This window comes from Dermacentor silvarum, chromosome 4 (assembly GCF_013339745.2).
Source record: "Dermacentor silvarum isolate Dsil-2018 chromosome 4, BIME_Dsil_1.4, whole genome shotgun sequence".
Classification (NCBI taxonomy): Eukaryota; Metazoa; Arthropoda; class Arachnida; order Ixodida; family Ixodidae; genus Dermacentor; species Dermacentor silvarum.
The window spans coordinates 145283919-145355819 of NC_051157.2; the positions used below are offsets into that span (position 1 = coordinate 145283919).

A 71901-nucleotide genomic window follows, 5' to 3' on the forward strand; every position below is an offset into this window, starting at 1 on the left:
AGATCGGAGTTATGAATTTAACACATCAAAATATAATATTACACGCTTACACCTGCAGACCCCCTTTCACGAATGATTGGAGGCTGCAAGTTAGCAAGAACACAACATACATGAAGCACGTCCCTCATTGCCGAGATCAGCTCTGTGGGCACTCTAGTATTAAGGATATTGTAACACTTAATTATCTCGATCACTCAACACGAATACGAACCTGTGCAATATTTTACGTCTCTGTTACCTCCCTCTCACTGACCTGGTCACTGTTTTGTAGAAAGGGAGGCATCACCAACATAGCTTGTACTTGTTTGAACCCAGACTTTATCCCCGGAAATCCTTTGTCGGCCATGACCACATCCCCTGGCTGCACTAAGTCTAAAAATCCAGAATCTACAGTGATGTATACATCAGAACATCTTCCACCGTAGGCCTTTGAGCAGAAGCAAACTGCACCACACGGGGTAATGCCCACAAGAAACTTTAGGGTATATCCTCCTTTGTAGTAGGAGTAGAGAACTCGTTGCTGCTGCACAGTGCTAGGCTGTTCTGTGCGCACCTCGGTACAGTCTATGATCATTGAACAGCCTGGGTAGTTTGCTTTGAAGCACTCGGGCATTGTTTTCATTAATACATGAGCTGGGGGACGAAAAATCCACTTCTGAGTGGCAGTTCTCAAAGTTCTCAAGACACTATTAAAGTGGCGCGACACTGTAATTCAACTCACTGAAAAGAGTACTGCGAGAGATGAATAGCTGATGCCCAGCTTAAGCTTCATCAGAAACATCAAAACCCTGTCTGCTACTGGAATGTCACAGCTACGCTCTGCACAGGCTGGCATTATGCTCATTAGTAGAGCAAACACATCTAGTGTCACTCCACACAGGTCCCTGACAGCAGGCGCGCACAGTTTGACACTTTGATAGCCAGTGAAGCAGCTAGTTCTGTGGTCAAATCCACTATCGCGTGAAGTCATGGGCTGTTTGCACTGAACCGCTGCGCTACAAACACTTTTGTGCTCAACCTGGGTGCATGATTCGTTACCCTGCAAAGAACACAACAAAACACTAAAACTGCTCGAGGCCGCAAAATCAGCGTCACTTTGGCATGCCTGAAAGAAAAAGAAAAAAAGACATGCACTCAATGGAAAATCAGGTAAGAAACTACACACGGGTACAACTTTAGGAGAATATGCATACGTTGGGAGTTTTAGAACAAGGATTACATGTCTTCAAGAAAAGCAATATGATAGTTAAATCTTAGCTTAGAAAACGATGCACACATTAAAGGTAATGCAGTCATATAAATGATATTCTCACTGGGCCTGAAAGACAGATAAAATTCTTTCACAAACTTTTGCTCCACTGTGAGCCATACCCGCGCAGAAGTGCATTGAGGCAGCCCAAGCGAATAAAAGTGCCCTTGACAACTCTCACATAAGCTTAATACTTAAATTACAATGTATCAATTTTATGTCACTACTTATTGCTTCCTGTGAGACTTGCCTTATCTTCTTGTGCCACCTGTAGTGATGCAGCAGCAGTGCAGAGCAGCTCCAAGCCAGGCGGACGCAAAGAGTAATTGTGACCTGCAGTGTCTGCATCTGTATCTTGGCTGCCCCGTGTGGTATCCGTACTGGCAATGGTGCAACAACCTTCTCCGGTTGCCACTGATTTTACCTCGTCTCTTTTCTTCCACCCGAAAGTACACAGAAAAAAGAAGTGTCGAAACAGCTTTCACTTCTCGCACTATTCAGTGTCTTAAGCTGGGCTTCAACAGTTGAATTTGCAGGTTAACTGTAACAAGCAAATGAGCCACTATAATTGAAGTAAACAGTATTAACAGCATCTGCATTAAATATTGATACGCACTAGAAGGCACAGCAGGCAGATGACAAAATGATTGGCCACTTACCTTCCATACCTCGACAGCTGGTCGGTTGATTTTATAGGACGAACTTTGTAAACATCCGGGAAGATATTTGGGTGATAGCCAGGGTGTGTCGCTATCGTGCTTTTTGCGCCGTTCACGAAGTGTTTGGACCAGATCCTGCTCGTCTGCGTCGGCATCCACGGCGAGCCGTCGTTCTCACTGAAGAAAACAAGAGGAGTATGGTTGCGAATTCTACGCAGGTCATACTGACGACACAGTGCCCTATGCATGTGGCCGCAAGCAAGAGCGCACATGCAGTAACTGAATGACTTCTTGACGAGACGGTAAACGAGGCAAACACGCCACAAAGCGCTGACGAGAGCGAGCAGTTTCACGGCGGGCGCCACTTGGTGAAGGCATTTGAAGGTTAGATGTTACACGCGCCACCACTACCCCCAAAATCAACGCAAACCGAGTTAACTTACTTCGCTGAAAGTATCACAGAAAAACCCAATTTAACAACTAATTACCGGACTACACGCATGCAAGCAAATCAACAAATGTTCGCATGCAGCCTACAAGAGCATTTGAGGCACAAATTCGCGCGTAAAATCTCGCGCTACGCAAGCTTGCTGTGCAAAACGTGCTCCATACACTTCCAACCGTGGTAAGCACACAAATACAGTTGCAGAACATCAAGCAGCTAGACCTGGCTAGACCTTAAAGCATATAGTTACATTGACACTAGGAAAACGCTGTTTTAACAATTACTTACTTAACTCTTCGAACAGCAACAATCCATCTTTTCAGTCGTTCTTGCTCCCACGGACGGCCTGGAAATCGGTACAATTTCACGCCAGGCTGGCCTTCGTGGCTGTGGCAGATTTTTACGCAGCAGTACCGGCACTTGTTCCTTTTCCGTACGCTTTCAGTCGATGGATCAGAATTAGTCGAGCTGAAGGATGACATTGTCTCGACGCCAGAAAAGACCGAACAGCACCAGCGACGCCGCGCCTACGAATACCCCCGCGCGCTTTGGCCGTCTCATTATTGTTGGCGGCGCTGCGACAGATGGCGCGGCAATCGCAGCAAACGTCACCGATGAGCGGAGCCTTCGTAAAACGAGCAATCGCAGGGAATTGTGGGGCGCGCCGTCTGCTAGCAGCTTCCGGTTCGACGGACGACGCGGCGGCATCGGCGGCATGCCCGGCGCAGGTGTTTTAAATGCAGAGCATTTCTTTAAAGGCCAAGATATAGTCCGGCGTAACGCGCGCGCGCGGCCACGCGCGTCGCGGTTAAGCAACGCCGCTGAAAAGTGCACCATCTACAGTCTGGCGTCACGGCGTAGCCGGCGTGCCCAGCTGCGCCGGGCGCGCTCGGCGCCGCCAGCGCGGAGATAGAACATGTTTTATTTCACGCGGCTGCCGCTAGACCAGAATGCACTGCGCGCTGTAGGGGCAGTGGGCAGAAAGGCAAAATGGCGGCTTGTGGCGCTCGCAGTGAAAGTGCGGCTGTTGTTTTCACAACAACGTCCGTGGACGATGACAGCGCAAGTGAGGATGCACTTATTGAACGCCTGCTGGAAGGAATTCGCAGCCATCCATGTGTGTATGATGTGAAACGAATGGACTACCGCGACACTGAGCGGAAGAACAACGCATGGGAAGCTATACGAAAGCAGTGCGGTCTCGCCACAGGTAAGCTGCATTTCACATTCATATTTAGTTATAGCGGACAGTTGTCGCAGTGTAGCTTGTCCAATTCTTGTCGCCCTTTTTTCTGCGTTGGTTGACCAGTGCCTGAAAATATGGAAGAGGCTGCGAGACCGCTTCAACCGAGAAAGAAACTTAATCGAGCAGACGAAGAGGAGCGGGTCCGGGTATGTAGCCAAGCGCACGTGGGAGTTCCTCTCCGCAATGGAATTTTACAAGGACTGCGGGCGTATGAGACCGTGAGTACTTTAGTGAATACTTTGGGAGTACTTTTGCCACATTTCTCGGTCGCTGCGCGAATGTTACTTACGATCAAGAACCCATTGCCCTTTCGCAGCTTTTTAGCTAGAGGTCGAAGTTTTCGGTGCTTATTTCTGAGAAAATTACGCGGATTTTTTTTTTCACTTACAAAAATTTGCCGTTTACCGGCTGTTATTTTATCCCAATTACCCGATATTTGTAGTTTATTTTTCGTCTTGTGAATGATAGAGCATTTTAAAGCCACCCTCGATTTCGTCCTTCAATTTCTTTTTTTCTACCTTTTTTTTGGGGGGGGGGGCGCGTTGCTGTTTTTGCGATACGGAACACAGGGAACCCTATTTATATAACTTACATCTGCGAATTCTGGCCTACAGCTTTGAAGAAGGTGGCTGATTTTGTCGTCAACGACACTACTGAAACGCGACGGCTATCTCTACGTGTCTCGACACAATCAGTACACGGCTGAGGTAATGAGCAGTGACAGGATTTTTGTTTTATTGCTTGCGCTACAACACGTCATATTCTGACAACCGTTAAACAGTTGCATTGCTTCATCTAGAGGTCGTGTGTCGCGCAGTAAGCTTTAATTTTATTGTGTCAGAATAAAGCCTTTATAACAATGAAATTATCAAGTAAGAACTGTATTGATAGGTGACTTTTAGACATTCAGATGTTTTTATGCTGCTTACGTGGCGATAACATTGGAATTCGAGTTGTCTGCTTTTGTGAAAGCACACTCTTGGCAAGAGTGCTCGCAAATATTTCTAAAGCTTTCTGAATATTTTGAGCTGCTCTTATGACACGATAGTCTATTGACATGTCATTCATGGCAACCACCCATACCAGCACAAAGCATTTGTATGAGTCAAAAGACTATCATATTGCAGTCCCTTGAAGTGTCTGTGACGCGCCAGTTTTACCTGCCCTCAAATGAAGGGTGGGGGAGATATTAAACCTGCGCTGTGGCTCAGAGTAAATGGTTGAAATGCTGACCAGACCACGACATTCAACAATGTTTCTACCTTTCTGTCCCGAATTTTCCTTATTTAGAACCGTATCGAACGTGCGTGCTTCACAAGAAGGAGCGACCAGCCAGGACAGCACGGCGGAGGAGCTGCTGAATACCATGTGCGGCACCGCCAGTGTGTCTCCGTTGCCCTCTGAGGACAGCTTCGACCAGGAGCAAGCAGGCCAAGCGGACCAGTACAGCGTTGAACTGGTTTCTCTACAGGCTGATCGACGCACTTGTGTTGGGACAGTGCCTTCAAGTGTTCAGAAAAAGCGCAAAAAGAATGATGATTTTGACCAGCAGCTTCTGAGCCACCTAAAGGAAAAAATGACAGAAAATGAGGCATTTGGCCTTTCTATCGGTTTGACATTGGACAGGCTGGCCAAGCAAGTAGCAGCTAAGTGCAAAGCACGGTTAATGGAGGTAATTGCAGAGTTTGACATTTAATCTCTTTTAAAAATATGCAGCAGCTACCTTCATTGATCCTGTTAACTCATGTTAAAAGACGGGACAGCAGTACGTAGTTTTTTTTGTCTTATACAATGAGTCTGCAGAAGCACTGTACCATAATTTTTATCCCGTTGCATTTATCAAGAAGCGCGACAGTGCTGTTGTTTACCAAGAGCGTAGTTGCAGCTGTATTGACGTTTGCATTTCTACCCTAAATTAAGCAAGTGTTCATGTGCCTTCAGATTTCATTCAAACCAATTTTTTATAGTAGCATACTTGATTACTTTCCCATTTTTATGAAACGTAGCCATGCTGCTTTATCCCATCAATCTATATGTTGTTTTCTTTGATGGCAGCCTGAATGAGATTACTTTTTTTTTAAAGTTCACTTGTAGTATCTGTGCATGTACTGTGCAGCTTAAGCTAGAGGGTGAAAGTACCTTTGTATACTCACATGTGCTAGTAAAGCAAAGTGCAATCCATACTTTCCTTACACTTGGTTGCAACAGCGTGTTGCATTTCAAAGGAATATATTTGTTTGGCTCGGAAGTACCAGAGCCATTGTAGGCAGGTCTTTTGTACATTTCCTTTGTAAATTTGTGTTCTGAACTAGCGTGAGTGAGATCACACTACGTATTCGTGTGTGCAGACAGCTTGTGTTCTTACTATACGATAAGGCTGCATCATCATGTTGGATTTAAAAGTGTGTACTATGTGCCTTGAAGTGATATATCTGTGACAGCAATTTTTAAACATATTTTTACTCATGTGTACCTGCTAGGGTAATTCACAATACATTTTGACGCTCATATCTGCAGGTGTAGCTATTTTCCTTGCACTTGGCTGCAGCCGCATGCGGTATTTTAAATAGTACAATGCTCATTGTGTCTTGAAGTGACAAATATATTATAGTAACGTCTTTTTACACATGCTTTGTACGGAACTAACGCAATTCAGATCACTTTTATATATTCGCAAGCGTACTTTGCTTGCATTTTCATATGCAAGGCTGCATGTTGTAACGAGTGCAATACATATATGTGTCTGTGTTTTCAAGTGACAGAGCTATTCTAGTCAGGGTTCTAATACATTTCCTTTTTACATGTTTTGTACTGAACGAACACGATAAGATTATTTTTACATACTCTCGTGTGCAGTTTGCTCGTATTGTCCTGTATAAGGCTGCAGTGTCATGTTAGATCTAAAGGAGGGCAATATGTTTAGAATGACAAAAAGTATAGCTAGTCATCAGAGATTCATCGCAGCAAAAGATGAGGCGGGGCAGACACAGGCACAAGAGAAGAGAAAACGATTGAACGTCGTACATGTCTTTACACTGCGTTTGATCTGTCATTTTCTCTTGTGTCTGTGTCTGCACGCCCAACCTTTTTCTTCGATGAGGGCAGTATATTGCTCTTTTGGCCTTGGAATGAGGAGCCTATCCTAGTCAGGTTATTTTGTTGATTTGTTTTGAAAAGTGTGGTGCAGCATGAGCCCAATTTAGATTGTTTGCATTCGCAGTTTCTATTTTATCACCCATTGCTTTACGATTACCTACCTGTCTGAAAACTTGCTACGAGTATTTCGTTAATGCTATACATGGAAACTAAGCCTTGTCATGTGCTGTGCACACCACCAGTCATTCCACTGTTGTAATGCTTAAAAATCAATAAAGATGAAGCCTACAGTATTCGAAGTTTATTTATTTTAAAGATACTGTATATGTTTGAGCAAGTAAACCAAGCAGCTCGGGTTACTAGATACATATCTTTACACAGCAGCAATGTACACTAAAACATAAAAGAACACAAGATCGGCCAGAATATAAAAGTGATTTAGCAGCGCTAAAGCAATAAAAGTAAACATCACGAAAGCACACAATACAGATACAAATTAACGTTGTCACATACTATTATTGCAACTGTTGACAGCCTCGTGCAAGATTTATACCAAATGGAGGCAAAACAACAATAGCACAGGTGCAGAAAACATCCAGGAGTCACTCAGTTCCGCCTAATCACTTTAACCTGCCATGGCACAGAGCCTGCTGCAGACAAGAAGTAATTTGAAATGTCATCTCTGAGTGACATGGCTGTAGGAGAAGATCGATTACTGCTAGACACTGCAGTCGCTCCAACCGGTGTGATGGCATGCCTCCAATACCCATCCTGTATTTCCTCGCCACACACTGTGTCACCATAGCCTGCAGGACAGTACGCCGAATCTACCATCAAGAAGTTGTGCAAGCACACTGCTGCCTTCACCATGTCAGTGAGGAGTTCAGGCTGTCCCGTGACAGTGCCTAGAAAAGCCCTCCACCGCGACACAAGGATTCCAAATGCGTTCTCCACGCACCTTCTCGCCCTTGATAGACGATAATTAAAAATTATTTTCCTTTCGTCCAACTGCCTTCCTGGGTACGGACACATTAGATATGTGCGCAACGGAAATGCTGCGTCACCTACCATAAAAACTGGCCACCCATTGACTGCTGTAGGGAGCTCCAAACTTCCATGCTCAAAAACTTCTCTAATAGAGCTGTCATTAAAGAAAGCACCATCTGAAGTCCTTCCTTGGGCCCCGACTTCGACAAGAGTAAACCGGTAGTCTGCATCAGCCACGGCAAGCAGAACAATGGAGTAGAAGCCTTTATAGTTGAAATAATCTGACCCGCTGTTATCAGGGCACTGAATTGCAAAGTGCTTGCCATCTATGCTTCCGACTACATTTGGAAAATTCCACTTTGAGCTATATGCCCGGCGAATTTTGACCCAATCAGCAGCTGCTGGGGGCTTCAGGACGAGCGGCGATAGGCAGTCCCATATCGCCGCTAGCGTTTCTTTTAAAATTCCAGCAACCGTTGTAGCGTGCATACAGTAGCTCATTGCGATGTCTTGCATTGAGGCACCTGTTGCCAGAAACCTGGAAAATCACCAATAGCAAAATAAGTTCACAAAATATGTGATGAAAACTTTCTCGAATGTTTAGTTACAATAATCACTTCAACGCCTTATGCATTAAAATTTATAAAACTTCAATAAAAGGGAACAGTGCGCAATAAAAAAAGATTACAGATAGGAATTGCTATGCTGAGGTGGCGTCAGAACAATGAACTCACCTTAAAGTCACTGCCAGCCTTTCCGCAGGGCGTATCGGTCTCCTGTGGTTAGGCGCCTGCAGTATTCTCTCGTACACTAAGCTCAACAGGTGATCGAACTTCGCCTTGGTCATTCTGCGAAAGCAAGTGTTTTGTGTGAGTCACAATGTTTACATTTATCGCCCCCAATCTTCCACTGCGGGGTATAATGATAGCTGTAGTAGAGGGCTCCGCATTAATTTCGAGCATATGCATTACAACGCATGCATTAAAACGCAATCCACGTGGGCGTTTTTTTTATTTCGCCACCACCGAAATGCAGCCCCCACGACCGGGAGCAGAACGCATCGGAGCCATCTGCAAACCTGCCGACACGATTTTTTTTAGCGTTTCCCGCGTTATAACAATGACACTTTTCAACACACATGCAGGTCACAATGAAAGGCCCATCGCGGATAATGCAGAGACAGGTGTTAAACAAACAGTATTATCCCTTACCTGAAATACTTAAAGTGGTACTCAGGGTCCACTTGGCGGAGCTCCTGCACCAGCTGGTGGTAGTCGCCGAGTTGAGGGCGCTTGTCAAAAAGCTCTCGTATGTACATGGTCCGCTTCCGTTTTTTGCGTAGCCGACGCACTAGCAATATGAGTTCGATATTCTGGCTGTGAGGGCGAGTTAACGTCATGCCGTAAATGCAGTCAAACCAGGGCTAGGTCAGCTGGTATACCCCCCGGGTAAACGATGTTTGCGTCACTAGCGCCAATTTGTCCCCTGGTGTTTAGTAGGCCAAACTGTGAAACCAATAAACAATAAAAACATTGCTGATGCTGCTATGGCAACGCTTTTGTTGATGAGAGAGGAGGAAACGCCGAGCTGCTTGTCGTCTGCTATGCGCTCGACGAGCGCGCGACCGCTTTGTGAGACGCAAGCGGAAAAGAGCACCGCTTGCATCTTTTTTAGATTGTGTTGCTGCTGCATATACTGTTTTCTACAGCTTTCGGTCGCTAATTTTCTCGGACGTTGAGCACGTCCACGAAACATTTGTTAGGAAATATTTCTCAGTTAAAATGCACGCGAGCTAGCAAGCTCGAAGCGTGACAATTTTGTTTGAGCAAGAAAATTGAGTAGTCGGAAAATGTGGTGTATTCACTGATTTTATTAGCAACGTATTGCAAACGATACAACTCAATACATACCACAATAGCACAGAGCTGTGTAATTCGTACAGTAAATACAAATGTTGGCATCTGTATTGATTACACAAACATAAGAGAAGTCTTCACACACTTCATCGTATATAGATTATCGCTGCAGGGGTCACCACGTTCATTGGCTGTACACAGTACAATTCACCACAAACGAAGGTTCATAGTAACACGTTCGTGAATAATGAACTGATCATGCAGAGCAGGTGACGAGGACGTTGAGCCCAACATTGCCAGCTCCTTTTTCTTTTTCCATCTTCTGGAAATAAGGGGGAAATGAGCAGCATTTTAGGTCACATGTTTTAAACAAGTCTCAGCACTTTTTTCGCAAAATGGCGCTTCCAACTTATGCGGGTCAGCTTCGATTGTGTATCTTTGCATGACTTCAACTAAAAATATTCCTCTAAGAGACATTAAGCTTTGCTCAAAGTTTCATTGCTATTGTACAATTACGTAACATTTTTAGCATTGGTGTTGTCTCATTAGCTGGCTAGGAACATTGTAGTATTGCAGTTTCTTTTTTTTAATTTACTTTCGCTTTACCATTGCCTACACAGCCCACAAGAGGTAATTAAGTCAAAATAATTTAAAGCTGCTCTGCGCCGGCACGCGCACACCTGCTCCTGTAAAATTTCTACTATACAACGAAAATTATGGAGATCGTTGCAGCGTGTACCCAAGACTTAGCTTCGTCGTATTGAATTGTGCGATTTTACGTACCACGATGCGTGCGTGAGACACGCCGTAATAACCGACTGCGAAATATTTCGACCATCGGCGGCGTGCGTTAACTTCGGCCCTATCGAAACTCAATTTATTTCTGCGACCTCGTGTTTCAAAGTGTAACGCCATGTCCGATAAGCGACAACGGCGGGCGACAGATATGCCGCTTACAGCAAGGCCAAGTGGGCTGCGTCTTCTTACGAGCGTGAATTCTGTCGTTGTGAAAAGAAGATATTCGCATCTTTCGCTGCGTCAGGAAGCTGGAAAATATTCGCAGCGTTAGCTACACCAGCAGTTTGGAACACCCTTTACCACGCATGATCATCGAATATTAAGTAAAAACGAAAAGAACGCAATTCCCTGGAGCACGCGCAACAAATTTCGCGGCTTAACGTCACACGAAGCCGTAGCAGACGACATGAAAAAAGAAAGAAGCGCTCCGTGCTGTTCACTTTTGCGCCGTATCTTGCATACTAGTTCTACACAAAGCAAGAATGCACGCCGCCTGCCTTAATGCCCAAAATCAACAAGTCGGCCTTTGCATACCTACAACCTGGACGACGCTCTTTTGGCCGGCAGGGTGGTCTTGAGCCGAACCAGCCGTGGCTTCTGTGGCTTCTGCCCGGGAGGGTCCTGGAAGATAGGGTAGAAATCGGTCTCGGTTAAGGAGGTAGCGAAGGAAGGCAGTTGTACATTAAGCTGGTTGCATGAAATCCAATGTAAAGGACACACCTTGAATTCATGCTTAAATATGGAACGTGAATTATGTATCAAGCGATAAGGCGCGTGAAAACGAACTACAAATGCGCACACATTCGCAACCGCTAATAAATTGTTTTTCTTACCCTCGTCGATCGGGGACCCCACTTCCACTGCAGCAGTGGGAACAGCCGTCCACAGGAGTCGTGTTTTGGCAGGGTCGGCGTAGGCATTTTCAGCGAAGTGGTCCGAGCAGAGGCGGTAGCCGTTGTACATTTGCTCCCGTGCGAGTCCCTCAAGATCTGCTCTTTGGGCGTAATTCCGCCATACGTCACACCTAGGAAATGAAACAGGTACCACCATGAATATCAATAAACAACACATAAAAGCGACACTAATATATAGAGTGCTAAAAAGCGAGAAAATATGTCACGAGTTCAAAAGTGAAGCGAAGCTCGCCCTTAGCGCAGGTAACATGAACTTCTCGTGACACGGAATGTAAGCAGTCGCTCGTACGTAATTATTTTGGGGGCTTCTTTCTTAAACATTCAAATGTGGTAATGTCACCCCAAGGAACTGCTCGTCGGAATGCTCTGAAGCCGAGCCAGTTCGTCGAATAAGCGCGTTCGGCGAACATATATATACTTTGCAAGATTTCTTCGCGAAGAAAAAAAATGCAGGTCCACCGCTAAAAAAACCAATACCGAAGCGAAATTTCCGTTTGAGCGTCAGCTGGCATCAACCGGCTCACCAGAAACTGTCCACAAGTAGCTTTACATGCTTACAACGTTACTGAAAAATGCGCAGTGCCAGGAAAAAGAATGACTGTAAAGCAAGGGCAGAAATGTTTCGGTTCGCTCTGTGGCCGTTTTGATAAGCACAGCACATGATTCTTCGTACCGAAAAAATGTGTGCTTACCTTTCGTCCGCTGGGAAGCGGAAAAATTTGGCTGCGCTGTTCCTTCCCGAGTTGCGGCACCAAAGAGCAGTACAACACGCCTTGTGTCCTGTGCCTAGTTTCGCCGACATTTTCAGATGTTCGCACTCACAAACACCAAAATTGTCGCTTTCCTGCAATTCTAAAAAGTTTCACACGTGGACAGCGAAAAGGGCTGGAGCAGACGAACGGAATGGCAGCAGACGAGATAAGAGCGAGAGCGCCGCCCTTCGGCGCAACGAAGGCCGAGTCTGGATAAATATATAGGGTGTTAAAAAAACGAAAATGGCCAAGGACATATTTTTTTCAACACATAATTGCATAACTTAACTTTATTCATGCGTAGGTTGGAAAGGTAGGGCCACACATGCAAAAGTTGCTGAATTTTCGCTTCCTACCAAAACAATGGCGGACGCTTTATTTCAGATACCGAAACTAGTCGAAGTGTCCGGCCCCTGGTCAAACAGCGCACAGAGCGAGAAAAAGCGCGCGCAAACTCGGACGGCGCGGGCACATTCTGTCACAAAGCGAGAATGCGCATGCGCCATCGAAACAGCTGATCGCGCGGCCGTGATGTAGCGCTCCCAGACACAGAGATGGCGCTAGCAGCGCGCGTTGCGCGCGCTGAACTGTAGAGGAGGCAAATTTTGCACAGGCTGGCGTGGCTGGCGTAGCGTATCCGACTTCGCCTGCCGCGGCCTGGCGCGCCGAAAACGCCGGCTATATCTTGGCCTTTAGCACCGGAATAGATGCCCTCTCCCTTTGCGACTGCAGGTTCTATGTAAATCTGTACAAACTGTTCCAGATTCTAGTCACCCTTCCAGTGACCACTGCCAGCGCAGAGAGAATATTTTTAACAAGAGTTTAATAAAAGCCTACTTGCGCTCTACAATGTCTGTCGAACGCATGGTTAGACTGGTGCTTCTATACACCCACAGAGACGTCGGCATCAACGTGTCCGAAGTCATTGACCGCTTCGCTCAACTTCCCCGCCGAGAGAAGTTTGTCCTTTAGATAGCGAAGCAGCAAAAATCAATGCAAGTAAAGAGCTCTGTTCTTTCAGGTCCATAATCTCGTAATTATGAAAACGTATGAGTGTTCGTTAGCTTTTAAAACCGCAGACATTTTAGCCGTTTATTCTAGCAGTTAGCATCATGATCAAAATTATCATGCGAATACGATAATTACGAGGACATCAATAACCAATTTTGACCGACCTTGCTCATTGAAAGCCCGGCCCACGTGGCGTTTACCGAAAACACACTCGGATATTGGGTAGTATAACTTGCCGCATCATCTGTGGCTTTAGTTTGGCTTTTTCTTTCCTTTTTTAGCTACCTGCTTTTACTTCTTTTTTGAACCGAAGCAATACCCAGTTTAATTTTGGGTGCAGAATATTTGTTGCTGCTGTGCATTCAGTTAAATTACACATTTTCGTACTGATTTCTGCATTATTCCTCTATTATTCTACCCACATGGCGCTGTCGCGACCGCCGCATGGCCCGAATACATAACACGGTTTCTGCGATCATAGTTTTGTTCTAGCATAGATCATCTGTCTTTCTGTACGCAAAGTTTACTATCTCTGACTCCGCCACGTGTTTATTTGTCTTGTTTGACGCATAATATACAGTGACGTTTGCTTAAATACGTAGATTAATTGGAGACTTAGACGTATATTTAAATATCTCGTTGCGAGGTGTTGTGTATACATGCAAGCAGTGAACTTTGTTTCCAGCGACTCGTTTTTGCCCTTTAGCGAGTTGTATCTTCGCATTTGTATATTCCATTCTATCTTCGCATTTCTAATGTATATTTTGCAGAACTCCTACATTTATGTGACTTCCACAGATAGGAAGATGAGAGGATTGCCCTTCGGACGGCTTTGGGGCACTTAGACGACAGGCCTTTTCCGGAGGAAACGATTTTGGGCGCGTGGCCTCGTGCGTCTGCTGTGTGGAGGGCTACAAAGGCGCGGCTGTGTTTTTTGAAGTGCGCAAGCCTGTATGACCGCCTGTGACGAAACTCAGCGATGAACGCTTAACTTTAAATGTGCAACGTGTGAACTGTGAACTTCTCTCTTCCTTCTCTTTCAATCCCTTCTCCCCCTTCCCGCGTGCAGGGTACCCTACCGGGCTCAGCATAGTTAACCTCCCTGCCTTTCCCTTATGTCTTCTCTCTCTCTCTCTCTCTCCTACTTTTTATTTGTACTCACTGTTGCGAGTATAATCTCGGTGTAATTACAATACACGACCGGTAACACCTGCTCCTGCGCAATCTATTGTAACGACGGACAGCGTCATTGAGGTTTTTTTTTTCCTGGCTGTTGCATATGTTCAAAAATGTAAACAAGGTTCTTGAATGACGAAGATTCATCAAAATATTTGTCCTCAACTTATTCATTTCATGGCCTTTACGTTCTTCATATCAGCTGTATACACTGCTTTGCTGGTTTCGAACTGATATAGTTCTAATGTCTGTGTGATATTTTCTTTCCTTATTAAATAGACAAAAAAATAAACGCGGCCGCATTGATATCAGTTATTTCTGCCACAATTTTTAGGACATCCGAATATATTCTTTTATGAAAAAATACATATTTTACTTGACAGTGCGTAGCGTTCAATAATTCGTTTGCAGCATCTAATATACAATGGCATTAGCAATGCAGTTATTATTCATGTATTTGATCCCTCGACAACTTCTATAAGGAGGAGGCCGCGCTGCAACCTGAGCACCCCCCCCCCCCCCCCCGAACAAAATTTCTGGCTACGCCACTGCACAGGACGTATTGCTTCAGCTAAAATACCAGACCGTAGACGACACTTCAAGCTCCACCAAGGCAATTCTCGGCCTCGATATTAAAAAGGCCTTTGACAACATTAAACACGAAGCTATTTTAAAAGGAGTTGGAACATTAGGACTCGGTCAAAGTACCCACAATTACATTCGAGATTCTCTTACGGGCAGACGTGTTGTCGTCGGCTACGTGGATTCGCCGGAATTTGAGACGGGCCCGACGGGTACGCCTCAAGGCTCAGTCATATCACTATTACTCTTTAATTTATTTTTACTCGAGCTACCCGAGAAATTAACAGAAGTAGAAGGATTATATCACAGTCTCTACGCGGATGACATCACCCTCTGCGTTACCGGGGGAGGTTGTGACAGTCACGTCGAGTGAACGCTACAGGCGGGAGTCGATGCGGTGCAGGAGTACTTGCGAGGAACGGGACTCGAGTGCTCGGCGGCCAAGTCCAAACTGTTACTCTAGAAACCCACGAGCAGAGGTCGCGAAACCCTGCGTGAAGAGGAACCGTAATACTAAAAAACATGCGTTATCTCGGAAGACGGTACTCCCAAACCGCACGTAGACAAAATTAAAATCCTAGGGTTACACCTGCAGGTAAACGGATATAACGGAGAGACGGTGCGCAGACTCCGTCGTTCGGTAGACGACACGATTCGACTCTTGCATCGCATCACAAATAGACGCAACGGTATGCGCGAACACTGCGCGATCCGTCTCGTGCAGGCGTACGCGACAAGTCGCATATCGTACATCGCCCCCTTCCTCAAGTGGATAGAGTCGGAAAAAAAATCGAGTGCATGATACGAAAGGCTTTCAAGAGGGCGGGCAGCAATGAACGCGAGCACCGAGAAGTTTCTCTAGCTCGGAGTTCACAACTCACTCGACCAATTACGTCATGCGCCTACGTCAACGTCGTGCGCCTTAAGTCACTGGAGGCGTACGACGTTGCGCAATGCGAACGATTATCCAAGTCAACGACGGGTCGACGGATCGTCGAGTTACTCGGCATCACGTACCACACTCAGCATGGAGAAAAAAAACGGCGGTTCCGGCATCGGCCCGCGACCGTCTGATCGTCCCGCTGCTTCCCAAGAACATGCATCCGACGCATCACGTCGGGCGACGCAACAAACGCGCAACAAGAAGTTTGGTAAGAGTAACGAGGCGGTGTACGTAGACGCCGCGCGATATGGCGATGGAAGAAGCACACACGCGATCGCAGTGCCGCGGTGACCACGGGACACACAGAGGAGGTAGAAGAAGCCGCGATAGCCTTAGCACTCGACACGGTGCAGAACGCTACGATCGTGATCAGCGACTCACAGGCGGCAGTCCTAAGCTTCGCGCGCGGCCGCGTCTCGCGGGAAGCGGCCCGCATACTCCAAATCTGTGAGGACGGGGACTCGACGTCACCCTCGCAACCACAGAATTTTACGGTCTTCCTCCTCTGGACCCCGGCACACACCGACGTGCCGCTCGCGGGCAACGAGGAGGCGGCCCACGACGCGGCTCGAGGCCTCACTTGCCGAGCCGTGGCAGATTACATGGCCGCCGCCTCCGCCCCCGAGTGCGGGGCGTCGGATCTGCCGGATCGAGACACTACGACAGACACGTTGCAACAATCACAATGGCTGTGGGGCTATCGCCTGACCACGTTCAGAGACCTAACCCAACACTACAGACTCGAATAACGCAAATTCCCGCCATCGCACGTTAAATTAAACAGGAAAGAGGCATTAAACTTACGCTTACTGAAAACACACAGTTACCCTAGCCCGGCAGTCTTACGCCCTTGTTAGCCGAGCTTATACCCGACTGATGCGTGAAGAGCGTGCGGACAAAGAGCAACGCTGCGGCACATGCTCAGGGAATGTGCCGCCAACAACGGTACTGAAACCGCCTCCGTTCGCGACGCGCCCATAACGGCAGGGGTTACCAGATTAAAGGAAGCCTCGAGCTCGCTCATTCTCGCGGTTTCCCCGGCTGCTGGGGCCGCCGGGGACCTTCTCTGTCGGCGTCGCCGCCGCTGGGAGGCGGCCTTGAAAAGTTCGGAGCTGGAAGACCAGCTCTGGGCATTCCGGCAAGCCGAAGATGCCACCCCAGTGCAAGGACTTCGAGCCGACACCTGAGGCCACTAAAAACAAAGTGCCATTTCTTTCAATAAAGTTTATTTCTTTTTCAACGAGAAGCTCAACTTTACCAATGATCAGAAGTGTCTCAAAGTGAACACAGGAACGTCGTAACATATTTTGATACGTAATCTCTAATACTCTATAATCCTATATAGCTAGTCTGGAATAAAATACTTTAGAATTGCAAAACAGAAATGTAGGCAGAAAAGCGTACAAGGAAAGACAATTCCACCAGCAGGGCGCCGGCATCCCTGTAGAGATACGGCGTTTGTAACAATTAATGAAATCCTACAATCACCTATTTCTGGTCGAAATTCCAGAAGCAGATTTCTCATCCCTTTAACGATCATTTGAGCGTATAGCGATTATTCTAACGTGACTAAAAACTTCAAACTGCCTGTTGCTTCCGTTTGTGTGTCTCTACAAAAACTACCAAATATGCGATTGTATACACGTAACGGGCAAAAATAACGTAACAAGTATATTCCAATTTTTATTATTTTCGTGCGTCGTCAGTGCTCCTAGCGGCGCCCCGCTTCCGTTAACACTAGGAACAGCAGTGCGCGAGCACTAGGGGGTAAGGAAGGAATAAAATCAGTCAAAATGAATCCCTTGCATTGTACCTGAGCTGTTTAATTTGGTTATGTGCAGGACTTTGCTCTCGTTCATTGCTTCACTGAATAAACTGAAATCTGAAATGAGTGATGAGCCCAATAGCAGCTTGCGAAGCGAGGCCGGGAACGAGGCCTGTATATTTTTTATAGTTACTCAATTCTCAAAACTGTTTCTACTGCCAGCATCCAGAAAAAAAATTAAATTATGGGGTTTTACGTGCCAAAACCAGTTCTGATTATGAGGCACGCCGTAGTGGGGGACTCCGGAAATTTGGACCACCTGGGGTTCTTTAACGTGCACCTAAATCTAAGTACACGGGTGTTTTCGCATTTCGCCCCCATCGAAATGCGGCCGCCGTGGCCGGGATTCGATCCCGCGACCTCGTGCTCAGCAGCCTAACACCATAGCCACTGAGCAACCGCGGCTGGTGCCAGCATCCAGAAACCAGAACCCTTCTACAAAAAGCATTCGGTTGTCTGTTTCCTGTTGCCCTGATCTGCTTGTGCTTGTGATATATCCTAATCATACCCGCCACGGTGGTTCTGACAGCTAAGGTGTTGCACTCCTGAGCACGAGATCGCGGGATCGAATCCCAGCCGTGGCGGCCGCATTTCGATGGAGGCGAAATGCAAAAACGCCGGTGTGCTTGCGTAGTAGAGCACGTTAAAGAACACCAGGTGGTCAAAATTAATCCGGAGCCCTCCACTACAGCGTGCCTCATAATCAGAACTGGTTTTGGCACGTAAAAACCCGTAAAAATATCCTTCTAATCATTGCACCCTTTCTAACAGCGCGATTCCGCAGAAATACACAATCTTGTCAGCGCTCTAGGGCGTGCAACTTTTCCAAGATTCCATGCTGGTTTAAATGTCTGCTTTTATTTTGTTTTACTTTGTTCCGGTTTCACTTAACTCGGATGGAATTGAAAGCGAAAACGCTGACCTTCAGCCCCCAACAGCGACAGTCGAAGTGGGTTATTACAGGGCGGGAAACAAGGTTTCGCAGGCTTCCTGGAAGACGGCCGGATGACATGTGGTTTCTGCACCTGCTGACTCGCAGGAAGAATCAAGATAAACAGGCGACCTGACACGGCAACGCAACAATTCCGAAAACACAATACAAATGACATTTGTCTTCCGTATGCATTGTTCTCTTCGGTACTATTCCTGTCGTTGCGCTCTGTATTGACCTTCTTATGGTCAGCCTCTCGAATCCGGTAGAGCCCTCGCGCTAGCGCCGCTGCATAAGCTAAGTCTCCAAACTAACTAATAATCACAGTATCATTCAGTGTACGCGCCAACGGCCAGTTTATCATGGAAGTGATTGGGAAGTGAGTGAAATATTTATTGTGCAAAGGCCCTCCATTCTAGTTAAGGAGGTTTTCGCATGCATTTCGTACGTCATATGGAAAACCACATAACTATCTGGTGACAAGCATAAGCATCCGAAATTGTACCAGACATTTCTTCTTTATGTTTCGCAATACTGGGCCAGATGCGGTCTTATACATGAGTGCAACTGCGTCTGAGTATTAAATATGGCTGATTGATGTGTTTTAACTTCCGAGGAACAATACATCTGGGCTTTCAAGGGACAGTTTGTTGAATCTCATGGGAATACTTTTGAGTGTGTTCTTCAAGCTCAGCTAAAATCTTAATACTTCGCCAATTTTCACCCAATCGAAATGCGACCACCGGGAATGTTACCGCTAAGTAGGTTTCTCAAATAGTGAATCGCCTGCGCTATCAGGAACGTCTGAGCCGTCAGCCCACTGATAATGACAATTTATCAAACACCGCCTCTAAACGATTTGCAGTAAAAGTAATCCATAAACCCTGCTTCATAATCGTAAAACCTGTTTAAGAACGCTTAATAGTCAATTCTTCTAGGTAGCTAGAAAGTCAGAAATACACGCGCTATTAGAGCGCCTTCAAGGGAGACAATCCAGAAATAGTCCACATTAGCCACTAATGCACGAAAGAGTCGTTTGTCGACACTCTCAGGCCCATGCGAAGCTGCCATTGAACATTACGATTTTAATTGTAGTGATAGGACAGATTAGATGAATAAATTAATTTAGGGAACAGCGCGAGAAGACTGCACACCATCGCACAACAAAAGCGCATACTAACAACAGCCTAAAACACAACTAACAATAAATGCACCAACAAGCTTAACCCGCCGGGGTAGCTCAGTCAGCTAAGGCGTTGCGCTGCTGAGCACGAGGTTGCGGGATCGTATCCCGGGCCCGGCGGCCACATTTCTATGGAGGCGAAATGCAAAATTGCCCGTGTGCTTGCGTTGTAGTGCACGTTAAAGAACCCCAGGTGGTCAAAATTAATCCGGAGCCCTCCACTACGGCGTGCCTCATAATCAGAACTGGTTTTGGCACGTAAAACCCCAGGAAGAAGAAGAAAACAAGACCAACAAGCTTAGTTTCCAAACTATCTTCAATGTACAAAGCATACGTACGAAAGACACGAGACTAACGCATAATGAAATATTTTTGTCTAAACTTCCGGTTCTTATTAGTGAACACAAGTTTGTGATTCCCGTCGAAATATACTGCAGGGAAGCAAAGAGTGCCAGTTTACACGGTGTAAAAGCTGATACGCGCGAACTGATACGAATATACGACCGCTTATCTCTCGTCTGTGTAGGCTTCGGCGTTCCCAAATCCGAAGACGAACAACGTTTCAGCGCATCACGTGAGCACTGATAGCGGGAGGCCACTTCTCTTAAGTAGCCAAACGTCTCTCAGACCAGCAATGCCCGAGCTCCATCTGGCAGTTTCACCCAGTTCAGCAGCAGCATCTTGGGTTTGTCGAAAGCTCAGACATGAAGTACTCGAGTGTCGTCATCGTAGCGTCGGCAGTGTTGACGGTCTGTGCAGTGTCTCCGCCACAGCTTTTGGGAGGACCAGCGCATGCCGCATCTCCGATCAACGTCACTCTTTTCTACGAAGGCCTCTGTCCCGGCTGCCACCGCTTCGTCCTGCAGCAGCTTTGGCCCACTTACGGCAAGCTGGAAGACTACATCGCCCTGGACCTGATTCCTTTCGGCAACGCCCACATGAAGGTTGACAACGGCACGGTTACTTTCACTTGCCAGCACGGTTTCAGAGAATGCTATGTGAACGCAGTGCAGACTTGTGCCGTAGAGTACGTGTACCCGACCAGAAAGCTGCTGGATTTCATCGCCTGCATGTTCCTTCGAGACGATCCCGCGCAGGCAGGTGAGCCTTGCGCGCAGAAAGTGGACACGGACTGGCCCGTCCTGGACACTTGCAGCCGAGGACCGGAGGGCACTGAGCTACTGTACGAGATGGGCAATCGAACGCGCGGGCACCAGCCGACCATCGACTATGTTCCCTGGGTTGAGATCAATGGCGTGCACAACGAAACGATTGCCAAAAGAGCAAGTGAGGATCTGTTCGGCTTGCTGTGCGAGCTTCTAGAGCCCCAGAAACCACACGTGTGCCAGAATGCTGGAAGCGTGAACGAGTACTGTTTCTCCTAAAGCTTCTTTTGTAAACAAACCGCTATAAACCTTGCTTCCTTGTTTCACATATTTTGTGTTGTTCTATTTGTCATGCCCACATTAGCATTTGCAGAATACGCGCGCTCCAATGAAAGCAGCCGCTCGCGATTGAGCAAAGCAATACTGTTTTCTCACCCGTGATCAGATGTAGCGTTTACCATTTTCCATAACGGCATTTGAGGAAGTGCTCTAATATTCCGGTAATTTAAAAACTCTCGTTGACGGCTAATCTAAATATAATACGATTAAGTAAATGTGATACGAATATGTAAGCTGTACAGTCTGTTTCACACTTAGGGGAAATCTCGGAGCGCATTGCATCGCGATGCGGCGAGCGCTGGAGTTAGGGGCCGGAAGCAGCTCGCGCAGGCGCAGACGCTCGAGGCGCGTTATCTTGCGTCGAGCTGTCGACGCGGTTGGCGGCGAGCAGTCTACGCGGTTCAAGATAACTCGCCTCGAGCGTCTGCGCCTGCGCGAGCTGCTTCCGGCACACGACTCCAGCGCTCGCTGCATCGCGATGCAATGCGCTCCGAGATTTCCCCTAAGTGTGAAACAGACTGTACATACTATATGTACAGTCAACCACAAAAGTTTGCGGACCACGCGAGCGCGTGGCCAAGAGCCTCTTCGCGACACTTCCGCTACGTCACCAGCGATCGACAGCAGCGCTACGTTGAAGACGCATCCCTCCTTAAATCTATGGCCTGTCTATTTTCGCACTGTGCGCAAATATTTTCTACCTATCTCTTTCAACGTGACGCGCTCTTTGTTAGCCAGGGCTACTTGCTTATATTTTGAGAGCAGAATATCAGTACAAGTAATCAGACAGCGTATTCTTCGGCTGTTATCAGCTCTATTTTCGCGTAGCCACGCTGTTTTTTTTTTTTTCGTGAGTGCGTGAGTGAGCGGTGAGGCAGCCATGGGACACAGATGCTTAGTCAGTAGGCAGAATTTTTCCGTTCCTCCCCCATCGCTAAGTGACAGTAGCGGCCGGGATTTGATCGCCTGCGCCCAGGTTTTGCTGCGCAAAGCCCGAACCACCGCGCTGCTATAGTGGTTACATTTAGAAAAATAAGAAATAATCGGGTGCGATGACTCTTTTTATAACCCTTTGCGACACGGCGTCCTCGTTTGGGGACTCGAACTTCGGAGGCGCGTCCCACGCCACGTGTTTCTTCAAATGACCTAAAACTCAGTGTGCACATTCGTGTCCGCTTCCTGATGGGACAACTAGCGGTCAGTTAACTTCATTGTCCTGCGTATTGCTGCAGATGATCACTTTGCTGGAGACACTACCATGTTAGACAATCGTTCGACGTGCCGCGTTCCAAGACCAACGTCAAGAGTATTTTTTTCTCCGGTCGACACGAATACAACCGAAAAAGCAAGTGTGCATGCGTTTCGGGCCTAATAGTTGATTCTTTTTATGCAAGCATTGAAGCTGACGGATTTCAGAATAATTAGATAATGAGTTATACGCTAATTAATTTTTTTTACTGAAACTCGCACAAAACAGCACATTGCTTCGTCTTCTTTCTTGGAATGTAATAGTGAGCGTCTTGAAATGATGCCATGCGCATTTGACGCATTTGCAGACAGTGCATCATAATTCGTGTCTGAAGGGGATGAATTTATTCACAAGACATTTACAGAAGTGTCATGAAACATAGGTCTCTCAATGATCTAGTAGGAAGTGAAATGTCCGCCGTTTTCTAGCACCTTATTGATGCGTGTGGGCATCGACTCGTACAAAGATTCAGTAATCTCCGGTCGACCGCGCAGGCTTTCCCATTCTTGTGCGATCGCTTGCCACAGCGTATCGGCCGTGCGGCCGCGGTTGGCTCGTGTGGACAGCCGTTTCTTCAACATGCCCCAGACATTTTCTATGGGATTCAAGTCGGCGCCACATGGAGGCCACTCAAGCTGGCAAACAGCATGTTCTTCTAGCAATGACTGGACGATACGTGCTTTATGGATCGGGCTGCGGTCGTGTTGAAAAAAATAGCAGCCGTCGCTGAAGGGACCGTCCAGCGCATACGGAACGAGTATGTAATGTAATTATGGGGTTTTACGTGCCAAAACCAGTTCTGATTATGAGGCACGCCGTAGTGGGGGACTCCGGAAATTTAGACCACCTGGGGTTCTTTAACGTGCACCTAAATCTAAGTACACGGGTGTTTTCGCATTTCGCCCCCATCGAAATGCGGCCGCCGTGGCCGGGATTCGATCCCGCGACCTCGTGCTCAGCAGCCCAACACCATAGCCACTGAGCAACCACGGCGGGTCATACGGAACGAGGTGTCTAGTGATGACGTCGCAGTACCGTGACGCAGTGAAGGGCCCTTCCAGACGCACAAGGGGACCAAGGCCATCTTTGCTGATTGCTCCCCACACGCTCACGGAACACCGTCCACTGGATAGAACACTCTGTGTGTAATTAGGCAGATATCTGCAAGAAATAGCATACAATTGGGTTCCAGCGGCGCGTCTAAAAATGTTGTGATTCCTCTTGCGTATGAACATTATAATGCTGTTATAGAGTTGCAATAGAAAACGTGCAAACATCATTAGATAGTACTGAAAGAGCCACTGGCAGCTTTTAATTAGCGTCAGAGTAAGTAGTACTATGAAACAATCGTTAATGTTTTCAACATAATACCACTACAGAAAAATCTAGTAATGTCCAAAAGCTCATTTTACGTGAAACATGTTGTGATGCAGAATTAGCTTCGTGAATTAACTGCCAATACACTGTAAACACACCTGCAGTTTAGTGGACGCCAAACCCGCTTCCGTTGGTCCCAGCGCGTGGAAAAAGTTGACTCGTCGCTAAAGATGACATCGCCCCATTTCTCTGTTGTCCAATCTTTCATTGCTGTAGCGAACATGAGTCGTTCTTGTAGCTGGCTGTCTGAGAGGCAGGGCTTCTGTGCTGCTACGAAAGACTGCAGGCCAAGCTCACTCAGCCTTCTTCTTACAGTCTCAGACGATACCGTGAGCGAGAGCGCTTCTCGGATATCCTCTGCACTTTGAAAAGGATCAGCCACGATGGCGGCCGTAATCAGGCGGTCCTCTTCCTCAGTCGTGGCCCTTGGACGCCCACTGCGCTCCATATCTGTGAATCTGTCATCGTCGCGGAAAGCTTGAATAATCCTATTCACGGCAGTCCGGCTCCTGTTGGTTCGGCGGCAGATTTCGCGCTGAGGTATTCCCTCTATAAATAAACGCACAATGTGCCTTCTTTCGTCAAGTGGAACACGCAGCGGCATCTTTCCAAATAGGCAATCACCACGTGGCCTGAAGCAAGTCTACTACGTTTTCAGCGACTGATGCGAAGATGCGCCTATGTGTGAAAGAAAATTTTTGATGACAGTGAAACACCTCCCTACCCTTTCTCTCAAGACGCAGAAGCAGCAACACTCATTGGACCAAGATGCTGCCAACCAAAGTGCGCCAGTAAACGTCGCGTAAAAAAATCGTCGCAGCGCTTCGTGAAACTTATCTACCCACTGGCACACCAGTCGACAAAGGTTGCAGTGATTGCTCCGATACTGCTATCAAGCCAGATATGTGGCGGTCTTATCGCAGACAGCGCTCTGCGTCAACACAACGAACTAACAATGTCATGCACGGGAATAAAAAATTAACAGGCAGGCGAGTACCAAGAGGGCTCATATCCGGGAGAGCGCCCCTGTCGCCGCTAGGTGGCGTACCGCTAGGTGGCGCGGATAGGCAGTCTGGCACGCGCTCGCGTGGTCCGCAAACTTTTGTGGTTGACTGTACATACAGTCAATAGCATTATGAAGATGAACATGGGAGCGCTTGCGTATAAAAGCAGAACGCTCTAGCATGAGGCCGAGGCACTCTCGTAGTTTGACACAAATTCGAGTGTCTCCTGTCATAATTTTTTTTTGTGCTGGGAAGTACAGTCACCGAAACCTTTAACAATTTCGAGCGAGTCCTGGCCTTTCTGACAGTTAGCGCATTATAAAAGCGAGAAGTGACGAGAACGATGATAGTTCGCGCAAGCGTGCAATGCAACACTAGAGCGCGGGCGACGTTCTCCTGCGACGTTCACTTCAGGACGCACGCCTTGTCAGAGTTAGCTGCGCGAACTTGCTCACAAAAAAAAAAAAAAAACGGTTGTGAAGCCAAACAAGTGAACGAGTGAGACGCGGCATCGGGGATGAGTTTTCCTTCTTTTTCTTTTGTGTTACTGGAAGTGCTCCCGTGCTACTGAAGAAGAAAAAAGCGAACTTGTAAGCCCGCGCGAGGCCTCACAGATAACAAAGGCAGAATGCGCTGCGAATTGCTAAAGGGAATGGCCTAGCAGACAACGCTTGCACTATATATTATGTTGCGCGCGTGCGCGCACCAGCTCCGATCTCGCCTCTCATCTCTTTCATAAAGCGCTGACAACGTGCCGTCGACGCTAGCGCGATATGCTGTAAGTCTGACCGATTGTGCATTCTTCCCGACCGATTCTAAAGTAACGTTCGCGTACTTCTGTGAAAATTCAGTGCTGTAATTACTGTACACAGGTTATCAGGATGATATATATATATATATATGTATGTATTGTACATAGATGTATCGTACATAGAGTAAAACAAGTAGGGGTCATCGATCATTGGCGAAGGCCCAGAAACGGCTGCTGGCCTTCCACTTTGCGGTATATGCGAAATAGGGGGGGAGTCAGCGCCACCACTCACAAAACTCCGCCCTGTGGTTTGTGAGTGGTGGCGCTGGCTAACACTCCCAGGGTGAGTTCTAGTTGTAAAAACATAAATACCCCAGAAAGTAGATGGGAAAACGGCTCCGCGGTAGCTCAATGGTGAGAGCATGGCACGCGTAATGCGAAGACGTGGGTTCGTTCCCCACCTGCGGACAGTTGTTTTTTCATCCATTTTTATTTCCAATAATTTATAATTTTCTTTAATTGAATTAATAAATACAAGTGATTTCCCCTATGTTGTCCTTTGTGTTATTGTTTGTTGGCTTCTTATGATATTCTTATTAAAAATCGGGCCCCTCGTTTCCCTTTCTTCTCCTGTCTTTTCCACAATAACACATATAGGCACCAACCTCTCTTTAAATACATTTAATAAAAAAAGTAACTTTATCTGTGCAATTTGCATGTGCTATCCGTAAAACTGATGTCGATACCCGCTTTTCAAGAAAACACGCACTATATCATAGATTTATTCCGCCATTTTAATTGCCTAGCTTAAATTTAAACAGCTGTGGAAAGTAATCCTGATTGGACATCGCTTAGTCTAAAAGCGCCCTACAACAACCCCCTAAGTTCCTTGTCACTTTTCTTTTTTTTCGTAAACATGTAGCGAGAACGTCATTAATCCAGTGCACGAATAACAATATCTCATGGGATATTGTGGAGGAGAGTAAGGACGACGCCGATGCCAGAGAGCGCGCAGCCAGTTAAACGGAGGAATACGAAATAACGCACGCCTGTGTAAAGCTCGCATCTCATTAGGCACGCTGAATACACCGTGAGCGCGGCGATACATTCGTCGTTGACCACTGCGTAATAAAAGATTCACCCCGTGCGCCTCAAGGCATACGCCCCGCCACGTTGCCGCATAGCAAATAAAAAAAATGCAATCATGCAAACGGAGCACAAAACGGCTGTCTTAGATATCCTGCTCTTCGTCGCAAATGCGTGAGCGCACTCATTGATTGTCTCGAAGGCACAGTTGGCAATCAGAAACAATTAGAGTTCGTTGGAGGCGCAAAAAAAAAGAAGAAAAGCGTACGAAAGAACAAGAAAGAGATAGATAGCGCGGCGGTCTTGCGCTACGGCTTTCATGATACGGTCTGGATGAAATCAAGTCGATCCAAGGTTACGCGCAAATTGCACGAACAGGAAGCGAAAGCTCGGAGAAATGCTGTTACTGTGGAAATACGCCGGCGTTATTACCAAGAAAAGCCAGTGGCGTCAAGTCCAGCACGTCGCGCACTGCAGAGAGAGGGCCGTGCGCGATTTCCTCGTCAGGAAAACCCGATGCACCCGCCGTGGTTGCTCAGTGGCTATGGTGTTGGGCTGCTGAGCACGAGGTCGCGGGATCGAATCCCGGCCACGGCGGCCGCATTTCGATGGGGGAGAACTGCGAAAACACCCGTGTACTTAGATTTAGATGCACGTTAAAGAACCCCAGGTGGTCCAAATTTCCGGAGTCCTCCACTACGGCGTGCCTCATAATCAGAACTGGTTTTGGCACGTAAAACCCCATAAGGTAATTTTTTTTAAACCCGATGCTCCGATCACGTGCGCGCTTGATAGTCTTCGCGCCCACTCCCGGAAATGAGTGCCCAGAAATATGCCACGCGACCGCGGCCTCCAAACTACATCACAAAAAATTGTGCAGTGTGTTGGCAGCAGCGCGGCATCGTCCCAATCAGACACCAAATTACGGAGCTTCTTGATTCACCGGAAATATGATGGCGCCACTGAACTACAGGCATCTTGCGCTGAAGGTTTCCGCAGTTGGCAGCAGCAGCGCCACAACACGAACTAGCGAACGGTGGAAGCAAAATGGGGGGAGGGGGCTCGCGCTAAACATTCACCATGAGATATCCGATGGCACGAGGCAATAGTCTGCGAGGTGTGGAAGTGTGTCCAAGCTCGTGCTTGCTATATGTGTGTAACATTCAGACCAACAACAAAGCGCTGGACCTTTTCCTCGTGTTAACGACTGTAGTCGCATTTTATTCGCATCCACGTTTCTCCACTCACAATCCGTATCGACTCAAGAAAGTAGGTGGCGGCGCCCCTCCTCGCCAGAAGTTGTCGCTGCTCTTCGCTGACACACCACGACAACTGTTGAGAAGCGTAGCCTCTTCTTCAGCCGAGGGGCAGTTTTGTGCTTTACTCGTTAAAGTGGACAAAAGATTCGAGCCCAACATCGATAGCGCACGCACAAGCGTTGTTTCTGCGTGCACTATTGCTCTATACCATCGTGAACTACCAAGAAGGCCATCTTGGCGTAGTGGTTGAATAAAATTGTGCGAATTTGAATTTTCATGTCAAGACGCCAGCTGCCTCAATTTCCCCGATACTACACGGTTCTAAGCGTCGCAGATTATGCGTTCTTGTTCGCTCCACAAATGATGCGACATTACGTTGTCGTCGTCATCGTAGTGCGCATTGTTCTTGCTCGAGAGGCACGCCATCTTTGCGGCGTTTTTATCTCGGCGCTTTACACAAAAAAGATTTAAAAAAGAACTGGGTCTTCATCTTAAGGAACTCTCGCTGTGGGTGGAGAAACAGCCGATGCAAAGTAGAAGGAAAGAATGCACTAAAGCTGTATCTTTTCGGGCAAAAGGAAATAAGCGGCGAAACCGCGAGAAAGCTAGCATTACGGGAAAGAGAGAAAGAGAGCAAGCCAAATGACGATACGTGGCGCAGTGCATAGCCGCGTGACAACATAAGAGACAACTTTAACAGAAAAAGAAAACAGATATCTGCTAGAGAAGCGATTCCCCTTCGACAACAAAACAAGGACATGTTTTGCGCACGCAAGAGCAGCTACCGCACACCTAGCACCGCAGACCAGCGTGCGACGGCGCGATGGAAGCGTCAACGCCCTGACGGTGCTCTTCGCCACGTTGCTAATGGTATATCTGTAATTGCAGTGGCATTTAGTATTTTGGTGGAAATTGAGTGGACCGTGACCAGCGCAAAAAAAAAATAATAAAGCACACTTTGTAGATTCCAAAGTGTCTTCGGCGAAAGCCTGTGCCCATTCGACTGACTGTGCCATGTCTTTATTATTTTTTTCGTGCATGACACCCAGTGGAAGGGGTAGATGGACGCCGCGAACATGCACAGCGAGAACCGCGGCCACTCGCACAGCGAGCATCGGGCCTTGGTTCCCGGTGACGCGGCCATTTGCTGTTGTCGCTTCCGTTCCGCTTCCCTGGCCTTGGTGCCCAGTCACATGTTAGCCCGCCGCTTGCGCATTCGCTTTCTTCTTCTTCTAGCGTTTGGTATCGGGGAATCGACATTCTTGGGGTGCTTCTCCGAACCGCTTGCCATTGAATCATCAGGGGGCCGCTTGGGAGCCATCCGACTAACTCGACTGCTGCAACAAGACGTCTGACGAAGGAGCGTTGCTGCACGCGCCGCTGTGCCATCACGTGATTGCTGAGAGCGTGTTAGGGGGAGAGACCACAGGTGTGACGGCGCAACTGTTGCTATGAATGCGACGCTGTGCTATAACGTGATTGCTGATAGCGTGTAAGAGGGAGAGGCCAGGCGGCGCAACTGTTGCTGTGCGCCGCTGTGCTCTAACGTGATTGCTGAGAGCGTGTAAGTGGGAGAGGCCACAGCTGTGGCGGCGCAACTGTTGCTATGCGCGCTGTGCCATAACGTGATTGCTGAGAGCGTGTAAGGGGGAGAGGCCGGGCGGCGCAACTGTTGCTGTGCGCCGCTGTGCCATAACGTGATTGCTGATAGCGTGTAAGGGGGAGAGGCCACAGCTGTGGCGGCGCAACTGTTGCTATGCGCTGCTGTGCCATAACGTGATTGCTGAGAGCGTGTAAGGGGGAGAGGCCAGGCGGCGCAACTGTTGCTGTGCGCCGCTGTGCCATAACGTGATTGCTGATAGCGTGTAAGGGGGAGAGGCCACAGCTGTGGCGGCGCAACTGTTGCTATGCGCCGCTGTGCAATAACGTGATTGCTGATAGCGTGTAAGGGGGAGAGCCCACAGCTGTGGCGGCGCAACTGTTGCTATGCGCCGCTGTGCCATAACGTCATTGCTGATAGCGTGTAAGGGGGAGAGCCCACAGCTGTGGCGGCGCAACTGTTGCTATGCGCCGCTGTGCCATAACGTGATTGCTGAGAGCGTGTAAGGGGGAGAGGTCACATCTGTGGCGGCGCAACTGTTGCTATGCGCCGCTGTGCCATAACGTGATTGCTGATAGCGTGTAAGGGGGAGAGGCCACAGCTGTGGCGGCGCAACTGTTGCTATGCGCCGCTGTGCCATAACGTGATTGCTGATAGCGTGTAAGGGGGAGAGGCCACAGCTGTGGCGGCGCAACTGTTGCTATGCGCCGCTGTGCCATAACGTGATTGCTGAGAGCGTGTAAGGGGGAGAGGCCACATCTGTGGCGGCGCAACTGTTGCTATGCGCCGCTGTGCCATAACGTGATTGCTGATAGCGTGTAAGGGGGAGAGGCCACATCTGTGGCGGCGCAACTGTTGCTATGCGCCGCTGTGCCATAACGTGATTGCTGATAGCGTGTAAGGGGGAGAGGCCACAGCTGTGGCGGCGCAACTGTTGCTATGCGCCGCTGTGCCATAACGTGATTGCTGATAGCGTGTAAGGGGGAGAGCCCACAGCTGTGGCGGCGCAACTGTTGCTATGCGCCGCTGTGCCATAACGTGATTGCTGAGAGCGTGTAAGAGGGAGAGGCCACAGCTGTGGCGGCGCAACTGTTGCTATGCGCCGCTGTGCCATAACGTGATTGCTGATAGCGTGTAAGGGGGAGAGCCCACCGCTGTGGCGGCGCAACTGTTGCTGTGCGCCGCTGTGCCATAACGTGATTGCTGAGAGCGTGTAAGGGGGAGAGGCCACATCTGTGGCGGCGCAACTGTTGCTATGCGCCGAAGTGCCATAACGTGATTGCTGATAGCGTGTAAGGGGGAGAGCCCACAGCTGTGGCGGCGCAACTGTTGCTATGCGCCGCTGTGCCATAACGTGATTGCTGAGAGCGTGTAACGGGGAGAGGCCACATCTGTGGCGGCGCAACTGTTGCTATGCGCCGCTGTGCCATAACGTGATTGCTGATAGCGTGTAAGGGGGAGAGCCCACAGCTGTGGCGGCGCAACTGTTGCTATGCGCCGCTGTGCCATAACGTGATTGCTGAGAGCGTGTAAGGGGGAGAGGCCACATCTGTGGCGGCGCAACTGTTGCTATGCGCCGCTGTGCCATAACGTGATTGCTGATAGCGTGTAAGGGGGAGAGCCCACAGCTGTGGCGGCGCAACTGTTGCTATGCGCCGCTGTGCCATAACGTGATTGCTGAGAGCGTGTAAGGGGGAGAGGCCACAGCTGTGGCGGCGCAACTGTTGCTATGCGCCGCTGTGCCATAACGTGATTGCTGAGAGCGTCTAAGGGGGAGAGGCCACAGCTGTGGCGGCGCAACTGTTGCTATGCGCCGCTGTGCCATAACGTGATTGCTGAGAGCGTGTAAGGGGGAGAGGCCACAGCTGTGGCGGCGCAACTGTTGCTATGCGCCGCTGTGCCATAACGTGATTGCTGAGAGAGTGTAAGGGGGAGAGGCCACAGCTGTGGCGGCGCAACTGTTGCTATGCGCCGCTGTGCCATAACGTGATTGCTGAGAGGGTGTAAGGGGGAGAGGCCACATCTGTGGCGTCGCAACTGTTGCTAGGCGCCGCTGTGCCATAACGTGATTGCTGAGAGCGTGTAAGGGGGAGAGGCCACAGCTGTGGCGTCGCAACTGTTTCTATGCGCCGCTGTGCCATAACGTGATTGCTGAGAGAGTGTAAGGGGGAGAGGCCACAGCTGTGGCGGCGCTACTGTTGCTATGCGCCGCTGTGCCATAACGTGATTGCTGAGAGCGTGTAAGGGGGAGAGGCCACAGCTGTGGCGGCGCAACTGTTGCTATGCGCCGCTGTGCCATAACGTGATTGCTGAGAGCGTGTAAGGGGGAGAGGCCACAGCTGTGGCGGCGCAACTGTTGCTATGCGCTGCTGTGCCATAACGTGATTGCTGAGAGAGTGTAAGGGGGAGAGGCCACAGCTGTGGCGTCGCAACTGTTGCTAGGCGCCGCTGTGCCATAACGTGATTGCTGAGAGCGTGTAAGGGGGAGAGGCCACAGCTGTGGCGTCGCAACTGTTTCTATGCGCCGCTGTGCCATAACGTGATTGCTGAGAGAGTGTAAGGGGGAGAGGCCACAGCTGTGGCGGCGCAACTGTTGCTATGCGCCGCTGTGCCATAACGTGATTGCTGAGAGCGTGTAAGGGGGAGAGGCCACATCTGTGGCGTCGCAACTGCTGCTATGCGCCGCTGTGCCATAACGTGATTGCTGAGAGCGTGTAAGGGGGAGAGGCCACACCTGTGGCGGCGCAACTGTTGCTATGCGCCGCTGAGCCATAACGTGATTGCTGAGAGCGTGTAAGGGGGAGAGGCCACAGCTGTGGCGGCGCAACTGTTGCTATGCGCCGCTGTGCCATAACGTGATTGCTGAGAGCGTGTAAGGGGGAGAGGCCACAGCTGTGGCGGCGCAACTGTGGCTATGCGCCGCTGTGCCATAACGTGATTGCTGAGAGCGTGTAAGGGGGAGAGGCCACATCTGTGGCGTCGCAACTGTTGCTATGCGCCGCTGTGCCATAACGTGATTGCTGAGAGAGTGTAAGGGGGAGAGGCCACAGCTGTGGCGGCGCAACTTTTGCTATGCGCCGCTGTGCCATAACGTGATTGCTTAGAGCGTGTAAGGGGGAGAGGCCAGGCGGCGCAACTGTTGCTATGCGCCGCTGTGCCATAACGTGATTGCTGAGAGCGTGTAAGGGGGAGAGGCCACATCTGTTGCGTCGCAACTGCTGCTATGCGCTGCTGTGCCATAACGTGATTGCTGAGAGCGTGTAAGGGGGAGAGGCCACACCTGTGGCGGCGCAACTGTTGCTATGCGCCGCTGAGCCATAACGTGATTGCTGAGAGCGTGTAAGGGGGAGAGGCCACAGCTGTGGCGGCGCAACTGTTGCTATGCGCCGCTGTGCCATAACGTGATTGCTGAGAGCGTGTAAGGGGGAGAGGCCACAGCTGTGGCGGCGCAACTGTGGCTATGCGCCGCTGTGCCATAACGTGATTGCTGAGAGCGTGTAAGGGGGAGAGGCCACATCTGTGGCGTCGCAACTGTTGCTATGCGCCGCTGTGCCATAACGTGATTGCTGAGAGAGTGTAAGGGGGAGAGGCCACAGCTGTGGCGGCGCAACTTTTGCTATGCGCCGCTGTGCCATAACGTGATTGCTTAGAGCGTGTAAGGGGGAGAGGCCACAGCTGTGGCGGCGCAACTGTTCCTTTGCGCCGCTGTGCCATAACGTGATTGCTGAGAGCGTGTAAGGGGGAGAGGCCACATCTGTGGCGTCGCAACTGTTGCTATGCGCCGCTGTGCCATAACGTGATTGCTGAGAGAGTGTAAGGGGGAGAGGCCACAGCTTTGGCGGCGCAACTGTTGCTATGCGCCGCTGAGCCATAACGTGATTGCTGAGAGCGTGTAAGGGGGAGAGGCCACAGCTGTGGCGGCGCAACTGTTGCTATGCGCCGCTGTGCCATAACGTGATTGCTGAGAGCGTGTAAGGGGGAGAGGCCACAGCTGTGGCGGCGCAACTGTGGCTATGCGCCGCTGTGCCATAACGTGATTTTTGAGAGCGTGTAAGGGGGAGAGGCCACATCTGTGGCGTCGCAACTGTTGCTATGCGCCGCTGTGCCATAACGTGATTGCTGAGAGAGTGTAAGGGGGAGAGGCCACAGCTGTGGCGGCGCAACTTTTGCTATGCGCCGCTGTGCCATAACGTGATTGCTTAGAGCGTGTAAGGGGGAGAGGCCACAGCTGTGGCGGCGCAACTGTTCCTTTGCGCCGCTGTGCCATAACGTGATTGCTGAGAGCGTGTAAGGGGGAGAGGCCACATCTGTGGCGTCGCAACTGTTGCTATGCGCCGCTGTGCCATAACGTGATTGCTGAGAGCGTGTAAGGGGGAGAGGCCACAGCTGTGGCGGCGCAACTGTTGCTATGCGCCGCTGTGCCATAACGTGATTGCTGAGAGAGTGTAAGGGGGAGAGTCTACAGCTGTGGCGGCGCAACTGTTGCTATGCGCCGCTGTGCCATAACGTGATTGCTGAGAGCGTGTAAGGGGGAGAGGCCACAGCTGTGGCGGCGCAACTGTTGCTATGCGCCGCTGTGCCATAACGTGATTGCTGAGAGCGTGTAAGGGGGAGAGGCCACAGCTGTGGCGGCGCAACTGTTGCTGTGCGCCACTGTGCCATAACATGATTGCTGAGAGCGTGTAAGGGGGAGAGGCCACAGCTGTGGCGGCGCAATTGTTGCAATGCGACGCTGTGCCATAACGTGATTGCTGAGACCGTGTAAGGGGGAGAGGCCAGGCGGCGCAACTGTTGCTGTGCGCCACTGTGCCATAACGTGATTGCTGAGAGCGTGTAAGGGGGAGAGGCCAGGCGGCGCAACTGTTGCTATGCGCCGCTGTGCCATAACGTGATTGTTGGGAGCGTGTAAGGGGGAGAGGCCACAGCTGTGGCGGCGCAACTGTTGCTATGCGCCGCTGTGCCATAACGTGATTACTGAGAGGGTGTAAGGGGGAGAGGCCACATCTGTGGCGTCGCAACTGTTGCTATGCGCCGCTGTGCCATAACGCGATTGCTGAGAGCATGTAAGGGGGAGAGGCCACAGCTGTGGTGGCGCAACCGTTGCTGTGCGCCGCTGTTCCATAACGTGATTGCTGTTAGCGTGTAAGGGGGAGAGGCCACAGCTGTGGCGGCGCAACTGTTGCTATGCGCCGCTGTGCCATAACGTGATTGCTGAGAGAGTGTAAGGGGGAGAGGCCACAGCTGTGGCGGCGCAACTGTTGCTATGCGCCGCTGTGCCATAACGTGATTGCTGAGAGCGTGTAAGGGGGAGAGGCCAGAGCTGTGGCGGCGCAACTGTTGCTATGCGCCGCTGTGACATAACGTGATTGCTGATAGCGTGTAAGGGGGAGAGGCCACAGCTGTGGCGGCGCAACTGTTGCTACGCGCCGCTGTGCCATAACGGGATTGCTGAGAGTGTGTAAGGGGGAGAGGCCACAGCTGTGACGGCGCAACTGTTGCTATGCGCCGCTGTGCCATAACGTGATTGCTGAGAGAGTGTAAGGGGGAGAGGCCACAGCTGTAGCGGCGCAACTGTTGCTATACGCCGCTGTGCCATAACGTGATTGCTGAGAGCGTGTAAGGGGGAGAGGCCACAGCTGTGGCGGCGCAACTGTTGCTATGCGCCGCTGTGCCATAACGTGATTGCTGAGAGAGTGTAAGGGGGAGAGGCCACAGCTGTGGCGGCGCAACTGTTGCTATGCGCCGCTGTGCCATAACGTGATTGCTGATAGCGTGTAAGGGGGAGAGGCCACAGCTGTGGCGGCGCAACTGTTGCTATGCGCCGCTGTGCCATAACGTGATTGCTGAGAGAGTGTAAGGGGGAGAGGCCACAGCTGTGGCGGCGCAACTGTTGCTGTGCGCCGCTGTGCCATAACGTGATTGCTGAGAGAGTGTAAGGGGGAGAGGCCACAGCTGTGGCGGCGCAACTGTTGCTATGCGCCGCTGTTCCATAACGTGATTGCTGATAGCGTGTAAGGGGGAGAGGCCACAGCTGTGGCGGCGCAACTGTTGCTATGCGCCGCTGTGCCCTAACGTGATTGCTGAGAGCGTGTAAGGGGGAGAGTCCACAGCTGTGGCGGCGCAATTGTTGCAATGCGACGCTGTGCCATAACGTGATTGCTGAGAGCGTGTAAGGGGAAGAGGCCAGGCGGCGCAACTGTTGCTGTGCGCCGCTGTGCCATAACGTGAATGCTGAGAGCGTGTAAGGGGGAGAGGCCAGGCGGCGCAACTGTTGCTATGCGCGCTGTGCCATAACGTGATTGCTGAGAGCGTGTAAGGGGGAGAGGCCAGGCGGCGCAACTGTTGCTGTGCGCCGCTGTGCCATAACGTGATTGCTGATAGCGTGTAAGGGGGAGAGGCCACAGCTGTGGCGGCGCAACTGTTGCTATGCGCTGCTGTGCCATAACGTGATTGCTGAGAGCGTGTAAGGGGGAGAGGCCAGGCGGCGCAACTGTTGCTGTGCGCCGCTGTGCCATAACGTGATTGCTGATAGCGTGTAAGGGGGAGAGGCCACAGCTGTGGCGGCGCAACTGTTGCTATGCGCTGCTGTGCCATAACGTGATTGCTGAGAGCGTGTAAGGGGGAGAGGCCAGGCGGCGCAACTGTTGCTGTGCGCCGCTGTGCCATAACGTGATTGCTGATAGCGTGTAAGGGGGAGAGGCCACAGCTGTGGCGGCGCAACTGTTGCTATGCGCTGCTGTGCCATAACGTGATTGCTGAGAGCGTGTAAGGGGGAGAGGCCAGGCGGCGCAACTGTTGCTGTGCGCCGCTGTGCCATAACGTGATTGCTGATAGCGTGTAAGGGGGAGAGGCCACAGCTGTGGCGGCGCAACTGTTGCTATGCGCTGCTGTGCCATAACGTGATTGCTGAGAGCGTGTAAGGGGGAGAGGCCAGGCGGCGCAACTGTTGCTGTGCGCCGCTGTGCCATAACGTGATTGCTGATAGCGTGTAAGGGGGAGAGGCCACAGCTGTGGCGGCGCAACTGTTGCTATGCGCCGCTGTGCCATAACGGGATTGCTGAGAGTGTGTAAGGGGGAGAGGCCACAGCTGTGGCGGCGCAACTGTTGCTATTCGCCGCTGTGCCATCAGGTGATTGCTGAGAGAGCGTGAGGCCACAGCACAGCTGGCACCGTTCCAGAGCATGGACGGACGGACGGTTGGACGCCGAGAGTATCAGCCATTAAAGGCTTTCGCCTTAATAAATCGGACTATCATGGAAGCACCGATAACGACAGCCACGGAAGGGTGAGTGGTGACTGCGAATATAGCATCGTCTGTGATGACTGGTAGTTCGCGCCGAGTTGAAAGCCGCTATTCTGGACATTCCGCCATTTTCTTCGAGGCGTGACGTAGGCGCGACGCTTACAAAATGGCGCTAATGGCCCCGTTTTGCTTTCGTAACATGACGCAAATTTGACGTTTCGCCTAAGAAACTGTAATGTAGGCATTGTACCTAGCGTGGTTTATAAAGCAAAACAGTTTTCCTCACCAGTAAAAATAAAGCAGCTAGCTCAAAGCGTACAATCATTCCATCAAAATCGTTTCTCGCGTCCGTCGTCTGCATGCGCGCAGGCTGTCGTCTGCTTCATTAGCAAGGATGCGTGTCTTTGGGAAACTGAATGAGTCATCGTAAATTGGCGCCTACGCGCGTGCTTTCTACCCTGAGACAACATACGCGACCTGCCAGTGATGATCAACGCACGCTCTAGGCCGCGTTATCGCTATCTCGTGAAACGCAAGTGACTCAGCCCGACTCATCTGGCTGAGAAGCGGCCGAATATCATCGACAGCGTTGCGCGCGCCACAGTGCCGGTGCTTGAGCGACGCAAGCGCCGGCACTGCCATCTCTTGTGCACTTCGCTGCTTACTCGCACCGTGAGAGGATAAAACCTCTATATTTATAAAAGTAGCGCCATTCTTAGATGTTGCCGCCACCGCGCTCACCCCGGCGCTTCCTCCTCGCCCTCTCTTAGCCGCCTCCTGTCGCCCCAGCCTCCTCCGCTCCCCCATTGGCCAATCCGTGTCACGTGGAAGTTCGCGTCGCGCTTTTGTATATTTTTTTCTTTCCAGCGCGCTCCGACTGCCATTCTCGGGCCTGTGCGACGAAAGTGCTGTACGCACAAACGGATCAAACGTGATAGGGACAAGAACTTCGTTGTGATGGCATGCTGCTGCGCCTTAAGTTGCCGCAACCGAGAAGGCGAGGGCAAAAGGCTTTTTTTGTTTACCATCCGGCGTGCGCAAACGCTTGCTGCACCCTTGATATTTGCGCCGTCTCGCATCGTCGCGTTGCTACTTCCAAAATGGCATTATTAAGACCAGTTACTGACTGACGAAGCAAAATCGCGCCTCAAAAACGTCTCCGCAGGGCGCGATCGAAGTTTTCCTCTGGTAGCGCGTTAGCTGTCGTCTGCCACCGCAGGCCCGACGCAGGCGGCGCCACTGTCGATATCGCGCCTCAATCGCGCTGGTCGCGCCGAGCGCGATAGTAGAACGGAGGAGGAGGGAAGTGGATGGCGCTACATTTTATATATAGGGGCTTTACGAGAGGAAACTTCAAGGCGCCGTCTTGCGTACATTTCTTTTTCTAAATTAAAAAGTCACCGTTGTCATAGTGTTTGATGACGCGAAAAGTCATTAATATTGATTACAATACAAACGCAATCGTGAAAAGTGCAAAATGTCGCAGAAAGTTTGCTAGTTTCAACCAATATTATTTCAAATAAACGTGTTTTTAATAAAAATGATGGTGCAAAACGCAAGTGCCAACACCTCCCGAGAGTGATGCAAATGCTATGAGCACGCGTTGCGAACGAAAGATTTTCATGGCCCCAAATGACAGGGAAAATGCGGCGATACGTATGCCTCTTTACTGCCATTGGATATGGCCGCTCATTACCATAATTCGCGCTGCTCGTCGCCCCACAAATTATGGCGGAAAATCTCTGCTATGGCGGCCCAGCGCAACGTCACGCAACGTCAAATTGACGTTTACGAAACGGCCCTTCCTGTGACGCTCTTCACGGCATATTCTTTCAGCCAATCAACAACTGACATGCCGGCTATCTTGGAACGCCACCACATATTCTCAAAATTGCAGAGGCATAGCACGGGCTTCTGCACGCTACCGTCCACTTTCTTTTTAAAGCGCTAAAGTCGCAATATAGGTGCCAAGGACCACAAAAAAGTATTAGTCGATAAAATTTGCAACTCCACGTCACGTTTCGTCATTCTGACGAAAACGCAAAATTGCATTTTGCAAAACTTCCGTTTCCCGGCACGAATTTCTAAACACGTGACCTCTGGACAGCCAATGAGACAGCCAAGATGGCGGATAATGGCGGCTGTGCAGCCGCCATGCGTGTCAGAATAGAGCCCCAGAATAGAGCCCCGTTCAACGCCGAGGCCGCTATCTTGGTTTCCATAGTGATCCTTGTTCCCTGCTAACTTTAACGTCAGTTTTCACAAAGTCATGATAACGGAAACTTGGTTTGAAAACCTGTCACAAATCCTAGAACTGACACACCCCAGTGCGCACACGCAAAATTGGGTTGATAAAAGAGGACGCGGTGTATTAATTGCTAAAACCCCTCTATATCAAAAGTAGCGACACGCTTTGAAGAGTGCCACCTCCTTCTCCCACGCCCTGTGCGAGTCTGACTCCGCATCGGTATTGGCATAATGGCATCACGTGGGCCGTTGCGCCGCCGGGCGCTGGCTGCGTTTGTTTACGATTGCGCTTCATCGCCATTTTCGCCCTAGAAGCGTCCATAGAGTAACATGCGGATTACAAGAGTGGCCACTCCTGCCTAAAAGCGGCCGAGCTACGCAGCTTCATGCCACCCGCTAGAGGGAAATACAGCACTCCCTGTCTCCAAGGGAACGCGCGTACTAGTTATCTACTGTAGCAACTTTTCTATAGTGCACTATACGTCTGCTTGTCTATGTGACTGTAGACGTAGACGTTATCAACGGGATCAGCCGGCCGTGAGCGGTGGATGATAAGACTAGTATATAAAATAAAGAATAAGGCATTGCTACAAAATATCGGCCATGGTGTGATCAGGCAAGGCGACGCTACAAAAGATGTGCGATAACGTCTGCGTGGTCTTTGCTGGGTTCGTCTGCCAGAACGTCTGTCTGCTTGGCTGCTGCTTGAGAAGAAGGCCTTCAAAACGTTCTTTTTTCCCTTCATTACTTTGCAAATTGCTTATGTATTTGTCACTTCAGCCGTAAGTTGACATTTGTCGCTTTGTGCTGTTCGGTGCAGAGAGCTTTTTGTGTTCTTCACTTCGCGCATGATGTTCGTGGATTGCTTCACATTATGTAAGAAACAGCAATTTGGAATGCTGCGCAGCACGTTTGCGAGAAAATCGTTCTTTGGCTCGAGAAAGTGAGTCGGCACACGCCGGTATACGTAGTCTGAATTCAAGGCACGTGTGTGCAATTGTGTGAAAGCATGAAGTTATGCTTAGGATAGTTATTCGTGACTTGCACAGATGGCTTGAAGCCATTGTTACGAGCGCAATTAGAGAGAACTTGCGAATTGAGAAGCATGTTTGTGAGCTGTGGCTACGGCGTATTCTGAATAAAGACTCCTGCCTCAGTAGCGCATGCATGGCACCGAAGGTTGCGTGCTTTTTTTTAGCTGCAGCAATTGCACGTGACGCTTTTCGCGACAGGGCGATGTGAAGTGCGTAGGTGAAAATTTGTGCGAGGGCAGGAGAGAAGACATAACCAATGCTTTTTTTTCCAGGTCATGATGACCATAGTCAAGTATTACGCTAATTACTGCTGTGTTGCGAGGTGCAGTAATATCGGCAGGACAGGGAGAGAGCGTGGTTGGCTGACAACTGCAGTGAGCAGCCTTCATTCCTTGCTTGCTATGCAGTCCGAAACTACCACTTAATAAGAAAGGTTAGGCTTCAAAGGACGAGCGTTGTTTTCCTCTTTAATGCTAATGCTGTCTTCTGCAGTTTTACTGTTCTGTGGGGTTTTTCATAATATCGCCTGTTTATTCCTTTTGTGAAATTTATTCTCAACATATGGCACCTGTATTGGCATGTCTTGCACTTTGCAGTGCAACCATCTTTCTGTGCTTGCATTCATCGAACGTTGCGAAAAAAAAGTGTACATGTGCTTGCCGAGAATATGACTTGAAAATAAAATGTTTCGTCTCTTCCAACACTTGTCATGTTTGTTTAAAATGTCTGCATAAACACACAGTGGCATTGTGTGCTTGCTGCTCTGGCGGCACAGTTTACACGAAGCCACTCGATGCATGCAAGCAACACGTAAAAAAACACACAGACAAAAAAAAACGAAATATAGCCTCTGGGATGAGCACTCGTATGAAAGCGATCTTGGAGGCTGTGCAATTTTTCTAATCACCGGAAGATAGCCTTCGCGATTCGTTTTTATGTAGTGCCGATCTCTGAGTCTGTGTAGATTCCACGCACCCGCTAGGTGCGCTGCGAACCAAAATCGGCGCAGGGGCCTATGGAAGTGTCCTCTCTTATCCTGGTATGTTACTCTATGAAGCGTCTACCGACTGGCGAGGAGCACAACGATAGCGGCGAATTAACAGAGTCGGCGATCGTCGAAATCTGATCAGCCGCGAAACGCGTCGGCTTTTATACATGAGTCATCGAAGGTTCGACAGTAATCCCTGGTGCCCGCGTGTCTTCCAGAAAGTACTTCACAGTTCGCGGCACTCAAACAATCAGATTAGATAAGCGCCCGTGACAACAGAAAACGGATAGAAGCATCGATAACGGTCGAGAAACTTCCGATACATGCAGGTGCGTCTTGCGCTGACCGATAACGTTTAACATTTGTTAGCCGGTGAAAAGCGGTCAACGGTGAAAGGTAAACAAGTGCACGTGTCTGAAGCGGTGTAGGCGGCGCCACGGTCGAGAAAGGAGCGCAAAAGAGAGGAGAAACGAGGAGGAGGGAAGGCGGAGGAGGAGAGTGTCGCTACTTTTTATATAGAGGGGCTTTATTATTTGCCGTAAAGAAATCGAGCCGCTATGTGCCAATTCGACTTTTCACTGAAACAGACGGCGAGTTTGAAATATTTTCTTGGCAGACTGGTCGGAATGCATTCTGTGGTGCTCATCAACCTCGGAACGAAAGCATGTCAGTATTTCTCATTTAATGGACGCTTTTCTGCCTTGAGTAGGTGAAAATAAGCTTAGCTTAGTCCTTGATGGTGGCGTCAACATTGACTTTGTGTTCTTCTTCAGTGTTAGAGGTATTTGAACAGATATTCAAGTGCTATGGTTTAAGGAACATTATCGAAAGGCTGCAGCGGTTACTGAAATCAACGTCTATTGATATGTTCGCTACCAACAATGTCTACATCATTACAGATTGGTTTAATTTGTTGCCCAACTAAGTGATCACCTGCCTAGAGTTCCATGTTTTTATTCCTTCGATTCCCTTAGCCAATATAAGGACTTGCTTGAAACATATCTGTGCATAAGCTCTGATACTATTGAGCATATTAAACGCGACCGCGTTAAGGGCCCCGTGTCGCGGAAAATGCGGCGTTGGTGTCGGCGGAAACATCGGCGTCTGGCGAAACTAATCATGCCAAACCACATCATTCCGAACCACCTCGACCGGATGGGCCTTTCGCGTGGCGGAAGGCGTTAGTGAACAAAAATTGAATTTCTCAAAGTAAAACCCATGAGAAAAATCGTATAGTACGACTTTACCACAATCTACAGACGTGATAGCGTCTGATTGTAATTTGAATATACGAGAAAAAGCCTGATAGACAGCCACAGATCTTTGAATGTTATCGCGTTCCACATTTAAAGGCGAAGCTTAAGCGTCCTCCAATTCAGATGGTGTTTCGCTGTACGTTGGTTCTAGGCAACATTGAGGGGAATGTTGAAAACCGAGCCTTTCTGAGTTTGTATCGGGCCCCATGTCGTAGAAAATACGGTGTTGGCGTCAACGGCGCCCAATAATGCTATCGCGTTCCACTCTTAAAGGCGAAGCTTAAGCGTACTCCAAGTTTTTGATTTAGGATGCGCCGCACGGATTGGAACCATGTTCTTGATAGCAAAAAACCCTCAGATAGCTTACAATACCTTTATCGATGCATTCAACTTATTGCATGGTGCATGCTTTACATGCAATGTTCATAAGATGCCTCGTATAGAGCACGTAAGCCATAGAGGGCGGTTTTTCATTTCACAAATCGAACTCCACACGAAAAGCCCCTTGAGTGAAGGAAGAGTCAAGCGTTTTACTTGAGAATCGCCCCGCAGCTAATTTGAATCGCTCGTCGAGTGCAAATCTTCCAAAATCACTCGAAACGGCACACCAAGGGACTCGGCTCGTTCTCAGGAACAAGTGGATATCGAATTCCCATTTTTCAAGCCTCTACGACAATTTCTTGGCCGGGCCTCGTGGCGGGAGAGCCGCGAGGTCGCGCGCCGTAGAGTCGGCTTCCTCAACAATTACCGATCATGCTCTCAACAATGGATGTCACCGTTGAGGAGCAACGCATAACCCAGGAAGAGATGGATACAAGCAAGGGATGGAAGGAAGTCAGGCACAGAAGATCACACCAGCAAGCCTCCAAACATCGCGAGAGCACCCTGTCGCCGACGTGGCCTGACAAGCACAACGATAACTCCCGGAAAGGAAGGCTAGAGCAGATACGCAAGGCAAGCAGGATGCCATATTTGCCAAGAGGGGATTACAAGATTGTGATCAGACCACGTGGAGCACTCAAAATATTCGAACACGGCATAGTTCACCTAACACCAGCTGTACAAGACGCTGCAGGCATCCCTCGAGACGAAAGGGTGGAGGATATCGTCTGCCCCAAAAAATCCAAAATCAAAATATCCTAATCCTCAGTACATCGGATCAAGAGCTTGCCAACAAATATCAGGAAGTAGCCCGTATCAAGATTCAAGACATGTTTTACGAGACCAATGCTTACGAGACGGCGCCGGACATGACGGCCAAAGGAGTCATCAGAGGAATCCCACTCGACGAAGAGACATCACAGCAGCGGTGGTTAAGAACAAGAACCCAACGGCGATAGCAGCAAAGAGAATCAGTAATACTACCACAATGATTGTACTCTTTGAAAGATACAAAGTGCCCTCGTAAGTCCGATACAGGGCAGCGCTGCTCCGATGCTCCTTGTACCGGAAACAAGTGGATTTCTGCAGCCAATGCAACAGACTTGGACACAGAGGAGATGTATGTCCAAACCCGAACAACAAGATTTGTGCTGGATGTGGAACAGCAAACCCAGACAAAAACCACGGGTGCCAACCCAAGTGTCAGTGATGCAGCAAGGACCATCCAACCTCGGATAAGACGTGCAAAGCCAAATTCAAGAAGCCCTTCATCGTTAAACAGAGTCAATGGCAGAGACTGCAATGAGAACTACAAAAAATAAAACGCGCTATGCAAAGGCCATCTTGGGCCTTGATCTTAAAAAGGCTTTTGATAATGCAAACCACGCAACCATATTGGAAAACATCGAGCGATTAGGACTAGGGCAACGGACGTATACCTATATCAAGAGCTCCCTATGAGATACGAAAGCAATCTTCTCCGTCGGAGGACTCACGTCACCCGAAATCAACATAGGGGGGGGGGGGGGGGCCGCCGCAAGGCTCTGTCGTCTCCCCGATGCTGTTCAATCTCGTCTTGATGGGACTCCCCGAAAAACTAAATCACATAGAGTCCCTCAATCACACAATATATGCGGACGATATTACTATCTGGGTCTGTGATGGATCAACAGAACAACGACTCCAGACCGCAATAAACACAGTAGAGGAACACCTCATAGGAACAGCCCTCACAAGCTCTGCAGAGAAGTCCGAACTTCTCTTATACCGCCCCACACTTAGGGGTATACGCCTCCCAAAGGATACGAGAGAAACGAGGCTCATGAGGAAATCAAGCTAGATACCAAGAACGGGCGGAATATCCCAATCGTCAATCAGCTCAAGGTACTGGGTTTAATAATCGAGAACAAAGGTACGAACGGGGAAACCATAAGGAAGTTAGACACAAAGGTAACGAACACCATGAGATTAATCAAACGAATGACTAACAAGCACCAGGATGAAAGAAGAAAGTGTCATATGGCTCATACAATCATTCGTAATCAGTCAGATCACATACATAGCAGCCTTCCACAATTGGTTGGCAGCTGAAAAGACCAAAATTAACATCCTCATAAAAAAGGCATACAAAATAGCACTAGCGATTCCAATCAGTACGAGCACAGATCTCTTCCCCAAGTTAGGCCTCCACAACACACTGGACGAACTCATAGAAGTGCAAGAAACATCCCAGGTGGAACGACTAACCAAAACGAAAACAGGACGGCATATACTACGCAAGCTGGCAATGAATTACCACAATCAATACGGGGTAAGAGGACGATAACGAGAGAAATTCGCGACAAAGTTCTAGTAACAAATATACCAAAGAACATGCATCTAGTTTACAACAAGGGCAGACGCACGAGTAGAGCAGAGAAAATGATCCGAAGCTATGGCTCAGACGACAGCATAGGTCGGCAGTGTGGGAGAACACTCACTCACCATAATTTTTTCCAGGCCCCGCACTCACTCACGTTCACACTCACCTCCACTCACACTCACAGCACTCACTCGCACTCGCACTCGCACTCATCTCCACTCACACTCACTGGTACTCACTCGCACTCGCACTCACCTGCACTCACACTCACTGGTACTCACTCGCACTCGCACTCACCTGCACTCACACTCACTGACACTCACTCGCACTCGCACTCACCTGCACTCACGTTCACTGGCACTCACTCGCACTCGCACTCACCTGCACTCACAATCACTGGTACTCACTCGCACTCGCACTCACCTGCACTCACACTCACTGGCACTCACTCGCACTCGCACTCACCTGCACTCACACTCACTGGCACTCACTCGCACTCGCACTCACCTGCACTCACAATCACTAGCACTCACTCGCACTCACCTGCACTCACACTCACTGGTACTCGCTCGCACTCACCTGCACTCACACTCATTGGCACTCGCTCGCACTCGCACTCACACTCACATTCACTGGCACTCACTCGCACTCAACCCTTTGAAATGAGTGCGAGTGTGAGTGAGTGCCCTCATGAGTCACTGTGCCGATCTACACATCTCACAATTCATATATATTAATAACGAAGCTTCCAATTTAGCGCCTGTTGCATCGGGAGTGCGCCAAGGCAGTGTTTTGGACCCAGATTTATTTTTAATATACATAAAAGATTTGCCTTCCCGATTACATGGTAACATCCGTCTATTCGCGGACTATTGTATTTCGTACCGCGAAATTAATTACAGTGATAATCACCGCAAGACGACACCTTCCCCCCCCCCCCCCGCGATGCCTGACGCGCGACAGAAGCAGCGCGCTTCCGCCCCGCCTTTTCCCTCGCGCGCGCGAGATTGAGCAGCAAGTGTCGGCTGACCTTCGCAAGCTTGCACTCGCACACGCAGCGTACCGCGGGCACGCTGCGACGATTTTACCGTGTTTGGACTTTATACGGAACCTCACAACGACGTCCACAGCCACGGCAGAAGTTCTCTTGGAGTGTCCATATAATTGCTATCACAATATAATATATTCGCTCATCTCATTATGCATTGTCTCACTCATGCCTGATCCTTGGATTATTACGACCTTAGTGAGTGGTTTCTATCCTGGCGTGCACAATCTGCTAGTGCGATAAGTCATCACCGCTAGTGACCTTGTACACACAACGTGCCTCCATTTTTCCGCAAGCAAGTTGAACCGATATCACCTCTGCTTATCGTTCAAGCACTCACCACGTTCCCACTCACTTCCACTCACAACCACTCACTCATGTTCACACTCACCTGCACTCACACTCACGTTCACACTCACCTCTACACACCCAGAAGCACTCACCCCGTTCATACTCACAGCACTCAGTCACGTTCACACTCAGCTCCACTCAGCACTTAGTCACGTTCACACTCATCTCCACTCACACTCACAACCACTCACCACGTTCACACTCACTTCTACTCACACTCATTGGCTCTCACCTCCATTCACACTCACTGGCACTCACCTCCACTCACTCACACTCACTGGCACTCACTCACACTCACCTCCACTCACCGGCACTCACTCGCACTCACACTCACTGGCACTCACTCTCACTCACACTCACTTCCACTCACACTCACTTCCACTCACTCTCACTGGCACTCACTCGCACTCCCACTCACACTCACTGGCACTCACGCCCACTCAGACTCACTTCCACTCAGTCACTGGCACTCACTCGCACTCGCACTCACTTCCAGTCGCACTCACTGGCACTCACTCGCACTCACACTCACCTCCACTCACACTCACTGACACTCACTGGCACTCGCACTCACCTGCACTCACACTCACTGGCAATCACTCGCACTCGCACTCACCTGCACTCACACTCACTGGCACTCACTCGCATTCGCACTCACCTGCACTCACACTCACTGGTACTCACTCGCACTCACCTGCACTCACGCTCACTGGCACTCACTCGCACTCGCACTCACGCCTTTGAAATGAGTGCGAGTGAGTGTGAGTGAGGGCACTCATGAGTGAGTGCGCCGACCTATGGACGACAGAGCAGCCTTCGTATACGCGACTGAATACCCACACAGAAATAACTACGTGGCAGTAGTCGTAGATCACACACAAAAGTCCCTTACAAGCGTGTCAGTTAATACCAAACCTTCCGAGACAGCAGAGGAGGTAGCCATTGCGCTAGCATTGGTGTCCACAAATGCTCAATATATAATTAGCGATTCTCAGGCGGCCATTAGAAACTATGCTAAGGGTAGGATCTCTCCTGAGGCATGGCACATCATCATAGTCAACAAAGCAAAATTCTCTAACGCAGAGAAGAACGACAGGCAATTGCTCTGGTTCCCAGCGCCCGCGACTCCAGGTATTCACGCAATCAGCCCCAACGAGGTAGCACACCGCGAAGCTCGAGGTCTTACTCGCCGATCTGAGCAAAGAGTGACTTCCATTGGTCAGGGGAATGCGGAGGAGGAGATCTAGAGAGAAAATAACAGATTAGCAAGATTTAGCAATATTACAAAATTCTATCAAAATCAGAGGCAAATATTACCAGCGCCTCACATTAAACTGAACAGAACTGAGTCCGTTGCTTGGAGGTGATTACAGACAGAAACCTCTGTGAGTCCCGTACAGTTAAAGACTTTTTACCGCGAGATATACGCCAGCGATATATGCAAGCTATGCAAGTCTGCTAGAGCCACCCTTCAACACATGTTGTGGGGATGTAAAATATATTTAAAAAAATGGCACTCTCCCCGGAAAATCTACGGGCGTGGTGGTCAGCCACGCTGCTAAGCTCAGAACTATAAGACCAAGGGCCGTCCAGCGAGCCATGGATGCCGTGCGGGAGCAACAGCTCCCAGTGGCCATCTAGGCGGCCCCAGGCCCGGGCCTCCCAATCACCAGATTTCAAATAAAGTTATGTCACTCCTCGAGTGGAGTTAGTGCGTAAACGTGGCTCCATTGTGAGCTGTCGCTCGCCTCGTCGGCTTTTTTCGATGGATGCCAGTTGCCTCCGTAGCTTTTCTTTTGTCAGCGGTGGTGCGCATGTTCAAGGCCGTCGTTTTACGGATCGGTGCAATCATCTGGTGCGCTTCGGCAAAGGAAAAATTCTACTGAGGCGCTGAGACAGATGGACCGCCCTTTTAAGAAGACTACCAGCTAGTGCGGTGACATGCCGTTTTATTCCGTGCATGAGCCATTGGATGACCTGCATGCGGTTATTCTTCGTGCGAGTGCTCCGAAGCTATTATCAGCGCCGGTGTGTTCACGTGTTTCTCTCTGCCGATTGTACGAAGCCACATCAATTCAAGCACGGTACGATACATTGCAACTGCGGCGGACCGGACTACTGAAAAGAAAACAAATGCGAAGATTCCTGCCATGGGTGTGTGCATCGCCTGTGTGTTCGATTGCAGGATGCGAATCGGGCTGCGCAAGCACCGGAATTAGCCCCGCCTGAGCAGTTTGTAGTCGGGTGCATCACTGACTACGCTTTTCCAAGAACGACGAAGCGCACCGCAGCAAGGCGAGCTTCTCTATGAACGAGCAGTTGCGTTCCCTTCAATTTTTACAATTTTCCTTATTTTCATGTCGCTAGTTTCTCTAGAGAACAAAAACTGGCCATTTTGTTTGAGAAGTGTGTAGTCGGCGATATTTAAAGTCATAAGCAAGAATTATGTGAGCCTTGCTTCAAAATACTCAGTTTAATTTATTAGCTTATCATGCCTATGAACTTCCGAGCACAATAAATAGGTGACTAACATTGAAATGGCTTTCATAATTATACCAACAAACAGGTGAATGGAATGCTTTATTTCAATACAAAACACAGAATAACAATACAACAGAGTATAGCTTTTGTACATATCATATTATTTTTGTGATAAAAAAACAGTAGCAGTAACATAGCTCCTAAAATAGACAATTCAAGCAAGTGGTAGCAGATATATGTCACAAATCTTTCTTCCGAACATTCCAGCCATTAGTAGGAGCATTATGTAAGTGTTAGATCGCTGTATGTCGGTCTGGCTACTCAAGCGCCAGATCAGCTTGAATGTTTCCTTGCATATATAAATGAAAACAGTATAAGCTTTCTAACCTAAAAAATTTGTGTTCTGGAACACAAAAATCCTAAACGAATGTGTTTAGTACGAAAAGTAAACGAAAGAAAGCGCAGTACCTAAGCTAGTTTTGATGTGGCTTAACGAGATTGCATGTTTATCACCAACCCCTTCTCTTATGCAGGAATCAGGCTGCCAACACAAGCACGGAAAAGTATTTCCAAGTATGTTGGGCTTGCATTGCTGTGCAAGTGGAGATGAGCTCCAGTTAATGTGTTCTGCTGTACTGCAGTGGTTGTCGCACTATTCTGGCTGGAACCTCTATCTCCTTTCTGATATCCTGTCAGCTCAAACATCACCACTAAACGCATTTTGACTGCATGTGACTGCATGTCGAGCGAGCCTTCATAGACACCTTGTGGCTCAAGTATTTGTACCTTTCATCCAGGTCTCTCTTCAGCCATATTTAATTAGACAGTACATACCACTTAATAATTTCTGATCAATCCAAGCGCCAATCTTTAAAACAAAAAATTAACAATATTCTCGTCTTTTTGTGTTTAAATACAATTTAAGGACAGCGTGAACTCTGACCCTACAAACACAAACAGTAGTACTACTCACAAAGATAATCTACAATAAAATATCATCCGTGTTGTAGATAGTAGCCTGTCTGGTGAAGCACCTACAGTATGCAGTAGTAAATTTTTGTATAAGATATGCTGCTTCTGCTCTGGTTCTATATTCAGCTGCAGATGGCTTATGAAGGCTGGAACAATGAATTTCTTCCGTGCGATGCCGATTACAGTTGTCTTCCACGGGGCTTGCAGAAGTTCAGCAATTGACCAAGGAACAAATCGCAGGGTAGCAGCGTGCATAGTGGGATCCCAAAACAGACCAAATGGTGATGCAGACTGTCAGAATGGTTGTCACAAAAGAGCGAGTAATCAAAGCGTGCGTCGCGTGTCACGCAAGCCAGCGAAATAACACGCCGGCCCCACGGCAACTTCAACCGAGGGGGAGAGCGCATACGCCTTAAACAGCCAGCGTGACCAACGGAGTCTAGACGACGAGGCGACGGTAACCAGAGAGAGAGCGCGGGCGCCGAGACGCCTTCTCACTCGGCGAGTCGAGAAAGAGATTGCTACAGCGGGTGCGTGCGCCAACGTGATGAGTCATCACCGCCCTCGACGACGCTCCGACGGCAGCGGTCGAAGGTGCGAGAAAAGTCTAGAAGATTCCCAGGCTTTGGCCATGCTACGGGAGCATGACTCCGATCGGAAGGTTCGAGAACGCCTGTGACGGCGTTCTCGAACGCCGATCGAGAACGCCGTCATAAACGCCGTGCGAGGATCAGAGGGCACTTCAGAACAGTCCGCACCCGTGAAGTGATGTAGCGTGAAGGCCGAGCGTCTGCGGAAGAAGGGGATTCCCCCGGCAAGCTAGTCGACAAGTTCATCGAGCGTCTGCATTTCCGGAAGAAGTTCCTTCTTCGAGATTTGCCCCGAGCTACGCCGAGATCGTCTGACTCGAGGACCAACCCAGGGGAATAAGATTGGACGCTTAGTGTTCCTTTTCATTTTGTACTTGACGTGTTGGACTCTTAGTGCTTGTCGTGAATTATTTTCCTGTGTTTGTTAATACCCATCTGATTTCTATTGTGTTGTGTCTAGCCTAAGTGTGCAAGTGTGTGTGTAACTGCCTTGTGTGAAGAATATATTTTGTTGTGTTTTGGCAACTCTGCACTCTGACTCGGTCTTTGGACAGCAGCCGGCGTTCGCTGGCGCACCAGAGGGCCCATTCTTAATTGCCCTTGCTTTCGTAGGATTATTTTTCGAAGCTGATAAGTCGGCCTTGGAATTTGGTCCGGCGTCTGCGCGTCGTTCACGGGGTCTGTTACAATGGTGATCCTGACAAATACAGTCTAGAGCACATTACAATCATAAAGCTGAGATTAACCATCAAGAATATGGTACATTTCTCAATGTACACTTGCTCATGCTAAAGTAGCTTCAGCATGCCACTAAATACTAAAGCGCTGGCTACAAATGCTACAAAACGGCTGCATTACAAATTGTGGGCAGTAAAAAAGTTCACGTCTCAACCATAACACATTATGAACAACTGATGAATCCACACATCATAATCATGACTATGCTCTTCAACACAAGAATATATGATTCAAGAAGAATAAAATATGAATTTGATTTCTTAATTGCATGACTGTTTCATGTTATTAGTTCTAAACAAAACGGTGTCCATTTCGCCATTTTGTCAATGTGGCGATACGTAACATCCATATTATTAAATGGTTAATGAAAATAAGCACTGATTAATTACCGGCAAGGTTAGTCATGTACTTTTTCAGCACCTAGTCTCTTTCAGGGAAGCGACATGGTGCAATTCCAACACAGAAGCACCGTATCCACTGATGCTTTTTTTTCGGTCTGCCACAAGCCCTGCTGTGCAGCGTAGACGTTATTTTTTCATCAGCTGGTCTTTCCAAGGTCCACATCGTGCAGCAGAATGCAAAAAAGTTTATATACACAGGGCGTTCATGCGCCAAGTAAGTTCAGTGCACCTAAGCAACTGAAACGAAAAGACATTGCACATCTAAAAACCATTTTCTCGTTTCATTTATGAAACGTGCACAGTTTATGAAACTTGCATCAGATGCTGCTGCATAGCACATTGAAAAAGGTAAGTAAAAAAGAAACTAATGCTGTTGATGAACAACCGACAAGTGAATTTTCGGCAGATTAGGCATGTAGGCATAAGTGCTTCCTTACATTACCAACCACGGCTAAAACCAGGCACAGAAAACAAGAACACTTGTTTTCTTCAACCTGCTGCAGCTAAGCACTCAATCATATCCCTTCTCTACTGAAAGATTTCTGAGGCGATATTAGAATCATCATTATACACAGGCGCCGAGCCGTTGTCTTCCCCATTTCTGCCTAGAAAAGCGCAACCGATAACAGATTGGCATGCCAAATCCGGCACAAGCTCCAATTTGCAAAAAAAAACGAGAACGAAAGAAAAAGAATGCTTCAAGCTAGCTTATGCAGCCTTGCATAATATGCTTGAGGTTCTAACGCCACCAGCATGAGTAATTTACCTGGAGCCAGTCATGCTTGGACACATCAGAAACGTCTTATCGACAGCGCGGCGGCAGCTTTACGGAAACCACAGTAACGTAATGTGCTTCCATGAAAAAATGGCTCACTCACCCATATTTTATGTCTTCGTATTGCTTGCAGAATGCTTGCAGCAGCTGTCGGTCTTGAAGGTAAACAAAGCTGCTCATCGGCCATTTCATCTGTTGTCTCCTTCGAAGTCAATCCGGCTCGGTCACAATACACGCACGGACAATATAACCCATAATAACCCCGATTTATAACTGCAACGTGAAGCCCCAATTAGGCACATGGACGCAAAGAGCAGCAGAGAAATGCGGGTGCAAATTGTGTGGTTTTTGAGCCCTCATTGGCCTACACCATGCTTCTCAGTCATGCGCCATGCTCTCAGCTGTTGGGGTGCGATTGTTGCCAGACTTGAGACACAGCTACCGCTTGATCTATCATTTGAACACTCACGGCGGCCGCGTTGATAAGCTAAAGTTGTGCATTTCGCCGTTTTGTCGTTTGATAAGGAAGTCAAGTTAACGGAAACACACTTTTGCCCTAAATAATTGGGCTTTTGCTAAGCACATTTAAGAATAGGCTCGATATCAGACGCTTTTCTCGGTCGGTACACTTCACTAGAGTCGAGGCCGCATTTTTAAGGTGTCCCTCGGCGAAGGAAACGGGCAGTAGTGTTCATGAAACGCAAAGACGTCTAGAGTGAAAGAAGGCCGGTCGCCTCCACTTGGCTCAGTCGAGGAGAAGCGTTCAGTGAAGGTGCGTGTTTAAGAATAGGGGGGTCAGCGTCGCTAGTTCACAGGGGTGTGTGTCATTGCGCTTGGACCCTTTCTGCACTACCGCCAGGGTCTGCCCACATGTCACATTTTTCTGTTAACGCGCTACAAATTACGGCCAGCTGAAACAGCTCCACTGTTAAATATTAAAAAACGTTTGAGCCCCATGGGGGGATCTAACGTCGGTCCGTCAGTGCAGCAGCCCAGTTCTCTAACCATTAGGCCACAATCGCTTAATTTGTACTGCCACTATTAACCAAAAAAGCCCATAAAATGGTACATTCGGAGTACCAGCCTCCAGGAGCTGGCTTTGCGCTATCCCGCCAATCGCACGTCTACTTCTATTGTCAACTCCAACTGGCTCTTTGAGATGGTTTGAGATTCTTTGAGAATCTGCTCGAAGCGCACTTAAAGTGCTGGACGCCTTAAGCCCAGTGCTTGAATCCCTCAACTAGAAAGATGGCTACCCATACCCCATCCTTCCGAAAAGAAGTCAAGGCAGCGTCCGTCATCCAGTGGAACGCCAGAGAGCTAAAATCGCGCCTTTCAGATTTTCGTCAGTTTGTGTACACCAATGCGTTTCCACTCATCGTCATTTGTGAGCCCAACCTGTCGAAACCAATGAGACTGTCAGGGTACGAATTTATTAGGTCTTCAACAAATGGTGCATGCAGCAAAATCATCGTTTTTGTTCGTCGTGAACTTACCTATGTTTTGCACCAATTCCGCCCCACGACGACAATCAATATATATACATCACAGTTAAAATGAACAAACTATTGTTTACTCTCATAGGCGTGTATATATCGCCTTCAAGCAATTTTGATACGAAAAGATTAGCAGATATCTTGAGTGTGTGTCCTGCCCCATGGGTCATCATAGGAGATTTCAATGCACACCATCCGGCATGGGGAAGTACAAGAACCAATGCAAAAGGACGAAGATTAGCAAGCATCGCCTACAACTATGACCTTACTCTCCTGAACGATGGTAGCCCCACCTTTCTTCGAGGCGTCACATACGGCAGCTGCCTCGACCTTGCTTTCGTCTCCAACTCTCTCGCCAAATGTGTGAAGTGGTTTCCAGACATTGAGACGCATGGGAGTGATCACATTCCCACTTATCTTAACATCAAAGGCTTGTCGTCTAGATCTGGTCCACGGAAGACCATTCGGACCATTCAATGGGCCACCTTCAAATCTGATATGGAAGATGCTTGCCGCGAGGGCCTACCATCCGGGTTAGAGCAAACAATTAAAAGTACGATGTAAAACGCCACCCGCATGATGACGATCTCTTCCAAGCGAAACGACTTCGACATAGAATTAGAGCGCCTACGAGCACTTCGTCGCCGGGCGGAACGTCGATATCGGCGTACGAAATCAATCCATGAACTTCAGGGCGGCCAGGAGGATGCAAAAGAAGATCCAACGTCGCATGGATAGATTAGCATCGGAACGTTGGGCAACGTTTTGCCAGACACTAGACCCCCGCAAGCCACTGTCTCACATTTGGAAAACGGTGCAAGGTCTGCGTTGCCTTCCGGAACAGCGTTTTCCATTCAAGGTGCTCGCGCTCTTCCAAGGGCGGCAAGACATCGATGTCGCAGAGGACTTTTGTGCTATGATCGCCGACCAAGCGACTCGTCCAGATCCTCCAGCCCGAGGTGACATCCCCCATTCCCGGGATTGCCGCATGGACCTTCCATTTACAATGAAGGAGCTCGAGGCGGCACTAGCTCTCTGCAGGCGCTCTTCATCTCCGGGTCCAGATGGTATATCATACCGAGCCTTGTGCTATCTTGGAGAATCTGCACGGAGAGAATTGTTGAGCCTTTACAACTCCTCATGGCAGGAGGGAAACGCTCCTGACGAATGGAATGTAAGCCGCCTGGTGCCGCTCTTGAAGCAGGGCAAATCCCAACTCGAGCTCACCTCTTACCGCCCAATAGCGCTGGCCAGCTGTGTAGGCAAGGTAATGGAACGGATGCTCCTTGGCCGCCTAGAATGGTACCTTGAACACTACAAGATTTATCCGAATTCCATGGCTGGTTTCGGACGTGACCGCTCTTCCATCGACAATGTAGTTGATGTCGTTTCGTATGTTCAGCACGAAAGGTCCCGTAAGCGTTTATCTGCAGCTTTATTCTTAGATGTGAAAGGTGCATACGATAACGTATTACATGAGTCCATTCTCGATGCTCTTGCGACGGTTGGCCTAGGTGGTCGAGTCTTCTTGTGGATTGCAAGTTACCTATCTGCAAGATCATTCTTTGTGTTAACTGACGATGGCCCGACTAGGCGACGCTATACGAGCAGAGGCGTTCCTCAAGGCGGTGCTCTCAGCCCGACGCTATTCAACCTCGCTCTTCTTGGACTTGCTGAATACTTACGAACTACCATCAAGATTTCAATATACGCAGACGACATCTGTGTCTGGACTTCGGCAGTCACACGTCCTCAAATACGTGCGCGGCTTCAGAGAGCAGCAACTTTGACAGCGAGCTACTTGTGTAAACAAGGTCTCAGCATATCACCAGAAAAATGCGCCCTAGTGGCATTTACTCTCAAACCAATGACGCCTTATGTCATCTCAATCAGTGGGCGGACCATTTCCTATGCCAGAACCCACAGGTTTCTTGGCGTAATCATTGACCGAGACCTCTGTTGGAGCCCACACGTGGCCTACATGAAACGGCGCCTGACAGCAACTTCCCAGTTGTTTAAATACTTGACAGGAAAGACATGGGGATGTCAGTAGACGCAATGCTGAAGCTCTCCTTCTCGGGTTTTTAAGATATAGTCTACCTGTACTGAACAACACTTGCAAGACAAATATTCGTGTTCTACAGGCAGAACAAGCTCAAGCACTCAGAGTTTGCCTTGGTTTACCCAGATGCACGTCAACAGAGGCAACTATTGCGATTTCTCGGGACCATCCGATGCAAACTCACATTACGGTGGAAGCCCTGAGAACGCACATCAGACATTTTGCACGTGCCCCCTATCACCACCTTGCAACACTACCTTCGGACCGGCGCCAAACATCGTTCTCTAAAACTATCATCAAGTACAACGACAAACTTCTCTCGGGCTTCACCACTGCATCTAAACCATCGATACCCCCTTGGTGTCTTATTAGCCCCACAGTACATCTCAGTGTACCAGGAATCAAGAAAAAATCTGAGCTGTCGTCACCTGTGCTGAAACAACTGTCTCTGCTTCTTCTACACGAGAGGTATGCGGACAGTGTACATATTTATACTGATGGTTCCACAAACCTCCAGTGTTCGTCCGGTGCTGTGGTTGTCCCAGCAAGAGCTATTACCATTAGCTTCAGGACTGACCACCCAACGGCATCGACATCTGCGGAACTAGCTGCTCTTCGTGCGGCACTTCGTTTCGTCAATCGGGAGTCACCTCGACAATGGTCAATCTTCAGTGACTCAAAGGCAGCCCTACAATCTGTGCTATCAGCTCTGCGTCGCGGGCCATACGAACAGCTCGTATTCGATATTAGATACTTACTCCATACATCACAGGAGCAAGGACACCACGTGACGTTTCAGTGGCTTCCAAGTCACTGCGGCGTCATAGGGAATGAAAACGCCGATAATGCCGCTCGGGCAGCTCTTGACGACACACAGGAAGAGGCCATACCGCTCTCACGGTCCGACGCAGCCAGCAGACTTCGAGTGCTTGCACAGGAGATCACGCTCTCTCTATGGTGCACACCAAGCAGCCAGACCAACCGGAGCAATCGTCACTACCACCTGCCCTCTTTGATGCATCTCTGTATGCCAACTGGACTCCGCCGAAAAGAGGCCACTATGCTTTATCGCTTATGGCTAGGGGTGGCATTCACGAAATCTTATTCATTCCTCATTGGAATGGCCGACAACCCTTTTTGCAATGCCTGTCTTTGCGAGGAGACGCTAGAACATATTCTATGCGACTGTCCTGAATATAATGTTCCGAGACGCGTCCGTTCTAGCACACCTGGACAATCGACCACTGTCAATTGAAACCATTCTCGCGTGTCATCGACAGAAGACATCGCAGCTGAAAGCAACGAAGGGACTGCTTAGGTTTTTAAAGGAAACGGGCTTGGACTAAGCGGCTATGACAGTGATGTCACGTACCACGCAAGAGTGACGGACTGTGACTGACGATGTGTGTGCTGTGTACGTTATGTGCTCTCTCTCTCCTCCCCATCTTTCATTCCCCCTCACCCCGCTCCCATGTGTAGGGTAGAAAACCGGTTGTCCTGAACTGGTTAACCTCCCTGCCTTTCCTTCTCCACTCTTTCCTTCCTTCCTTGAGATGATCGCCGTGTGTGTGGCACTGCCTAACACGAGCGTAGGAAACTCGAAGGAGGATCAGGCGGAACAATTGCCGGTTATGTATGCCAGGCTAACCCAGCCTGCTTCAACATAACCACCGCCGCCACCACCACCTAAGAGAGCACAGTTTTCTATGGCGCCAGTTTCCTTTACGCGTAGCACGCAGGCATTAAATGAACATATTTATAGCATTTGATTAACTGCTTCGCAAAAGCTTTGCTTTACATAGATTCCAAGATGTGCTCTGGACCTGCATAATTAATTTAATGTTTGATCTGGTGCAGCAGTTCTGCGATGACGTCGATGACGTTGCGGTACTCTTGCCGTAGTCAACGACGCTGCGGAATTGCACTGAACGCCCTTCGGCGACTTACTTCGAGTCCTCCAGGCCGCTTGGCTGAAAGTAATAATTTTGGCAATAATTATGACAATGTTGTAGGAAAGCTGAAGACGCAGAAATGTTCGACTCAAGACAGAAGCATATATTACTTCGAAATAACGACTCATTTAAAATAATTGCGTTTGTGCAACTTGATAAATAATAAAAGTAGCACGAGACGACCGAACCGTAAAACGGCGTCTAAAGCATAAGGCGAACCACGAGTACACGGACAGGCGGAAATTTCTTCTACGAGGTTCATGGTAACTTTTTCTCGTGCGCTGAAAAGCTGGCCGTAACCAATTTCATTAATTTATGAACACCGTTGTCTTTCAGGGCATTAATTTAAGAAAAGGGGATATTTTTGCCATTTTATAACTACGATGATATTTTTCGTTACGAGAGAAACAATGCTTTGCTTTTTTAAATGTCACATCCCCATATCCAAGCTCAAGTGGCCAACGAGTACAATTATTTTTCAGTGCCGTAGACCACCTGCTTTTAAGAAGTGTTTTTTTTTTGTCCTAGCCCCTTACCTTCTTCCCCACATGAAAGCGCTCTGGCATCCCTTGAATACGTCATCTTTAAAAGAGTCATAAACGCTTTGACATCCATCAGCAACTTTCACAATTCTCAGTGAACAAGCGCACAACGCATTGAACATGTGGCCTCGCTAATTTATGCACAGAGCGTCACTATCTAAGCGCTGCACGGTGCGCACGAATAAAAGAAAGAAAAGCAAAGTTAGCGCTTCCTACGTGGTTGTCATAATGAACTTATCTTCGACGTTCCAAGTACTTGCAACTTGCTGTTGGGCTAATCGCCCCAGCTTAGCGGTAGTAGAAATGTCGAGCACGTGAATCCATTAGTAATTTTCGCTCTTGAGGTTTTTCTTTTTGTAACTGTGGGGTACCGCTTTCATTTTTTGTATCATTCCTAGGCTCAGTGCACGCATTGGTAATTGAATAGAAATCAGTAGCAGAAACTGATCGAAGCAAAATCCGACGACGTCAATCGCGGACTCTGCCGCAAGGAAAGGTAAGATTTGTGCTTCATTCAGCTCTTGTGCGTGGTTCAAGATGAGGGGTCAACTACTTGCATCCTGCTAGTCAGTTCCGAATAAGGCTCCGGCCATCGAGCATTCCTTCTTTCTTGCCTTCGGAAAAGTATACACGTTTATCTAGCCGGACCCGTTCTCACGGGAGGGTCTTGCTCGCTTTCGATGCTTCCAATATCAAATGAAAGCGAGCGCATGCAATTACCTGTATAAGTACAGATCGACCGTGACAATTCTCTCGCAGTTAGGGGCAACAACCGCAACAAACATATGTAACGCAATAGACAAAAAGCAGATCAAATATAGACCTCCTTTCCACTAAAGCTCTCGCGGGAAGGTCAGAGTGCGAAAGTCCCGAAAGTGAACACCCCAACAGATCAGGGTTACTCGTAAAGAGCTCCGGAAGGGCGTCTGGGCAGCAATTTACTAGGCAGACGTCAAATGCACGTAGAAGCACGCGGGGACTGGAACTTACAGGCACTTGCGTAGACGCTGACAACTATAAGACCAGTCGCCTTAGCCCTCTCCATCTCGTTTCCTAGCGATGCGCGTACCAGTGAGGCACAAGAGCGGCGGCTGCAATCACGAAGTCCATTAGAGCGGGAAATCGTACCCCCCGCGATACCGCGAATCGCAGGGCCCGCCGAGGGTGCGCCGCCCGCGTCGGACGGCTTCGTTAGACAAGAGCGAGGGTGTGGATGCACCGGCTTCCTGAGGAGTCCGCATCACGTACCACTCACGAATCTTACTCCCATCAGCTGCGCCCGAGTGAGTGAGTGAATTATTAGAAGGGGTAAGGGAGGCTAAGCTACATAGGCTGCCCAGGCTGTGTTTCATGATGGCGTCTTCAGTTCGTGCCAGGACCCATGTCTGGATGTCTCGGTCGGTGCTGGAGAGAAGGGGCCTCCCATTGTTCGTTCGTGGGGGGCTACGAGACGAGGTCGGCGGTCGGGGGATCATCCGGGCAGCCCTAAAGGATCTGGTTTATTGAGGCAACGTCGCCGCACAGAAGGCGAAGGGAATGAGCACTGACGTTGCTCGTCGCCACATGCTTTTTAGAATGGGCCGGTCGCTATATTGTAACCTGTCCGAAATGGAGACACGAGTGATGGGTTCACGTCACTCCGTTTTATGCCAGGGTCACGAGGTTTCACTGACCAAGCGGTCGCATTTTGCTTCCGTATCCGAAGCGTCATTTTATTTTAAGTGCATGTGTATGTGTGTGTGTTCACGCCTTAAACTAGTTATTTCAAATTCGTTGCTGCTGCAATAGGAAGACGAATAAAAGCCACATAATTATCAGCCGCGGGCAGATCGACTGCCTTTAATTACGGGGAAGATCAGTCGAACGTCTGTCTCTCTCACACGCTGTTGGACTAGAGTCAATTTTTATACACTGGGTCGTTACGTCTTCGAAGAAGGAATATGCGCGTTTTACTTTCATGCAGCAAGAGACCCTCTTGGTTCACATTTTGTCCCAGTCGTTGCTATCGGAGTCCAGTTGAGTCCCCGCAACGCCAGGATTGTTCAGTATGCAAGTGCAGAGATGCCAAATTATAATTATTTTGCCAAGTGGCAATTTCTCATTGCTATGAAAGTGGCCTAACTCGTGATACGTATATCTGCGTAGGAGCGTCGCACCTAGACTGGCAAGTTATTCCATATCATAATAGTGCAGATGAGCTGTTTGATGTGTCACAGCTCGTAAAAAATTGTCAAAGAGCTTGTTAAAAAGTAGGTGATCCTTTTGCCGACCGAGAGAATAGTTGCATGAACTAAAAGTACGCTTCTGTATTATGCAGATGATATTGTGCCTTTGCTTCCGCTATTACATGAGTACACTTCGCCGTTGCACGAGGCGAACCACGAACTCGTCTTAGGCTGCGGGGCGTTATTTAGGTTAACGCAACAGTTCTGTGACGGCGTCGCTGGAGCGCGATCACGTGATGGCGTCACCAGCGAGAAAGAAGAATCAATTACGTGATGGAATCGGCATGGTGGAGAAAACAAGTGAAAGTGTCGCCAGAACAAAAGGTGATGGTTTGAAAACAACGCAATGAGGCGAGCAAAAGTGCGCTGTCTCCATTCATGTGCTGGCAGTAACTTGCATTTGTTTGTTATGCGTTTGTTTTGATTTTAGTCTGTGCTTTAGCGTGTAATTAAACATTCAGTTAAGTCTTTCCAAATCGTGTCGCCAGCTGATCTTACGTGGCATCCACACTGGCCAGCGAGAAATTCCAGATGACGGCCTGGCAGCAAGTTATCGAGGAGGCTGAGGGCGTGCAGCGTCTTCGAACTATCGTCAATACCTACGCTGGGATAGACTGTATTTCTAAGACCAGGGATGCTCCACGCGTGTTCAACGCATCTGCATGTACAGCATATACAAAGTTTAACTATTCGCTGCCATATGCAGGACGTTTTAGACAACAAATTGGAAGTGCCTTTGAAATCTCGAAGAAATAGTGATCCCGAGGAAAAGCGAATTTCCTCGGAATCACGTTTACCGCACCAGATTATATTTTAAACTTACCTGCGAGCTAGTGATCAGGTAAGTAAAACTAGACTTACCTTTAACCGGAACAGTCGACGATCAGTCCAAATGCGAGACTTGAATCCCAACATCGAAAATGTTCTAAACTGCCCCCCTCCTGCCAATGAAAAATACAACTGTTAGGTCCCGTTGAGTAATTCCACTCAGAAAACAGAAACTGAAGATGTACCGAAGAACACAAACGCCGCGCATTTAGTAAATTGGCGTGAGTGATGTGACTTTTGCAGCGTCACCGTCGAATGAGCATGAAGCGAGGGTGGTCGCGGCTTGATGTAGAGAGATAGAGAGTGAGCGATGGTGAAGAGCCCCGCTCACAAATGCTCTCCCGGCTTTAAAGGGGCCCTGAAGCACCCCTCGCGCTTGGCGAAATAACGTATGAGCGCGAAGTCCCCTTTCTCTCAAACGCTCTCTTTTCAACACAAGCCGTATTCTTCACGCTTTTCTGGACGCTTTATTTCGTAATAAAGCGGATTCCCATACGCGGCTGCTATTGGTAGCTGCAGTCGGCTACGTAGCGTGGATACCGCGGCCGCCGCGACGTGCCGCCACGAGTCCAGTGACTAAGCGCACTGCGGCTCGCTGAGGATAACCGCGCGTCCTAAGTACCAAAATCGGAAGTCGTGGCAGTCTTCGTTAACATACCAAATTAAATTTGAACTGCATGCCACGGTTACATTTAGAAGCCGGAGCGTTGTGGCCACGCCCCGCCCCGCCATAGCCTTCGCAGTGAAAGGCATTGAAGAAGGAGCGGGAGCACAGCGTAGGCCTTGTTTGATTGCCAATAACTACGCATCTGCAGGACGCATTGAAGTACTTTTTGCGGGAAGGTATTTCTGAGATTTTCACTTCAAATGCCCTTCTCCACTCCGATAAAAAGTGGTTCCGGACCCCTTTAAGAGGAGCCTATCTAAATAGATTGGAAACGAGAAATCGTTTTTCTCGGCAACCACTGCACCAAATTTGGTGAGGTTTGTCCAATTTAAAAGAAAATGTTAAGATCTAGTAGCAGTTGCAAGCGGACTTTTGATTTAGGCAGTCGATTTTTTAATAAATATTGTCGAAAATCGCAAAAGTTTAGAACACGAAACTTTCAAGTGTACAACTTCGTAATTCAGCAATAAAAATTATATCACAGTTCCGTAAGTTGCATCTAGTATTACCTCGCAGGCTAGCAAATTTAGTGCATTATACAGTGCCCTGCAGTATACTCTTCTTATGTGAGTATGACATTTGCAAAACCCTTGCAATCATTGTAAGAAATTCACGTAAGCTGTAAATTTATACATCCAATTTGTCCGCCTTATATTCTCTAACTGGTGCAGTCTTCAGAACGGTGATGTGTGTTTTTGATGCGGAGAGAAAAATTTGTAAATGTCGTGCTTCCATTTTTTCCAACTGACAATGTTTTTTTTTTAGATCCTTGCAAAACATTCAGGCTCTAGATCAAATAGTCGCTTACAACAGTCACTGTCACTAGAACTTGACTTGCTCTCTATGATGTGAGAAATTTTATTAAAATTGGCCCAAGGGCGCATCTCAGGAAAGCATTTCTCAGTTTTACATGTATTTGAATAGGCGGCATTGGAGTTTGGCCCGAGTAAAGCATCCTCCTAAGGCGGAGGGAGAAAGACCGACGAGAGCTCGAGATGTTCACCAATAGCCAAACGTATAGCAAGAGTCCTATCACGTGATCGGTTGGCACACTCGGTCACTGGTTTTACCGAGCAGCATAATTTTGTTCAGTGAGGTGGCGGAGTGGAGTGATAACATTTAGGAAACTTGCAGGAATAAGATGGGACTAGCTGTAGGAAGACAAGGGTAATTGAAGATTGCTGGGAATACGCGTTCGTCCAGCAGTATACATAAATGGGTTGATGATGATAGTAATATTAATTTTGTTCACCGAAATAAGAGCAAAATTTGAGGCGGCACCCACTTTTTTTTATCTCCTCGTGATTCATCAACATCATCAAGACCATCAGCAGTGTGCAAAGGCAGCATCGCATAGCGTATTTTTTTTTCTCGATTGCATGGCAAACGGCATCTCCCAGCGATATCCAATTACCCATCTCGCATTATCCGACTTCAAGTTATACCTACAATTTACCCACGGTCTTCACACTACCTAATCATTTTAAGCTTCGGAAAGGCACATTTTGTAATATAGACTGTCCACTCAAGTTAATTCTTGTATTCAAATGTGCGCACGATTCTTACCGTCTATTTTTTTAAATTTCATTAAAACTGATTGCACCTGACGGGTTGCTACAAAAGTTTTCCAGGGAAGTTTGCGCGCATATTTGCCATGGCCGACAGATCCCACGATTACCGTCCTTGATAGTGGGCGCTATAACGTAAAGCTATTCCAATCACTTTCTGTTCCATTTCTGCACTCCACGATTGGTCAAATATTTTAGGTGCGAAGCACCTTATGCGCCCGGGCTGTCGTAGTCGTCGTCGTAGTCGTTGGGCGCTATAACGTAAAATGATTCCAAACTGTTTTGATTCCAATTTCTGCAATAAGCCTCCACGATTGGTCAAAACATTTTCGGGCCACTCCCAACTTCGCTTGTCTGTCACGCGACGTCACGAAAACTGCGATAGCTCCCCATCTGATATAACGAGTGCGCACTGATTATGCATGATTAAACCGCACAAAAGAAAAATATCATTCCTGATTCGACGCCTTTTAACCATTAGGCCTCTGCTATTGGTCCAATGCTTTCTGGCTACGCCCACTTCGCCTGTTCTGTCACGCGACCTCACAAAACCGCGAAAGCTCACCACGTCATAGTGACGTGTACGCGAAAAAAATGCATTAATATGCCGAACAAAACTGCTAATTTTTCTGAAGAGCCACAGACTGCCTCGTTCCGAAAGGAATAGAAGAAGGCTGCCCGCCGATCGCTCAGGCCCTCGCTACTCACACCTGCCGGTGAGCGTGTATTTATTTGTGAATGATAAACCTTTTTGTAGGGCAGTAAAACGTTATCGAGCCCTTTCGCCATGCATACGACATCACTCTGCCAACTCTTCCTTGCTGAGGATCCATTTTAGCGGCATTCTTATCCTTCCGTTGCACGCCGCCGCGATTTTCGACCAGCCACCGCAAGCTTAGTAAGGCGAAGCGGACCAATCGGAGAAGCCGGCACCACCCTCTTCATGCGGTTATCTATTTTCACTGTGCTGGCTCGGCCCCATCGAAACCCTCTCCACTAGAGCGTGGTCCTCGCCTGTTGTCAGCCAATTAGATAAGAAAAACCACTGAGTGTAGACAATGTTATGGGTTTTGAAAGCGAACAAAGTTGACCTCCTCTAAACGAGGAGAGTGTTTGATTGGGTTGTTCAGACTAAAACCCCTATATATAAAAAGTAGCGTCACGCTTTGAAGAATGCCGCCGCCTCCTCACACACCCTGTCCGAGGCCGACGCCGCGTCGGTATTGGCCTAATGGCATCACGTGGACCGTAGCGCCGTCGGGCGCTGGCTGCGTTTGTTTACGATCACGCTCCATCGCCATTTTCGCCCGAGAAGCGTCTACCGACTGTCGAGGAGCACAACGATAGCGGCGAACACAGTCAGCGATCTTCGAATGGTCAGCGGCGAAAGATAAACAAGTGCACGTGTTTCAAGGTGGTGTAGGCGGCGCAACGGTCGAAAAAGGAGCGCGAAAGAGAGGAGAAACGAGGAGGAGGGAAGGCAGAGGAGGAGAGGGTCGCTACCTTTTATATATAGGGAGGGGCTTTAGTTCAGACAACGCTGCGGGTCACCGCCCGATGCTTGCTTCGGCGGTTACGTAAATTTGACGTCAGGAGTTTGGAATCAAAACAGTTCGGAATCATTTTACGTTATAAACGGTTTCATGCTTCGCGATAACAGCAGCGAGTGTGCCGCCCCCAAGAAACTTCCGGTCACGTGCCTTATCAGCCTGCTACGCGTAAACAAAAAGCATGTTTCCAAGTTGGTTCAGTGTACGGAAAGTCTCTTTTTACGTTTTCAAATTAAAGAATGACGCGTAACGCTTCAAGGCTAATACTTACATTTTCTTTCGTGTAACTCACTGGAAACTGCACCTGTAAAACTATGGCTATGTATATAGAGGTTAAAAGCACTGCAAATCTGAGGGATTATGTTTTAACACATGGCTGCTTCTTTGCCAGTTACATTGAGCAGGTACGTCAGTGGGCAAAACCGGAAGCCATGCAGGGCCTATGTTTGTAATCAGTGGAACGGTCTATTGTCACGGTAAGCAAGGGGCTCGTGCTCCCGCTCGCCACGCGCTCGTGCCACTGTTCCCAGGTCCGTCGTCGTCGTCTTCCACAGCAGGCTGCGTTGCCGCTCATCATTCCAGCGTAGAATTTCACTTCTCTTCAGTCGTCGTAATGGGGAGGCCGCGTTTACGGGGTTATGAGCCATATGCTTAAGGCAGGATGACCCTATTAGCGGTGCATCACTGCATGCTTCGCACGTCCCCAGCTTTCACGTCAGTGGAGCTGCATTTCGCTCAATGGGTCACTTGACACTTACGCATAATAGTGCGAGGCGGGGGTCTTTTCTTTCTTTTTTTTTCAGGCCACCCCCCTACGCCTGTCTGTCACGCGACGTCACAAAAACCGCGAGAATTCCCCATCTCATATGACGTGTGGACACTGATTATGCATGATTACGCCGAAGAAAAGTAAGGTAACTATTTCCGATTCTACGCCCTTTTCGCCATTAAACCTCCGGTTTCTGAATGGGACCACTACGCTTTTTTGTCATGCGACATTGTAAAACCTTGAAAACGGACCACGTCAAAGTGACGTGCACGCATTAAAGATGCATTAGTATGCGGAACAAACCTGAGCTGTTTTCAGAATAGCCGAAGACTGCCCCGTTCCGAAAGCAATAGATGATGGCTGCCCGCCGATCATTTTGGCACCGGCTATTCGGAGCTGCCGTGAAGAATGGGGTTCTTTGCGTTAAATAAACATTTTGGCGATGCAGTGTAATGTTGTAGAACCATTTCGGCACGTATACGACATCGCTATGCCAACTCTTTGTCGCTGAGGATCTGCTTTAGCTGTATTTCTCACCTTCCGTTGCAAACCACCCCGATTTTTGACCAGCCACTGCAAACTAAGGGGAAGCGGGCCAATCCCAGGCATTTACATGTCTTTCTTTAGATGATTCCGTTTGTGTTTCATGTATTCTTGTATAGATTTCCCGTAAAATAATTTAGACATGTAAGCTTTCCAATGAGTGAATAAATGTAACTTGTGCATCTGGTGACGTCATTTCTGTAGCCTCTATGCACCGTCTGTTGTACTGTACGCACAAGACGTTTCACGTACTCTACGGCAACTGCGTCCCTGATACAGCCTACACTATGTTTTCCGCATTTAGTTCTAATATATATATATATTAATGGATGAATCATATAGCACAATTCGGCCTGGTGACTTAGATTACCCGAGGGGGCAGACGTTACTTCCGCGATATTGTCACGTGGTAGTGACGGTAGCAATTCACAGTAGCAAAACTGTGAATGGCGAAACTAACTATTGCACGAACCTGTGCCCAGAAAAGCAAGTTACGCTCAAAGCACAGCGAGAGCGGCGAACACTATCGGCGATCGTCGAAAATCTGATCTGCCGGTCAACCGCGTTGGCTTTTATACATGAGTCATCAAAGTTTCCAGAGTATTCGCTGGTGCGCGCGTGTCTTCCAGAAAGTACTACACAGTTGGCGGCGCGCATACAATCAGGTTACACAAGCTTCGGTGACAATAGACAACAGATAGAGCCATCGATGACATTCCAGTAAGTTCTAATCATGCAGGTTCGTCTCGCGCTCAGCGATAACGTTAAGTTGTTAGTGGGTGAAATGCAGTCCCCGAAAAAAGTATAAATGAGTACACGTGTCAATACATTCAAGCGGCAAAATGACCGATGACTTAACTGTTGCAAGGATTGAATTCCACAATGGAAAGATGTGCTCTTATTGAAAAGTCAACAAGTGCATCGAGGCAGGTGATTTCAGCCTTTCTAAAAATCCGCTTGCAGAAGCGAAAACTGCTAGATCTTACGATATTTCTTAAACGAACACTAAACGAAAGGCCGGTAGATTGACAGAGTATTCGTCCAAATGTCTATTATCATTTTCTGTATGCGAATATATGAATTTCTTGCCAACAGAAAATTCCTGTCGAAGGACCCGTTGCTCTTTCTCAATTTGAACCGCCAGCCCCAAACCGAGGACTTGATGCCATATCCATGTGACCGCCCTCCATGCCATTGTTATGTAATTTGTAGACTCTTTGTTTAGCCCTATATACGATGAGTACTGCATGGCTGGTGCAGGTGTTCAGCTTGCGTGAGTCACTCTGTGGCTGTGCTTGGGTTCCAGTTCCCAGTTCCGGTAACTTGAGCATCCGCTGCCGGAGCTGGCAGGTTGGTCAATCGCCACACGTTGTCGGCTAGGCCGTTGTAAACAGAGAAACGCGATGACGCTCGCAATGGCAGGTCGCGCCCGCTTTCTGTGAATCAGAAGTGCTCACGCCACACATGAGAGGTACCACAGACGACAACAAATGGCGTCAATTCTATATTTTGTCTTTTCCTGGCTTAGGAAAGCTCGGTTTCGTTACAAATGAAGAATTCGTTATAACAGAAGCCTAATCATTCAATCTAGCTCGACCTAATATTTGCGTTTAGTATCCTTAATTTTAAACCCCATTCGAACTAAAAAAGTTGCGCAGATCACGCGCACTGTGGGAATCGATGATATCCGAAGCATTTTGTAGGTAGCTGGCTATGCAGCATTGTTTCGTGTTCCGCAAACCATGGCGACCATGTGCAGCAGGAAAGAGCAGGCCTCGGTGCTTGGTTAAGAAGTAATCAATGCTGGTAATAAACTACAGCGCTAGTCTGCGCTCATGTCGTGTTCCTTTCTAATCAACCCACCGCGGTGGCTCAGTCAGCTAAGGCGTTGCGCTGCTGAGCACGAGATCGCGGGATCGAATCCCGGCCGCAGCGGCCGCATTTCGATGGAGGCGAAATGCAAAAACGCCCGTGTGCTTGCGTTGTAGTGCACGTTAAAGAACTCCAGGTGGTCAAAATTAATTCGGAGCCCTCCACTACGGCTTACCTCATAATCAGAACTGGTTTTGGCACGTAAAACTCCAGAAAGAAGAACATGTTTATCGCGCTATTCTTCGTCATTATGCTAGATTAGGTGGCAATGACGAGAAGATCCGTTAAAGTCTGGTGCGATCATTGGGAGGAACGAGGAGGCGGCGCGTTGCTTTCCGGCGTTAGGACATCAACGCTCGTGGGAAACTTGCTTTTGGATCGCTGTTCAAACGGAAGCAACCACCATCTAGCGATATGTCCGGATCTCCCTGGGCCGGCCACCTGGCTCAAGAGCCGGTAGTACGCGAGAATCAAAGGAGAGAGTCGGATGACGAACCTGGAATGACGGCGATGCAGCGACTATAGGACGGCATCACGAACGCGAACATGCCTACTGCCAGCGGGAAGTTGGTAGACAACTCGATCCAATGAGTCGACATATTTTCGTGTCATGTCATGTCGTTCATGCATTCCAAAATGTCAGAATGCATGTCATTCATGGGAATCGTGTAATGACTAGACATACATGACATTCCATGATATGCGTGTCATGACATTCATGTCCATCGTGTTATTACAGGCATATCCTGATACATATATAGCTAAAAATGCATGTCATCCCATTAATGACATTAATATCATGACATACGACATGATATATGTCATACATGTCATGCCATTCAATGCCAAGTCATGCGTGCATGTCATGTCACTAATCATCGTCATCATCATCAGCCTATTTTGATGACCACTGCAAATACTAAGGCCTGTACCTGCGATCTCCAATTACACCTGTCCTGCGCTAGCTCATTCCCCAACTTGCGCCTGCAAATTTCGCAACTTCATCAACCCTTCTAGTTTTCTGCCGTCCTCGACTGCGCTTCTCTTTCCTTGGTATCCATTTCGTAACTGTAATGGTCCACCGGTTATCCATCCTACTCATTACATGGCCTGCCCAGCTCTATTTTTTCCTCTTAATGCAAACTACAATAACGGCTATCCCCATTTCGCTATGATCCACATCGCTCTCTTATTGTCTGTTAACGTCAGGGCCCAACATTTTTCGTTCTATCGCTCTTTGTGCGGTCATTAACTTGTTCTCGAACTTCTTTGTTAACCTCCAGATTTCTGCCCCTTATGTTAGCACCGGTAGAACGCAATGATTGCACACTTTTCTTTTCAACTACAGTGGTAAGCTACTGGTCGGTATTCCATAATACCTGATGTATGCGCTCCAACCCATTTTTATTCCTATGTAAGTTTCCTTCTCATGATCAGGGTCCCTTGTGAGTAATTGACCTAGATATAAACGCACTCCTGCTCAGACTATAGAGATTGACTGGCGATCGTTAATTCTTGTTCCCTTGCCACGCTGATCGAACGTTTCCCCTTTGTCTTCTGCATATTAATCTTCCTCACTACTCATACTTTCTTGGTTAAGGTCCTCAATCCTTTGTTGGAATCAATTCATCCCCATTGTTGCTGAACAGGACAATGTCATCTGCAAACCTAAGGTTATTGAGATATTCGCCATTGAGCTTCAATCCTAAGCCTTCCCAGTCTTATAAATAGCTTGAATTCTTCTTCTAAGCATACAGTGAATAGCATTGCTGAGATTGTGTCTCCTTGTCTGACCCCTTTCCTGATAGGTATTTTTTAAATATTTATTGTGGAGATTTAGGGTAGCTGTGAAGTATTTGTAGATATTTCTCGGGATATTCAAGTAAGCCCCCTGAACTCTATGACTATGCAATGCCTGCTTGACTGATTGTACTGAATCAAATGTCTTATCAAAATCTATGAAAGCCATATAGAGAGGTTGATTGTACTCCATAGATTTCTCGATTACCTGACTGATGACATGGATATAATCCATCGTAGAATATTTCTTCCTGAAGCTAGCCTTTTCTCTTGGTTGACTGAAGTCAAGTGTTGTCCTGATTCTATTGGAAATTATCTTGCAGAATGTTTTATAAAATACTGATCGCAAGCTAATGGGCCTATAAATATTCAATTCTTTAACGTCTCCCTTCTTATGGATTAGCCATAATGCTGGAATTCTTCCAGCATAATACAGCATGCTTTTCGACCATATCATCTCCTCTATCTTTGATTAAATGTAGTGTTATTCTATCCGCTCCTGTCGCTTTTCTCAGGGAAATGTATTGGCCCTTCTAACTTCACCGCTAGTCATATAAGGATGCTCTCTGTTCTGTTCATTGCTACTTCGAATGAAGGTTGCGTGGCTGCTGTGGGTAGTGTTTAGGTCAGTATAGAATCATTTTTCTGCTTATACAATATCATCGAAATTGCTGATGACATTACCCTGCTTATCTTTCACTGCATACATTTTGCCCTGTCCTATACATGTCATTCACATATCCAGTTAAAGAAATGACCACAAAGGCGTCATGTCATGACATGTATGTCATTCATGTCGTGCCATGTCATTAATGACACGACATTATGTTATGTCATGACACGCATCTCATTTGAGTCATTCATGTCATATAATGGCCTGCATGTCATGTGATTCATGCCAAGTATGCATTTCATAAATATTCCGATATAGAGGCTGCCCCAACTATCATGCACCAAGATTTAAAAACATGCAAATACCACGTAGCTGGACAGAACCAAGGCAGTGTTGTTTGCCGTCGCTTATAGATACAGATTATGTTTTTTGCATTCCGCCTAATTATATAGTTAGTCTTAATTAAATAATGAACTGTTGTTCAATACGTGCTACATAGGAGTGTTTTTCCGACCGTGAAGGAAGCTCGCGAATACACGCAAAATTGCCGCGCGACTGGCCATTCGAGGCACCTTGCGTTGTTCGCGGGCTTCCTTCACGCTCGGAAAAACGCTTCTATGTAGCACGTATTGAGCAACAGAAAGATGTATCTGGAGTTTTTCATGTTGCTCTACACTTTTCTCATTGACACTTTTCATCTATTTATAATACTTGGGAAGCTGATCCAGTTAAGAGAATGACCAAAACGGCATCATGTAATGCATGTCATGTCATGACGTATATGCCATTACGTGCGTGTAATGTCATTCATGTCGTGACATGTCAATCATGTTTTGACATACATGCAATTCCATGCCATTAATATTTTGATATATTCGCGATGCCGCCTGAGCGGTTCTCCATGTGATCCAGCTGATCCATGTTGAGCCATGAAGCGAAACAGTGATAATCCGTGCTCAAGCCTGAAAAAGAGAAAAAGGATGTAGAAAGACTTTTGCTGCATGCTATTATGGGTATCATGCCGGTGTATCATTCCATCGCTTTCCAAAAAAAAAAGCAAATGACGCGATCGAAGAGCGACATGAATAAAACGACATGAATATGTAACTGGCACATTGTGAAA

General features: G+C 48.4%; 3 protein-coding genes across 3 annotated transcripts; 2 read left to right on the forward strand and 1 right to left on the reverse strand.

The window, feature by feature from the left end:
* The first annotated feature begins 3508 nt into the window (after nt 1-3508).
* Nucleotides 3509-5517, forward strand: LOC125945210 (uncharacterized). The gene is made up of 2 exons (XM_049666822.1): nt 3509-3817; nt 4890-5517. Exons 1-2 carry the CDS (start codon nt 3783-3785, stop codon nt 5293-5295), a joined length of 441 nt encoding a protein of 146 aa, XP_049522779.1. The 5' UTR covers nt 3509-3782; the 3' UTR covers nt 5296-5517.
* Nucleotides 5518-7301: 1784 nt separating this feature from the next.
* Nucleotides 7302-9081, reverse strand: LOC125945036 (uncharacterized). Its single transcript, XM_049666590.1, has 3 exons — nt 8894-9081; nt 8417-8530; nt 7302-8220 (listed from the first exon to the last, which is right to left on the reverse strand). Exons 1-3 carry the CDS (start codon nt 9079-9081, stop codon nt 7302-7304), a joined length of 1221 nt encoding a protein of 406 aa, XP_049522547.1.
* Nucleotides 9082-20224: 11143 nt separating this feature from the next.
* LOC119448329 (gamma-interferon-inducible lysosomal thiol reductase) lies at nt 20225-21087 on the forward strand. The gene has a single exon (XM_037711694.2). The coding sequence runs from the start codon at nt 20358-20360 to the stop codon at nt 21036-21038; it is 681 nt and encodes a 226-aa protein (XP_037567622.1). The 5' UTR covers nt 20225-20357; the 3' UTR covers nt 21039-21087.
* The last annotated feature ends 50814 nt before the right edge of the window (nt 21088-71901 follow it).

Coding starts and splice junctions, on each gene's coding strand:
- LOC125945210 (XM_049666822.1), top strand. CDS start 3,783: ATGGAATTTTACAAGGACTGCGGGCGTATGAGACC. Junction 3,818..4,889: donor GACTGCGGGCGTATGAGACC/GTGAGTACTTTA, acceptor TTCCTTATTTAG/AACCGTATCGAACGTGCGTG.
- LOC125945036 (XM_049666590.1), bottom strand. CDS start 9,081: ATGACGTTAACTCGCCCTCACAGCCAGAATATCGAACTCATATTGCTA. Junction 8,531..8,893: donor TACCACTTTAAGTATTTCAG/GTAAGGGATAAT, acceptor TTGCTTTCGCAG/AATGACCAAGGCGAAGTTCG. Junction 8,221..8,416: donor AGGCTGGCAGTGACTTTAAG/GTGAGTTCATTG, acceptor GTGATTTTCCAG/GTTTCTGGCAACAGGTGCCT.
- LOC119448329 (XM_037711694.2), top strand. CDS start 20,358: ATGAAGTACTCGAGTGTCGTCATCGTAGCGTCGGCAGTGTTGACGGTC.